Source organism: Argentina silus (assembly GCF_951799395.1).
Source record: "Argentina silus genome assembly, chromosome: 15".
Taxonomy (NCBI): Eukaryota; Metazoa; Chordata; class Actinopteri; order Argentiniformes; family Argentinidae; genus Argentina; species Argentina silus.
Genome location: NC_139669.1, coordinates 12978607 through 13050695, shown reverse-complemented (window position 1 = coordinate 13050695; position 72089 = coordinate 12978607). Strand labels below are relative to the sequence as shown.

Below are 72089 nucleotides of genomic sequence, written 5' to 3'. Positions count from 1 at the left end.
CTCTCCCCTGGGTGGGTCCCATTTAGACCTCAGGGTCATTCAGTGGGAAGTGGGCAGCACCCCCCCCCAACGCCCCCCCCCCCCCCCCCCCTCCACGGGAAGTGAGGTAAATATGAGGTAAGCTGCTGTAATTTCTGCCTCCCAGGGCCGGTCACGCTGCGTCAGACAGCGAGGAGCCGCCTGGGACAGCTCAGAGGGGAAGTGACACGGTGAGGACAGGAAGTGACACAGGGCGGTACTGGCTCTACAGTATGCTTCAGCCTATCGGACAGCCGTCAGTCCAGGTTGGAAGGCGGCTGTGAGGAGATGTGCTTATTGAAGCAGACGTGGGGAGGTAAGAGAACGGGTCGTGCTGACCGCACAGAAACCCCGCGCGGTGATGCTAACTAGCCTTGATGGGCCAGATGGACGGAAAGCCTGCTCATTGATGATGCTAAGTGCTAACTCAAGCTCTACTCATACAGCTTTGCTTCACTTGTGGAAGACAATGGTATGAATGACTTCAACGTCTTAGTATCAAATTCAGTTCAATACAACTTCATCAATAGCGCTCAGGGGGAATGAAGAAAAGCTAATACTAAACGTTGGGAGCTCTGAGCTCTGAATACAGCCAACAGTCAACACAATAATTCCGTTATTCCTACAGAACAGTATGTGTAATGTCAGGGTTCGGTGAGTTGACCTCACCATTCTCCTTCATTCCATGCAGACCTTGTTCTCTAAAGGGAAATTATGCTATGATGACTATTAGCCGGGAAAGGAAAGCTAGCTGTTTTTCAAGGACAAATGCATTTAATGATGTGAAGATGATCCACAGGACATGGGAAAACCCTTTGCCGGGTTTATGATCTGTGAAACCTATGACCGCAATCTGTCCTCCTCCCCCAGTTCATCTGGTCCCGGACATTATGTCTCTGGCTTGCTTCAATCCCCCAATGGCATCTACATTTAACCTCTCCCACTGTGTGGGGGTATTTCGGTCCACGATACTTTGGTCCCCCCCCTGCTGTTTGCTTGGCTCCCCAGAAAGACCACTTTGTTCATCGTAGGTGCACTCCCGACGAAGAAAAACAACTATTGTTGTCCACGGTTCAGCGAGGAGCACGGACAAACAAATACAAGCGCCAGTGTTTCTGATGGTTTACGTATAGTACGCTTGGCCTTACTGGAATACGGTGACGTGATGCATGAACTTGTTTGCTTCCTGACTCGGACAGATTTGACTCATTAACTTCTAAACACGTAATGGGCCCTCCCAGGTCTCTCCCAGTCCACCATGTCTGTCTGTCTGTCTGTCTGTCTGTCTGTCTATGCACAGGTCCTTCATAGGTCTTCTCTGTGACTGACGAACGGACAAAGACAGACAGACAGACAGACAGACAGACAGACAGACACAGACAGAGGCACAGTTCTGCTTATACCACTGCCATGTGAAACTACCTAAGCAGTCACTATGCATTCATGCATTTTAGTTGACAGGGATAATGCACACTATTGACAATTTCAGCTTTCACTTCGTCAATATTAATGTGCCGTAGAGCTCCTAACGTCTTTTTCATTTCCCAACTGATTCTGTATGCACACCGTTTGCCAGTGTGTAGACCTACTTAGCTGTCTGTTTAGAGCATGACCAAAGTTTGAGAAATTCAATTTTTGGGCTAGTGGCATTTTTCAACACATCCACAAGTTTTCTGCAGAGGGTTGTGTGTGTGTGTGTGTGTGTGTGTGTGTGTGTGTGTGTGTGTGTGTGTGTGTGTGTGTGTGTGTGTGTGTGTGTGTGTGTGTGTGTGTGTGTGTGTGTGTGTGTGTGTGTGTGTACCCGGCTGCTCCACCTTCTGTTACATCTTTGCATAATTAAAGTTGCTGCCTAATTGCCTTAGCTTAGCCACATTGCCTGCATGTCAAAGCTGCATGCATTTGTGCCAACCCCCATGATTAATGAATGTGGCCAGTTTATCACTAACACCAAATGTGCAGTGTTTTTACTTCTACAATACCATTAGCCATTCATCTCTGCTTAAACTCCACTACTCTCAGCCTGTGTGCTAGCCAGGAGCCTATAGTTGTGACAACAGCGATAATTTGCTTGTTTCTAAACACAGAGAAGATTGACAATACAGTATGTTTACGAGGCCTGGAGCTCCAGAAAACACATTTTAATTTAAGAGGTTAATTGACCACCAAAAAAAAAAAAAAAAGTTAAGGTCAAATAAGGTCCAAAATCGTGATGTTGTAAACATTGTAAACGTTGTAAAAGAATGTTGATGCAGAGAACCCTTGGGGAAATCATTAGAATAATCAAGGTTGTTTGAGGAGGGTAGCCCAGATTTGGATGCATTTCAAGCAAACAAGAGTGGATTCAGGAGTGGATTTAATGCTTAAGATGCTAAGCAGAGAGAGACAGGAAGAGAGAGATAAAGAGAGAGAGAGAGCATGTCAAACCCACAGCAATGCAATGCTTGTGGCTGGCATATTAACAAGCTCTCCCAATCCCATTACCACGCCCCCGTCATGTTCCCTTCCCAACCAGCACAGCCATATTGTTCCCCCAGCAATCAAATTACATTTGTCTTTCTATCCCACTGCGGGACGCCATATAAATTCATGAGAGCACCATTCAAAACCACAGTGCATCACAAACACACTATTGTGCTTGTCTTTTCTCTTCCAGAATAAAAGATGAGTCGTTTGGATACTGCGTGTGTGCGTGCGTGCGTGTGTGTGTGTGTGTGTGTACGTGTGTGCGTGCTCATGCGCCTGCCTGACAAGGTTCCCTGATTTAAAGCTCATCTAAATTTCAACTCCATTAGTCAAACTAAGTCAGATTGCACTCCAGAACGGAGCCTTTGATGTCAGACCCTTGGCATTTAGGCCGTCTCATCTATGCATACTCCCCCTGCAATCTCCTGTAAGTGCGTGAGTCTGCCTCATGCACTGTCCTGAGAATCTCTCTTCTAAATGTCACATCTTGAAGAGGACTATAGTCAGAACCCCCTCTCCTCCTGATGAACGAGAAGTCTCCGCTCTCAGTCAAACACCTGTGGAACTGAACAGCCTGCAGAGAGAGATTACCTTAACACCCATGGGTGATGAGATGGTTCAAATAGTATTTGAAAGAATAATTTGTGCTTGATTGAGCTTTCCTAGCACAGTGGAACCAATAGAATTGTCTCAAAAGTGCAAAAACCACTCATCTGGCACTCTATTATTTGAGCCCAGGTCTTGCTGTCATAAAGCACAACCAATGATTTGTCACATTAGTCCAGGTAGTACAGCATAGCTCCCAAAATCAATTTGACATTCAGTAACATTACAGCATCATATCTCATCCGCTTTTCGGCGGAGAAGCATTTTTCGCACCCTGCTCTTTTCACGTGGACTAGGCTAAAGCATGCAGACGTTTGCGGCTGACTGGCATGTTCATCACAGTAACCCTGCATCAGTGACATTTGGCTGAATGAACTATGAATAGCAATGCCTGGCAGACCCATAATACAGAGGTTAGGAAACCACTTAAGGAAGGACATGACCAATGCTTCAGGGGCTGTAAGGCCGAGCTGTGACCCAACTGTGACCTAGACCAACGTTGTTGTTGTTGTTGTTGTTGTTAGCCTTGGAGCAAGAGTGCTTCCTCGTATGCTACTGTACTTAGCATGTTTCAGTGAGAATGCTTTAAGTGAGTGAGATTTCGAAAAAGTCACTCCTATTATTTCTACCTCCACCAGCCTCCACTGTTGTACATGGATGTAGCATTATAGAGAATACTTATCATTTTATTTAACCATGGTTTGTATTCACAACTAGGAAGCCTGCTCTTTTTACATGACGGATCGCACTTTTTGAATGATCTAATTGCATTGTTGATTATGTATGTAATCTATGTGTAACCTTTCTTTAACATGCCTTACTCTCACACCCTGGTCAAATAAAAGAGAGATTAAATAAGATCAACACATATACATCTAAAGCATCATTATTCTCTTTGAAGTAAAACAACGGCTGGATTCCAAGAGAGAAGATAGGAAACGTGAAATAAGATACATTAATTACACTGCACAGATGGTGTTTACTGAGAAATATGGAGACGTAAAAATAACTTTCAAGTTTCTGAAAATTAGCACTTTAACATCAGTGAAACCAAGCTTGAGACTGTAACAATACATTGGATAGGCATTGAATCACGGAAATCTTACATGCCAATCCTCAATCAACTTCATGGTGAATATCAGATGAAAGCCAACCTCTGGTCCATGTCAAACTCCAATATTTTCCTCCTGTACTTCATAGAAAATGATTGCCTAAGTATGAAAATATTTGTATAACTGGAAAAACCAAGAACATAAAAGTGAAGGGTGTAATGGTTGAAACCCTATCCACTTAAAAGTGGTTGAAATTGCATCAATTGAGTTCAAACCCTCACAGTGTAGAGTAGAAAAGAAGCCTTTGTATGGTGAAGTCCATGGAAAGATTTGTTGGCCATTTGGTTAAGTAGCATTTACATTCCTTACAAGGTTCAGCACTGACTGACTGTTTCCTACATTAAAGCATGGTACATTAGGAGAAGTGTGGGGGGGGAAGAGTGGATCCCTTGAGAATAACTTGGATAATACACCCTTGGGGTCGATACAGTAGCTCTGGGAAATCTGTATCATCCTGTTTCATCCCTTAACCAGCCAAGGCACGGGGCGGTATCTATTATTTACGAGAAGACAAATTGTGTTGTTTTCAGACTCTCAATTCCCATACACATGCAGTGAAATCAATCATTGGTCAGTGTTTACATAGAGGTATACTGTCTTTTACGCACTCTCTCACGGCGTCGACCCTTTGTCAATACAAATAATTAGATAGGTAGATTATGTGATGTTCATATACATTGTGTAGTGCACCTTTAAGTGTGCAGAGTTTTATGCCTACCGGCCCAACAGGTCCACCTCAGACGCTATCGCTGCTGTCCTCCACTATTCCCTCTCCCACCTGGAAAACAAAGACTCCTACATCAGGACGCTCTTTGTAGACTACAGCTCCGCTTTTAATACAGTCATCCCCCACAGACTCATCCACAAAATGTCCACACTTGGCCTGCACCCCACCCTCTGTGACTGGCTCCTAGACTTTTTGACTGGCAGGCCCCAGTCTGTCAGGATTGGCAATAGGACTTCAGCCAGCATTATTACAAATGTTGGCACCCCACAGGGATGCGTCCTCAGCCCCATTCTCTACACCCTGTTCACCCACGACTGTGTCGCCTCCCACAAGGACAACATCATCCTAAAGTTTGCAGACGACACCGCAGTGATAGGATGCATCACTGGCGGGGACGAAGCAGCTTACAGGAGGGAGGTGGCCAGTCTGGTAACATGGTGCGAGGACAACAACCTCACCCTCAATACGGACAAGACGAAGGAGATGATAGTGGACATGAGGAAGAAGAGGGGACCTCATCGGCCACTGTACATCCGGGAACTTGAAGTAGAGAGGGTGAGCAGTTTCAAATACCTGGGCGTCCACATCAGCGAGGACCTCACCTGGACACTTAACACCACTCAGCTGGTTAGGAAGGCCCAACAGCGGCTGTACTTTCTGAGGAGGCTGAGGAAGTTTGGCATGTCGCCCAAGATCCTCAGCAACTTCTACAGCTGCATTGTTGAGAGCATCCTAACTAGCTGTATCACTGTGTGGTATGGCAGCACTACTGCTATGGACCGCAGACGCCTGCAGAGAGTGGTGAAGACTGCTGAGAAAATCACCAGGACTCCACTGCCCTCTCTGCAGAGCATCTACCACCGCAGAGTCCACAGGAGAGCCGCCTCCATCCTCAAGGACCCCACCCACCCCCAGCTCGGACTGTTCACACTTCTACCCTCAGGCCGGAGGTACAGAAGTGTTAAATGCAGGACCACCCGACTGAAGAACTCCTTCTTTCCCACTGCCATCAGACTCCTAAACAACCCATAGGAGATTAATATAACCGTACTACCTCAATAACTGAACTTTCCAGTTTGCATAATTGCACTGCTACATTTGCACTGTTTTATTATTATTATTGCTGCTATTTTATTTTATGCCTTAAATTTTGCTGTCTTGTACATTTGTTTAGTATATATTGTATATTCTTTAGTATTGTATATTTTACACTGGTTGGCATTCTGCGGACAGCAAAGCAAGAATTTCGTTGTACAGTGAAACATGTTTTCTGCTGTGCATATGATAATAAACACTTTGAATCTTGAATCTTGAATGGGGCGTAAGGTAAGGTAAACAGGAGAAGTATGTGAAGAATGAACGGTGGTGGACAAATAAAGTAACAGGTTTATAAAGTTCAATACCAAGTTGTCTTCAATCCAAACATCATCACAAATGGAGACAAAGATCCATGGATTTTATTTTGGATGTGTATCATTCATTGACATGCTAGCATGCTAACTCTTAACTCTAACTCTTTGGGCAATTTAGTTTGTTAGCCCCACTGGCTGAACTCACTAGCCAGCCAGTAAGCAAGCAAGCAAGTATCCCTTATGGTAATGTCATGGTTTTGGAGTGCATCCTTGTAAACTCCACGGAACGACTGATCCCTTGATCGCTTCCACCGAGTGATGTCCTCGATGGCCCAGCCTCCAACGCCGACCTCGAGACCTGTGCCAACTGCTTCCTCACTGCTTTCTCCCACAGTAGGGACAGGTCGATCCACAGGTCTCAGTCGGTGAAACACAAAACAAACAGACAAAGGGGATTCTCGTAGACGGGATAGTTTTTTATCGAGCTCCCCTCTAATTGATCATTGGCTAATTAGCAGACTGACTACTGGTGTATCTCTTTATACCCTGTTACTCCCAAAATGCACTCATGTTTTCCCACCCTGTGACAATAACGTAAAATAAAGATGCAATGAATGATAAACAACATACTTCCTTGCACAAACAAAGTTTTCCCTGCCTTTGAAATACAGAAATACACAGAAACACAGTGCTATGCCAGGCTAACTCGGACAGAAGTGGCTGAAGTGGCTGATGCGTTTAGAATTATTTTTTCAAAGATGATACTAGAAAGCGTGCCAAGTTGCTTCACTATGCTGGCGAGAAGGTATAAGGCACTGGAGGATAAAGACTTTACCATAGCCATGACTGCACTGACACATGACTGCACTGAAGAACTTTGATTTTGAAGTTTACAAATTCAGACAAGCTGCTCAATCTGAGGCTGAGACTGTAGGTGAATACTATGTTCGTCTACACTAGCTGCCTACTGTGAATTTCCTAATACGGATTCAGAGATCACACGCCACATCTTTCAGAGCTGCTCATCCAACAAACTGTGAAGGCAAGCACTCATTGACCCAACTATGACTGATGAAACTCCTTGAAACAGCCAGACTCAATGGACTCAACAGGTTAAGCTACCGCATACATTGACTCCTCCTTACAACCAGTAGCACAACCACATAGACGCAATCCCTTCTACGTAAGAAAACTGGTAGAAAAGGAATGGGAGGAACATGAAGTTATGGACATTATTGAACGGGTTGAGGGCCCCCCTCCCTGGTCTCACTCATAGTCGTGGCACCCAAACCAAAACAACCAGCAAAATCAGACTGTGTCGACATTAGACGGCCAATTGAAGCTATCAAACGTGAAAGGCTTACCCCCACAGTGGATGACATCACAGCAGACTTCAATGGTGCACAGTAATTCATTATCTAAGATGTCCTTATAAATCACATCTTTGGAAAATTGTCAATTGGTTTTCAAAGTGACTTAGAATAAGTACATTTGTCACAAGTAAGTGAATCAATCATCAGCAGCACTGTCATGGCTTACTTTGATCCTTAAAAAGACACTGAGGTCATTGTGGACCTTTAAGTCTGCAGGCGTTTATGGGGCGTGAGGTAAGGTAAACGGGAAGCGGGAAAAGTATGTGGAGAATGTGAACAGTGATGCACGATTAAAGTAACAGGTTTATAAAGTACCAATTCCAAATTATCTTCAATCCAAACACCAACATCACAGATTCCTGCTACCTGTTACCTTTTCGGTAACTATCAGTCATTTCTTGTTTTCCGCATGGCTGCGGTGGGTCAACAACAGGAGACTAGGCTAGTGTTTGGGTTGCCTGCGCTGCGCGCTGCTCTCCCTGACGCCTCTCCCCCCCTGCAGCTTGAGGCCAGCCGGGCCTGATCACTCCTGTCAGCGTGTTTACTCCTAGCCCGGAAAGCCCGGCTCTGGACAGGAGTGACTACCAGCTCCCAAACCAACATAGGATCTGTTGATGTTTAAATCACTTGTATGCTTTACTGTATAGGCCCATAATAGGCTGATTTAGAGGTTATGGCACACAGGCCAAAATGCACTTCATTGATTATGGCTGTACATATAGGTTTAATCATTTAGTTGGTTTTAGACTCTAAATATAGTAATGTGTAATCATTGCCTTTGGCAACTTTACAACCTCCTCTGACTTAATCACTTTTTGCCTAATTATCAAACAATCAATCAATCATATGTGTTTATATAGCGCTTTTTACATAGACAAATGTTGCAAAGTGCTTCACAGCAAGAACAGTACTAAACATCATAAACAATAAATACAACACAAACAATATTAACTAACACCGAACCATAGACCTCCAAAAAGCAAGCCAAGCAAAAAACTCCCCAGCGGCGAGAAAAATATAGGGCACAGCGGCTGATCAGGTGCTGAATAGTAAACTAATGTGGAATGTGGTGTAGTGTGGTGCAATAGTTATGACATCAAGGGGTGCAGAGGAAGGTTAAGGAGGAGCTGAAGGAGAGCAGGGACACAGGGACACACACCTAGGTGTGGAGCTGCGTGAGGATGATCACCGGCTACAAGCAGGCCCACAAGTGGCTGGAGATCTGAGCAGGGCCAATGAGTTGAACCGGTTCTTCAACAGGTTTGACACAGGGGCTCATTGTCTCCCTCCCCCTAGATCCATCAATGACTCTCCCCCCAGCTCCTCCAGCTCTGCTCAGCTACTGGACCAGTCCCCCTCCCCCTGCCCTGTCTGGACCCATTCCCACCTCTCACCTACTCCTTTGTCCCATCCAGTACCCTCTCCCTTCCCTTTCCCTCTTTAGCCTCTCTGACTCCATTCACACCTCCCCTCCATTCCAACTCCTCCTCCAGCCCCACCATTTCCTCACTTCAACTCTACAGCGCCCCACATTATTCTGCTCCCCGACACAACTGCCACAGCCAACGACCCCCCCACCACTCCCCGCTCCAGTGTCTTCATCAGTACGGCTCAGGTGAAGAGAGAGAGGGGAAACTCCACACCAGGAGGGCTGCAAGCCCTAATGGTGTGAGCCCGAAGGTGCTCAAAGTCTGCTCAGACCAGCTGAATCATGAAGACCATGGAAAGACTGGTGCACACATGAGGCCCCTGATGAAGACATCCTTGGACCCCCTGCAGTTTGCCTACCAGGCAGACTTTGTTGTGGATGATGCCATCATCTACCTGCTACACAGAGCTCACTCCCATTTAGATAAGGCTGGCAGCACTGTGAGGGTCATGTTCTTTGACTTCTCCAGTGCATTTAACACCATACAACCCTTACTACTTGCGGATAAGCTGCTGAGGATGCAGGTGTACTCCCCCATTGTTTCTTGGTGCCCCCCAGGGGACAGTTCAGGCTCCCTTCCTCTTCACCCTCTATACCTCAGACTTCAGGCACAACACAGATACTTGCCATCTGCAGAAGTTCTCGCATGATGCTGCTGTTGTGGGATGTGTCAGTGGAGGCCAGGATACCGAGTTCAGAGGACTGGTGGACAGTTTTGTTGAGTGGTGTGAGCAGAACCACCTGTTACTCAACATCAGCAAGACAAAGGAGATGGTGGTGGACTTTAGGAGGACTAGGGTCTCCTGTTTCCATCCAGGGAGAGGACGTGGAGGTGGTCCAGAGCTATATGTACCTGGGGTGCACCTGGACAATAAACTGGACTGGACTTGTAACACAGATGTCTTGTGCAAGAGGGGCCAGAGCCAGCTTTATTTCCTGAGGAGGCTCAGGTCCTTTGGTGTGTGCAGGACTCTTCTGAACATGTTCTACCAGTCAGTGGTGGCCAGCGCAGTGCTGTAAGCGGTGGTATGCTGGGGGGGCAGCATCAAGGAAGGTGACACTAAAAGGCTGAACAAGCTTATTAGGAAAGCTGGTTCTGTCCTCGGTGTCATCCTGGACACTGTGGAGGAGGTGGCCAATAGGAGGATGAGGACCAAACTCCTGGTCATCATGGACAATCCCTCCCATCCCCTACATGTTGCACCAAGGAGCGCTATAGGAGATCTTTTCTGCCTGCCGCAATAAGACTGTACAACTCCTCCTCCAGCTGGCTCGATCGGGGTGATCAGAGTCAGGCTGGGGGATGTTAAATCATACTGGACTGTTCTTACTGTATATAATGTTTCAGATGTCTATTTTTTATTCTATTATTCTATTGTCATTTTATTTTGTTGTTGTTGTTTGCGATGTGAGCTGCTGTAACGCCTTCATTTCCCCTCTGGGATCAATAAAGTACCTATCTATCTATCTATCTATCTATCTATCTATCTATCTATCTATCTATCTATCTATCTATCTATCAACTCTGTGGCTGTGACATATACAATAATTTAACAAAGAAATGGTGCATGCCTTACTACAGGGACGGATGTAATATGCAAGCAAATTATGGAGCTGGGGGTGCTAAGCTGTTGCATACATATAATAGGCTTTGCACAAAGGTAACAGGTTAGACAAGAGATAAATTGCATTCTCCAGTAAATCCATCTTTAAATAATGAAGTTACATAAATAGGAACAGGCTAGGTCAAGGAACAGGAGTGGTAAAGTTATCCACAAAAACAATATGAAGAAAGTTAAAGCATTTCAACATTTTAATAGTTTTCTTTTCTCATCAATGAGTGGAATGTAGGAATGAATTGACTTCTCCTCTGCCATTGCCATAGATTCCTGTTGATTGTATATTGTGTTGAAAAATATTCATCCACGTTCTCCCTTTGACAGGTCCTGGAGCATTGTAATCATTTAATTTGAGGTATTTGCCAAGGTTGTTAAGTAACACAACAAGCATTCAAGCTGCATAGTTTCATTGGCATTGATTCAGATAGAATGTAGAGATGCTCATAGGTCACTGGTTACATCACATGGTATTGTTGAGTTGGTCCGTCATTCAAGAATCCATCTGTTTGCAGCAATGTCACTGACAGGAGAGCTCTCATTGAGGATATTGCCCTGACATAATTTCCTTTGAGTGGAAGTCTACTTATAAGTGATGTATAACCATTCCGATAACATTCTTGTTTAATCAATACAGTGTCTTGTATGTTTTGATTGGAAAGGCTGTGAAATCATTATATTGTTTTCATGCACTCAGGTGATATGAGGATTATTGCGTTTGGGTTACAATATATTATTGTATTGCACCTTAGGGCCACCACACATTTTACAACAATAACAATTAAGAAGAAAAGTCACTATCTTGATATCCTAAAAAACATAAAGGACAATTTTACACAACCACAAGTGAATTCATGTGAAATATTAGTTAACATAATTAGTGATAAACCAAGCAACTCATTGGCTTGATTAAATAGTACATTAAATCTACAGGTACACAGTACATTTTTATACACAATCCGTGTGGGTGTACTTTGCCAAAGCTGTAGTCAGGACTCACTGTGTCACCTGCTTGTGTTGCGTCATCCATGTTATTTATTACTACCTACGTCAGAGCAGTGGCACCATGTTAACTCCACACAACAAAAAGCTTTGTATAAGAAATTAGTCATCCAATTATGTTACTTTTGTTTTTCGTAATGCCACAGTTCTCGTTATTGAGACAGATTCATATTCTTCTGATGAATCTTGTCCATAGTACTCCCAATTTGCATGCACTGTGTAAAATGTGTTTATAACAAGGACATGTTTCATAATCTTATCTGAATGACAATTAGGGGGCTTTACACACTGCAAGGCGACCCAAAGCTTACACTTGTACTGTGGCCATTGAGATTAGTACATTGTGTTCTACACTGTGAAAAGATACAGCAACAATTAATTGTTATGATTACATACACAGGCTTTTGAAAATAATAAAAGAGCATTGCTATCATTCAGGGACCCCAAATATTCATTCACAGCTACTGTATTTCAGCCAGGAGCACTCATATCTTAGTTTAACCATTTATTGATATACAATGGAAATACAATTTAGGCTTTGCGTAATTGGAGGGCTCTGCTCTTTTGAGAGCTCCCTGCTTGGGAGTTATTAATGACCACAATACAGACATGTATATAACATGGGCAGTTAACCCATATATCTATAAACTCCCCTGACCGATGCATACTCAGAATCAAGCAGATGGAGGCTAGGGGTGGAGGATGGACACAACACTCAATCAACTCAATCAACACTCTCATAGCACAGTAACAACCAACAATACAGCAACAATATTGTAGGATATGCAGAGGTGTGTAGACTGACCACTTAAATAGGCCGCCATATCACTGTATAGCTACCATGTGATGTATCAGAAAATACAACACTCTCTACTAGTCATCTGTCTTTGTACAATGTATTACTGTGATCCCACTTGGGACATAAAAAAGATACAAATAAATAGTTCTTCACAATTGTTTTTTTTTATTAAATACAACACCCTGAGCAGTTAATTGTATGATATTCAGAATATTAAAGGTCCAGTATGTAGATTTTAGCTTTAAATTAGTGCTAAATGGCCATGATAAATAGGTAGCCATAAAGGAATGAGATGACATGATGAAGAACGTTCAGTTAAGAGTGCTGTATTCGTCCAAACAAAGTGTTTTCTAAAATAAGGAGTCGCGTGCTAAAGTGCCTATTTCACGTTTGGTTTGTTTACAAGAATGTGCACATGTTTGGCGCTATTAGAAAAAGTATCATATGCTGTAATTATCATTATCAATATATGTAATTGCAACTGTCTATCACAACAGACGTAAGAGGGTTTATTTTCGTGCCTCCACAGCTGCAGAGATTGAACAGACTGTGCGTAACCGTATGCATCTCCTCGCTGTCATTAAATCAAGTAGGTACTTTTGTCACCATTGTGACTGAAGCTAAATCACCCTTCTTCATCAGCCTGAAAGGCTTGCTTCTGTTAGCTCTATTCCAGGTTTCCCTGGTTGACATTGACCGTATAGTCACAAGAACGGTCAGGAATGGTCAACAGAATTGTTCCAAAGGAGCTTTGATTGATTGATTGATAGTGTTGGGAAATCACGTTATGGAGGAGTGATTGTTCAATGTTCACTCTACACCCCAGCAAAGACACCCTCAAGGCCAGCGACGAGTGAAGGATGGCAGAGGTTTCAGTAACTCAAAAGGTGTTATGTAGCTCAGGGCTGTGGTTGGAAGTTTAAGGGAACCGTGAGGTTGCTGTTGGACACCTTATCACTACCTGATGAGTTTGGCCCCTGTCATCCATGGAATCGGATGTACTTAGACTACCCTGAGGACTGTTGAACATGTTTCCATGATGGATGAGATCACTCAGTTTAGGTTCAAACTTTTTCCAATCATATTCATAATTCATAATTCATAATATAAGGCATCCTATTTCAATTCCCAGTAATGGCATACTGTAGCTTCAATAGCATGCAATATGCAAATACATATATTTATGTATTTGATATGTACTGTATGTATATATGTACTGTACTGTACTGTATATATGTACTAAAAAATATACATAACAAATGTGTTTGTGTGTGCCCATGCTTTTTCTTTCCAATGGCATGAAATAAAACCTGCTATGATGTATTTGAATGGTCAGGAGCCATGTTATGTTATCTGGTTATATAATAATCATATTCTTGAAGATCAATATTATCTTTCAAAATAAAAACAGTTGGGTGGAGGTTTGGTAGGGCGGGGGTGGGGGTTATTTGCAAGGACAATGTAGTGTGTTTAGTGTGTGGACAGTTGTTTTTGTCATTCTATTGATGTCGATCGGATAGCTTTAATGTTGTGTGGGTGGCACTGGTGTACCCAGTCAGCGGGGGTAGGTAGGGTAAAGGCCACAGTGTCAGACAGACAGAGTGCTGTTTCAGGCCTCAGAAGACACTATCAAAGCTAACTGACTCATCTTACAGCACGCAGACATTCGTTATCACTTTCACTACACTGCCTCCGCTGTGTGTTTGCTTGCCTCTCTCTGATGCACAGAGGCAGCTAGAATAATTCAATAATTCACTTTATTCAACGGTAGAGAATGTTTTTTTAATGTACACAGTAAACATTTAATTACACACCAATAATGAATTATTATTATGTTTGTTTGGGATTCATTGAAACAAGCTTCACTAGGCACAATTTGGTACCAGATCGTTACCAATGAAGTTTAATCCTTTGAAATAAGTTCCAAATAGTACCCAATGTTACCACATAATTGCCTACCAAGTAAATACCACAAAAACAGCATGGCATTTTTTGGAATCCCAAAGAGCCTTACATCTTTCCTGCTTGTTTTTGTGTTTGTTTTTTCCCCTCTATCTGAAAAGTAAAGTCAATGCAGTTACTAGTGCACATATCTGGAAAATAATCGGCGATTTGGTAGGAGCACACCTGACTGAGTGTATGCTTCAGTACAGATAATGATTTCTACTTAAAAGCTAAAACCACATGCAGTATATGTGTGAATCAATTATTCCATAAATCTATTCTGCCGTAGCTGAAATAAAACAGTAATTATTTGAGATGGCTCAATGCCTGCAGTATAGATGGGGTGTACAGTCTATAAATTGCCATTCCCTTGTCTGCTTATATCCAGAGAACATCTGCTCATGCAGGCAATGCACATACTTTGATTCACATTGAAGAATGTAACGCCTCTTTGATACCTACTAATACACACTGAAAGTTGTGGGGTCAATGCAAGAGTAGAACGTTCCACATTGGCATTGGGTTTTAGATTCACTATCTTGCTTTCTCTGTAATCACAAAGTATTTGATACATAAAAAGGTTTATTAACAAGTGTAGCACAATTTAATATAATATGTTAATATTAAATTAACTCATACTACAGTATGTGTTCAAATAAGTGCACTCAATGGGGCTAGCCATTATATTGGAGTGTAATGTGTAATGTAATGTGTAGTTAGCAACTTAACAGACTGGAAGTCACTGGTTTTATTATGTAATTACACGTTCATGTTCTGGCTTGCTTCTGGTTGTCTTTGAGTTGTTTATGCAAAACATGTGGTCCTCTTTGCTATAGGGCAGTAAATATGAGTTGACCTCTTGAGCGCTAAGACAGATACCAGTGCTACCTTCTCTCAATGTTCATAGCAGGCCTATCCTACTTAACCACTGTGTAAAATCCATGTGCTGGAAGCACACAGGAGTGAGTTTGCCGAGCCTACACCAAAGCACAAGGCAATAATACAAACAATAATATCGCATATCTTTACAGCTGAAACATTTCGGTGAAAAACCTCTATGGTTCAGAGATAATCATCTGGGTCTCACACTGCTGCCATCTTGCCATATCAAGTGTGTAAAGTCTTGGCAGGTTAAAAACCAGCCTTGAGGAATGAGTGGAGGTGTGTGTGTGTTCCAGGCGGATCAGGAGAAGCAGTGAAATGGTACCGACAGCCCTGAGATGGCCTGTGTAGTACCTCCTCTCTCCTAGTCCCAAACTGCCAGACAGCCAGCACTCTCTGAATTACTCTCTGACTGACTGCAGGAAAATGTACTTTCCTCAGTGTTCCTCATTTCTGATAGATTGCATGCCCGTGTGAGAGCGTGTCCACTGAGAGAGCTCCTGCTCAGCCATCCACAGTGATTCCAGGCCTGTGTGTTCTACGGGGCTATGGAACCCAGTTCGGCCTGGGCCTCAGCAGGAGAATACACAGTCTGCTCTGGCCACACACGGCACAGCATGCCCTTGATGGATTTATCACTCCCAGAGATCCACATAGCACCAGGGTCAAGAGGATATTGAGTGGTTGGTGGGGGATGACTAAAATATACTGCAACTGGCTGTAATAATAGTTTTTTCCTTAGATGGTAAAAATAGAACCTTGAGTTTTTTTCTGAAGTTATAGCTGAAGTGACTTTGCTCAGGGTCACATGGTCAGGAAAGATTGTGGAGCCCATTCCCAGTTGTAATTGTCCTCTCCAACCCTCCCTGCATAGGTAGAGTATGGACAAACAGTTCATCAAGAGGAGCATCATTCTCTCCTCACCATCACCACTGTGTGTGTGTGTGTGTGTGTGTGTGTGTGTGTGTGTGTGTGTGTGTGTGTGTCTGTGTGTCTGTGTGTGTCCGTGTATGTGTGAAGTGGGAGTGTGATTTCACAGGGACAGAGAAAATGGACTCTTACTTTTCCATTTGCTAAATGAGCATGTGTGACTGTGTGTGAGAGAGAACATCAGATGAGTAAGGTCAGAGTGAAAGAAGGGAAAGAGAGAGGGAGAGAGCAGTGAAATAAGAAGGACATTAGAGTCATGTTAGAAACGCCACCTCATCATGACCACCACCACACCACCAAGGCCCAGTAAATGAGCAATTTGGTGACTTCAAGAGAAAGTTCTGACTTCTTCATGTTCCAGTCCTCCTGTTTGGTTTACTTAGTAATAGGTACCTTCCAATTTGCACAGGGCCTGGGATGGAGTTCTGGAAACAGAACAATGGTCTTGTCACATACAGTACCATACTGTGGTATAACAGTGAACAGTGACTTCTCAGGCTGATTTAAGAAGTTACTGTACAGAAATAAATACCATCTCGTCCCTGAGATGGAGAGATCAGTTCACCTCTGTGCCAATGCATTGGTACAACAGGGGAGTCAGGGCAAATTGATGGCAAGATGATGAGGAGGGGGAGGAAAGATGTTATGTAGCTCAATGCCCTTTTCTACAGTTACCTTTCTGTCTGTCATCCAGATAGAGGATATGCGGCCAGCACTTTGTGGTCTCTGATTTCTCCCTAAAGTCATGTCAGGAAGTAATACAGTTTGATGCAGATGCCCATAATCTTTTCACAGATTTTACATTTTGTATTTTTGGGGGGGAATTCAGGGACTGTTGCTGCATTTTGACACTGTGCATTATGGAATTATTGAATTTTGCATATTGTCTGATGATTGTCTAATTTACATCGATTAAATAACACTGAGAAAAATGACTTTATATACTTTATATATTTCATAGTATATTTACATTCTAGAATAATAGTATAGGCCTATTATTTTTGAGAGATTAAGCACTTTTTATTTAATGGTGCCTTTATGCTTTGCAACAGCTATCTGCATCTAACAATTCCGAGTGACAAGGAGGAGGAGGAGAGACGGACAGCTTTTTAAATTGAGCCGCTTTTACCACATCAGTCGAAGCCAAGCCGAAAGAGGAGGGACTTGAAGGTACAGTTTGCTGGGAGTATCGAGGGTTTGCTTTCCGAGCTTACTTCAACCATAGAACAGTGCGCTGTAGCCTACCCCACGCGTATGAGCGCTCCTCGTTTAATAGATTTTGCGCTTATACTTCCGACTGCGCTCAGGACTCATGGACAACTATTTCACTTCGTGAATGTCAACAGGGAACATCTCAGAATTCCTGTTAGCTTTGGAAACAAGCTGTACACTTTTAGAAATTGTTTTCTGATACAAATCGAAGATGTGATTTCTCATGGAGATATAGAATCGTAACATGGGTTTTGGGACCCGGCGTCTCCACAAGGAAATGGTAAGTGTCAGATTATTCGCATGTCTTCAGTGGCCCTTTTGAAATGCAAACAACATAACTTGTAATATTGTATCACTTCTGTTTTAAATTACTCCTGTAGATACTGGAAGATAATAAACAGGATTATTATTATGTGGGACTACTACCCATGAATGGTTGTCGGCAACTTTTAGGCTTTAATGGAGAAATAAGTAGCTAACTAAATTGATTACCTATTAATTTGTTTTGGAATCATATGTTTTGTATTGCCCCAAGCTTTCCATACATGTGTGAGCTATATTGGAGATGACACCAAATTAATGTCAATGGATAAGGCTATATTGATTGTGGTCAATTATATAAGGCTATCTAGTGTTGCCCCTGACTCAGACCAAAGGCATCCTAGGAAATATTGGATTGTGTGGAATGGGGAGCATTTAATTAATACAATGTTGAAATGGATTGTAACAACACTGTACTTAATACTTAATAATAATTCAATTATTTTAACATAATCCTCCTTATTTTACCACACCATTTTATCAATACAGTATATTATACTGTGCTTAGTGTCCTAATTTGTTTTGCATTCATATTAAAAACTGTAAAGCAATTTTTACGTGTAATTATGCAACCAACTCAGTATTTGGAGCATTCAAGGTTAACCAATGTACCTTGTTCAAAGTACACCAATAACACCTCACTTGGCTCTGATAAAATCCTGATTATCATTCAACTATCTTTTAACTTTCTATGGTACCTTTAACATGGGTCTATATCACTGTCAGCTTTTTTGGCAGTGTTTTTTAGAACAGAGTTGATTGACTGTGGAAAGTAATCCGGTTTGTTGTACAGTAGCTCGGCATATTCAAACTTCTTGAGTTTCAAAGGTCTTGCTTATCTCGCTAAAGTCATTATCACTCTCCTAATCCGAGCATTTGACAGGTTGTGTCACCATTTTCTTTCTACCCGCTCCACCGTCACTTGCTCAACTTCGCCAGAAGTTAATATCTCCCCATGACTTTTCACATTAAATGCAATACATTACATTTATGGGCTTCACAACACTGGGAATTGAAGACTCTGACAAACCAAATAAAATATTTGGGCATGGTTGATAAATACTTAACCCGTATCTCTTTTCAGTACACCCATGACACTGGGGTCAAATAGATCAAATGCTGAAAGACAAGGCAAGTGAGGTCTGATAATGAACAGAGGCTGCTACCAAAGGGCTGGCGCTGCACCACTCTGAACTGACTGAGCCCGCCTGGTCAATGTAAGCTTATGCAATAGGTCCAGAAGCAGTCAATAAGACTGTGCCAGCTGGGTGCGGTAGATAGATGGCGCATAATGGAAGGAGCCCGCTGCAGGATCAATAGCCCTGAGAGTTAGATAAAAGTGAACTCCCTGACAGCTTCCAGTCCTGGCTATATGTACACACACACTTTCACACACACTGTCTCCCCCCACAGACTCAGAACTCTCTTGAGGAAGTTGTGGATGGAGGCTGTGCCACAATCACACTGTGCGATGAGTCCAGTCATGGGGTGACAGTTTTCTGTGTGATGACAGTTGGCCCCACAGACTATACTGTCACAAAACCTGGAGTTCTTTGAACTCTTTTTTGATGTGTACAGTAGACTGGGAGACTAGGAGCCATGGAGAGGACTCCGTTACACAGCTTGTGAGAATAAGCCTACCTGAACATGAATGTGGCTGAGAATGCTGACTACACTCAGTTGATTATAATAATGTCATAATTGGTGGCTTTCTTCAGTGTCGTCCTATCCAAAATAACTCCTGTACTCTACATGAATATCAGCATTGTATGAAACTATAGTGAATTGTATGTTTTCATCCATCTTTCAAAACTGAACCTGAATGTGTGTTTCATCCCAGTTGCTAATAAGTTGATGCCTTACATAAACTGTGTGTTATAGATGCTTGTGACTCGACTTGTTGGTTCTCCCTCTTGTTGTTGTGTTAGGTCAAGGTGCACTGCACAGGGCCTCCACTGATGTATGTCCATGAAATATTTATAAAATAGCAGAGAGGCCTTTTTTAACTGGTTTTAATAAATATTTGGTTAAACAGCTTAAACATAATAAATTAGCCACTTGCTTATGCTCATTTATTTGAAAAGAGAATGTCTAAATAGATCCAATTAAAATTCTTTAATTTAGAACCTAACGCAACCTTAACGTTCTCCTTTTCTTGACACAGTAGCAGTCCTTGGTGTGAATTCCCCGAATTTCAATGATTTTTTTTACCCTTATCTTTTAAATTGTAACATTTCTATTTTTGTCAATATCATGCACCGTGGTGGAATAAACAGTCAATGATTTTTCATTCCATTATCCCCTGAGTGCTTTTCTTTTTATGGTTCTCTTCTGTTTGCCCTGAGTAGAAAGAGTAGAAAAATGCTTTCTGTTCATGTGATTTCAGTGAGCACGAACAAAACTGAGACAAGCAAGCAAGAGGTGGATAACCCATGTTAGGATAATCCCATTTTTAGAGATGTTTGTACAAATGCACACGGACACACACACACACACACACACACACACACACACACACACACAAACTCACACACACACACACACACACACACACACACACACACACACACATGCACACACACACACATGCACACACACACACTAAGCAGTTCAAACTGCACAACACTGTAAGTGCAATTACTTTATTTACTGTCTAAATAAACAGTAGGATGATTTAGAGAGCCCTACACTAAATGTGAAAAAATAGACTAAAAATGAATTCTAGGCATGGTCGACATGAATTATACGTCCCATATCACACCCCAAAGTAACACACTCGCACTGTCACTTCATCATGCCTCTTAAACATTGCAACAGACAGAGGTGTCAGTTGGCATTTGACTAACAGTAGCCAAAGGAAAGGGGGTGTGATAGGGGCAACAGTGTTTTCTGTTTAAACTGCTTTCTCAGAGGCCGACCCTGATATACTGTAATGTGTCTCTAAAAATAATGCTTTTTCGACACAGTTGGAGAGGGATTGGAATGGTGGACATATTTGGTCGCAGCCAGGCAGATTGTTTAACTATCCCTCATGTCCAGGGGATACAGTGTTTGTTTTTCAATGTGGGCCTAATGGAAATCAATGGCTGCAAATGTGTGAGAAAACCACCAATTCAGATTATGATATTGATTTTTTTAAAAAACCTTTAAGTGCTCTTGAGTGGATTTGAATAAGGCAGTGTAATGAACTCAGGAATTTGCCTGTGAAACGAGAGTTGCTCGAGATTGTTTACGCTACAAAAATTAAGGAACCTAAACTTCACCCTGCCGGCCCATAACTTCCAGCAGTGAGACCTCCAACAGTGGTAGGGCCTCGATTCAAACAATTGTGGATAAAAGCAAACCGCACAGCGGGTTCACTCCCAATGTTTACAGTATGTTGTAACCTGCTGTATGTACAGGTGTGCTTTGGTCTGTGCGAGGTGCACACTTAGCTTGTGTCAGTTTGTTGTGCTCATCATCAACATTACGTTACTGCATTAAATTCCTCAAATAACTTGTGGTGCGCTTTGCCATTATCTACAATTGACTGAACTGTGGGCCAAACATAGTCTCTCCAGTGTTTACCATTAGTCACATGGAACTGCGGGAAGAGAAGAGAGGTTAATACGGAGGAAAGTCGTGCCTCAGACACCTAGTAGAGAGAAAACAAACTCAGGAACAGAGTCCCTGAGCTTCCGTATTTATCCCAAAGAGCCTGCCCTGTATAAACTCCAGCGACTCTCTCCCTCTCGAGATTTATTGTGCTCTGTCTGAACTAGACTCGACTGAACAAATCTCTAGTTTATAAGTGCGTCTGGAATTTTAAAGCATTCCTCATGTTATAGTCTATATCAATTTGTCTGCTGCTTCCCCGAAATGAAAATGTGTTCGACTGCAAAAACTTCATAAGACAGCAATGCCAATATATCAATGTGAGCAGTAATAGTAGAGCTGTAGCTTAACAGACTACCAACGGAGATGAGGAGTTTTAAAAAAGCCTTATCTATTTTGGTTATTATACACATCAGTGGCTTTATGAATCAGCTGTTTTAACAGCACCTGTTCCTCTTATACAGAATGGATGGCGTAAAGGAGTGGAAGCATAAACTTATTATGCAGTCATGGTGATTTATTCCCCCCAAACAAATGGGTCTTTTCAAGTGGCGCCAGTTTTTCTACCCTGCATGTTCAAAAATATTCATTGCTGTTATATTTCTTGGTGACAGCTGATTTGAGTGAAGCATGGGTAATTGAATACTTGTGGTAATACTTCAATGATGAGTTGATTGAACTGCACCAGAACATGAATTTATAATTATATCTGTGTGCTCACCACAGACACTTAAATAATATTTGGTATAGCTCCTGCGCAGTGTTTTGCGAAATATCATCTGAATTCTTCAGAGGCAGTGCCTGGGCCAAAGCTAGAGCAACAAACATGCCAGCTGGGCATATAAACCCGCTGCCTGTGCCCGCTGCTCCCTGATCCAGACTCCAAACCACTGCTTTACTTTACCCCCCGATGGGACAGAGAAATCTCCCCAAGTGTTTGCTTTTGCTGTATCCCTGCAAGCGTCTTGGTCGGCCTCTGGCGGAAGCGAGGGTGCCTGGGTCTTATACAGCCAGAGATGCAGAAGAGCTCCCCTGTAATCCATCACACCCGTCTGTTCTCCGCTTCCCTCAGCAGGATGGTTCGTATAAGTTTGCACAGGAGGCACGGATTGGAGAGGCAGAATTCCTTGGCCCGGGCTGAATCTGAAAGCCCCCCCAGATCTTACACTTAGACACGAGTCCATGAAACGCAGACAGCAAGCTGTGAGGCTGTTTAACCTTAATGCAGTGCAAGTGAGAAATCATCACAGTTTATGCTGGCCGAGGTTTAGAAACACTTTATTACCCCAGTATGAGATGCCACTCTGGGCTCCGGCACCACCAGGTGACCCCTGAACCAGACTAAAAATACACTCAACAATATCCCTCTCTGAACCGACTCTAACCCTCCAGTGATTCCCCCTGTGGGTTGCATCCTTATAAATTAACTGTTAATTGTACAGTATGTTTTGGGGTATTAACTGTTAATTGTATGTCTTTGGGAATTATTTTTTTGAAGATAATCCAATCTTGTCTGATTTCCGTACAGTAGGATGACATGTTAGTTTCCACAATGCTTCCACTGAAGGTATTATTGTTATCTTAATGGATAATCATGGTATTAAATACTTGTATGAATGAATGTACTGTATGAAACGATAGCCTATATTTAGTGTGAAAAACACAAAACAAAACAAAATAATAAAGCTCTTATTTGTACGGAAATTCCTATCCTGTTATTGTGCTGGATACTGTATGGCATAAAAGTATGTGAATTTATTATTATTGTTTTTTAATATTGTGAAGAATGTGGCACGTTTTCAAAGTGATCACTGCAACAATAATATGGTTTTTGCTAGACCTAGACAGCATAGATCTTAAAACCTGACACATAAAACATCTTGGGTAACAAATGTTGCCAATATTTTACTGGAAATGTGATATTTATTAAAAGTCCTTTTTAAGAAATAAGGTTCGCTCGTGAGATGCTTTCCCATGAGAAGAGTTCATATTTCTTTTCACTTTGTGATTTGCAAGTGAAGCTTTGATGAGAGAAACACAAGATGGTCCTGTGAAGGCGTACTGTATATCAGCAGCAAACGTTATAGACATTCATGCCATTTGAACAGGTCAGTCACATGAAAGTCCTATTCTAGTCTGTTTTTTTTTCATCAGTCCTGCCACTATGCCACACACTCTTATCTTACATAAGGGTATACCACGGTTATGGCACCAATAAAGCCATTTATTCATCTTTGTACCCTGTTGTTTTATTGTATCCCTTTGCTCTGTCTAAAGTTAGCTTTCATTATTGCAAGTTACATTGTTTTGATTGTTACTGCACAAGAACAATACTATACTGTCGAAATAGTCATGTATTGTAGTGTGGATGATTGAATTTCACAAGTGACACCATACAAACAACATCAAATGAGCTTCTTAAGAACTAGTTACTGTAGGTATTATCCTGGATATTAAACATAGCTGTGTCTTTTAACATGACTTTTTACTTGACATTGTTAAGGATCTAGTAGGCTGATTATCCATTCTCAAAATGAGCTTAACTCATTGTTAGGCCATACTTTTAGATGGGGGTTAATACGTTTAATGATTATTATTTATACTTTCGCATGGAGCCAAGAGAGGTGACTGTCAACCACAAACAGGCCACCACTTTATCTGCATTTCGATTAGATTAGATTAGATTAGATTAGATTCAACTTTATTGTCATTGTGCAGAGTACAAGTACAGAGACAACGAAATGCAGTTAGCGTCTAACCAGAAGTGCAAAATAGCAGAAAGTGCAATGAACAGTATTTACAGGTAGTGCAATATATGATCAGTAGTAGTGCAGTATAATATAGTATGTGCATAACATATATGCAGTATTTCAATGATGACTGAACTAATTGGCTCTGAAGTATAATAGTGTAAACAATGCATTACCTTTCCCATTTCCCAGGATGCCTTTGGGGTGTCCTTGTGACAGACACGCTTTTTATGAAGTTATTTTATACCTCTCCTTTCGATGTGCTTTTAAAATGCCCCAGACCGCATGCATAATGTGTTGTATTACAGATGCTAAACCTGGAAGGGTATTTATGTATTTATGTATTGTTTATTTTTTGCTTTGTTTTATTCATTATTCAGTACAACAATAACTTTGTAAGTGTGCTTTGAAAAGATTGCTCTATAGGACCTACACTATACAGTATATGGCCTGTGGCACTGTCTCGTGAATAGGAAATGATACCAATTTACAGAGTCCTTGGACTTTGCTCGGTGGTCTTGATCACATGAGGGAAACCAGATTGCTGGTAATGGGTCGTAAAATTGTAGGGGGTGTTAGGTTGTAAAAATATGGCTTTTATTCAATTAACGGTGAGACAGGGGAGTGCATTGTTCCGTGGAGAACTTTCACTATGAGGACATATATTTACGAGGCTTTCTCCCTCCATCGTACAGCAAACGGGTGTGTGTGAAGTCGCCACTGTTCTCTCGTTAATGTGTTCCTGGAGGACCACCACGATCAGAGATCCTAATGATATTGTAAGACATATTAGTAGGATTCAGGGGTTTCTTTCCTTTTATGGTCTTATTGTAAGTCAACACCATTCAAATGGTTACAGGAATACCATTCGCTGAAATACTTCAGGTTATTATCGTTTATGTCTGACTGAGGTATTAAAAACATAGACAGGAGTACAGTATGACATACTATATAAGGACATGTTTTTTGACCCATACAGATAGATACTTCTGCTCAAGTCAAGCCAAGCATCCCATATGGGAGGCCTGAATGTCAATGCAGTCAATGAGTTTTTCCACACTGCTGTATGTTGCAGTCAATGGCTGACACCAAATCACCATGGCCCACCACGTGTACTGTACTGTGCTGACATGTGACAGTACAGTACACGTTTTGCATGTTTCACTTGTTATTAGTCTCTCTCACTGAGCTACTGTACAGTATATGGGTAGACATATTGTATAAATATTATAAAGTGATATTATGAAGTTAAGCTCTCACAAACCACTAATGCATATACAGCAGTAGAGGCTGGTGGTGGTAGAAATCGGAAGCCTGGCCCATTGTAATGCATGGAATGGAATGAGGAATGGTATGTTTTTGATATGTTGAGTTGTGTGTGTGTTTTTCAGTTTTTCATTTAAACTCAATGACTGAATTGAAAATCGCCTACAGGTATAATGTAGTTTTTCTTGAGGATTTTGAATGGACACCAACCTTCCACTGAATCATATGTTTGACTCAGAGGTCACAGAGGTCGGAGTAGGTAATTGCTGATTGACTTGTTACATTATCAGCACCAACTCCCCAGTGCCCACACATGTAGCATCACCTGACGGTGTCTTCGGCTAGGTCATCTAGATTCACCCTTGTGTCCGAGCCCTCTGGGCCAGTTTGACATTTATATCCTTGGCCACAAAATTTAACAGGCTTTGACTCAGAATATTGAGCCTTTACAATGAATGTATTCCTCTCATGGCATTTCTCGAAAAAGTCTTTTATTGGTCCCGCAGCTGGTATTCTATCAGCAGATGAGTCATCCACAAATAACAGCCGAGGTCTTACAGCCGCTGCACTGCAGTTTATTACCATTTTGAGTGTTTGGTCATCACTTCTATCTGAGTGTAGGCTTTATTGAACGGTTTGACATTCATCTCAAACGCAGTGCTTATTACCTGTTAAAGGATATTTAAAGTGTATATTTAGCTTCTTTCTTCTTCATAAAATCGCTGTATGCATTGACCGACTCTGTGCTCTGAACCGTATAGTAATACCATTGACATTCAGGGTGCAAATGTCTATGAAATATCATCAAATATTATGAATCGATACCATGATGAGAAAACAACTTCAGATGGCTTTTGGGAAGGTTGCACCAGCTGTTTCTGTTGTTTCTGCTCCTGTGGCGTGATCGAGTGTTTCGTTTGGCTCACTCAATCAATATCAGTCAATACATTAAACAGATTGAATGGAATTAATGTCCTTTACTGAATAATTAAGCTGAAAAATATTTACCTACTTGGTACTCAGTGATAAAGAGATGATGCACACTGTATTTACATGATGTACATTATTAATAGTTTAGTAAATTTCTGTTAATGCAATATGTAATATGTTACATCCGAGCCCACAGCCTGGCCCAAGGCAAGGATGCCAATCCGGATAACTCACTAAATAGGACACAGAGGATTTGGGAGTGCAAGTCAGAGCACAAGGGCCCCCTCCCCAGACCAATCTGTAAACCTAAATTAGCATTTTAATGAAATTGGAAATCTATCAGGGGGATATATTGTAAGTGTGTGTAGCTTTCAGTATAATGAGGAAGAACCTTCTAACAGTTGTTTTTCTTCCCATTCATCTTTGCACAGCCCCTCAGATACAGCGACACAGTGCTAGGCTTCGACCGGCAGGCAAAGCAGTTATAGGGCAGATATGGGTACATTTGAAGGGGATGAGTAAATGGAAGTCAATCTTCATTTTGTTGAGGTGAGGGTGTACAGTACATCCATCTATCAAATACACCTTTAGCACACAAAGGAAAGGTTAGCGATAGTAGAAACTCTCACAAGTGGGAAGACCTGAATTCAAATACAGCTACTGTAGACGTCTTGAGGATAAGTTGTCTGAGGTGACTAGTCATGCAGGAAGCATATAGAAATAGGTGGTGAGTTGCAGGTTGGTGAGAGGTGGTGTTCCCTCACCCTAAAAAGGTCCTGATTGGGGTTGGAAGTGAACGAGCTCTGAGCTCCCCATGGGGAAACGGGAGACAGATGGTGAGGATGGCACTCCACAACACTTGGCCCATGGTCAACTCTCGCTGATGACAAATGTTGGCTGGAGTCTGGAATCACACTAATGATGATAATGCTCCCATGTCCCATACCTCCTTTGGCTTACTGTTTTTTTTATTTTGATGATTATGTGATTATAATTTTTTACATTACCCCCCCCCACCACGAATACATGAAACAAGACAATATAAATTGCTTAGTCGTGTTGGGGACAAGATGATTATTCACATCCCTAGTCCACACCAGGTGTTTGAGATCTGGTTACAGCATAATAGTATAAATGTAATAAAGCAGTTATACTGCCCTGATTTCGTTGCTGAGTTCCAATTTCACCTGTCACTTGTGAAATGATTGTAGACGCAAAGGGACGTGGTGTGGCAAGCTGTATAAGCAAACACTTTTGACACAAACCTAGACAGACCTGTAATGAATTAGACACATACGCTGCAATGCTCACCCCGTCACTCTCACTCTGTCTGTCTTCGTAATAGCGCAAAAAACCAGGGGAAGAGATTCACCAGGGCTCTTATGACACATATTCCTGTAACACAATTGAAGTGACAACAGTTTGTGTTTGATGAAAACAAGCAGTGTCTGTTTTGTAATGAGACCAAGCTTTGTCTAGCCTACCTGTCTTTTTCCTCACTGATGAACTCCAGACTCATGGAGCTAGCAGCGGTGTCAGTGTTTTTACCTCTTTTTTTCTGGAGGTAAAAACAGTCCTGCTGACACAGATTCAGTATGCTGACTATGTTTTGTGTCTCTGCTAATCCTAGCAGGGGCTTCCAAGTCCAGCTATAGTGAGTGACTGACTGTGCAGACTGGCTGTGCAGACACAGTGTGCGTGTGTGCGTGCGTGCGTGCGTGCGTGCGTGCGTGCGTGCGTGCGTGTGCGTGCGTGTGCGTGTGCGTGCGTGTGTGTGTGATCCCCTCCATGTCTCCACATGTCTGGAAGGGGAGACCACCTGGGAGAGTCCTGCCCCTGTCTGGAGGGCAGGGACCCCTGCTGGACAGTTACGACTGGAATCCTCTCTCCACGTTGTAGAACGATGCATGATGCCATACTGTCCCGTTGAGGAAGCCATTAGCCCTTTGCTTCCCTTGTAAACATTGCCTCTCAAGGCTTAATGCTTTTCCCATGTGGACACGCGTTAGGCTAGCTTCATTTAGGCTTGCCATTTTCAAGCTAAAAGGGGAAGGTAGGCTAATGCTAACTGATGTGTTTGTGTGTCAGACCAGACATTTATTGCTACCACAAATCACGTTGTTCTAAACCAAATAAGACTTAACGGAGTGGCAAATTCACCGGAATTGTCAGGGTTATTAATCCATTGCGTCCATGAAAGTCCTCCCAGAACTACCAGCTGCTTTGGGGCTATAAAGAGTATCAATCTGATAAGCTTTACACGTGTAAAGGTGCCAGCGCATGTCAACTCCAATCAAGTCACTCTGCAGCGCTTCGTAACAGAGCCATTAGATGATGAACGCAAATAAATTGAGATTACAGGGTCATGTCATAGCTCAACAACAACGTTATATACAACGTTACATACATTCCAATCATTCCTCGGACACAGGGTACAACAACTTAGTTATACCAGTGAGCGACTTGAATGAATAAATAACACAATTATATTGCGGATAAAGCAGTGTACTATGAAGCTTGGTCTTACATTCTTCAAAGTAATTAGTGATTTGCACATATCATAGCAGGATACTTATTGAACACTGATTCATCAGGTTCAATGTCCAATGGCTTGGTACATCCTCCGTCTTTTGCCAATTTTCTATTCACAATTAATTCATGAACTTTTGATGAACTTCTGAACACTACCATCATTTGTAAAGGTTTGTAATATCATATGAATAGTTTTGGTGGACTCCTGTAAAATCCCTTGGTTGTGCAGGTACTGCAAACAAACATCAAATGTTGCAAACAACATCAAGATGGTATAGCAGCCAGATGGTATAGCAGTAGCTAGAAACGTAGTCTTTTATTCTTTCTATAAAGCACAGTCTTTTGTTTAATCTCCCTTGAGGGCAACACATCATATCACATCTTTATAACATTGTTTACAAATCAACAAGCCATAATTATTGCCATGAAATTGAGATAAAACATGACACCGTATCAGGCTCTATTCAATGACTTACACATGCAAATGGCTTCAAAGGCCACACAAGAGCAGCAGAGTGTTTGCTCACTGTCCCAGACAACGCATATCTGGTCAGATGTCACGGTCAATGCAAATGTACTTTGCTGCGACAAGTCATCTGTATACTTTCACTCTCCATTTCCTGAGAGTGGAATACATGGGAAATATATAAACTAATGATGCATCGGCTAGCATAGAGTAGAGTAGAATAGAGCAGTACTGTATTAATCCCAGAGGGGAAATTCATTTTTAGCAACAGGTACTGTATACACAAGGACCACATGTAAATACAAGCAGTAAATATGTACAATTTCAGTAAACAACAAACAATCAACAGTCGAGAATACACGGCAATACACGCCCATAAGACACAAGTAAAAACCACAAAAAAGTGCAGTGCCATATCATCAGGAACACATCAATATTCTAGAAACAGGAAAACAGGGATCAACCAAGCACAAAAGTGCAAAAGCGCGATACATCAACTCCTAGCAACAGACTACAGTAAATCATTCAAACATCTTTCAGCCACTGCAGGTAAAAGACCTCCTAAATCACTCTGTGGAGCACGTCTGTGCTACTGTCTTAACAGTGATCTAGAGGGGCGCTTTGTGGCGTAGCACACTAATGCGCTTACCACGTAATCACAAGGTTCCTGGTTCGATTCCGATCCTCGACCTATCTTGCATGTCATCCCTCCTCTCTCTCCCATCCTTCCTGTCAGTCTCTACTGTCTCTATCCCAATAAAGCAGAATTGCCCTAAAAACATATTTAAAAAAATAAAATAGTGGTCTAGATATGGTGCAGTAGCTATATGTTGTGCTCCCATTGTGATTTCAATTTATTTCATGGTCCTCTCTCAACATGATTTGGCACAATACGTACAAATTCGTACTGGCCTGGTAATAAAATTGATTTAACACAGTTGGTAACAGTTACTAGTGGTGCTTGTCTTTAGTACCGGTAAATCAACTAAAGTAGTAAATAGGTAGTAAATAAACCAAAGTAGTTCAACAGGTTCATAGGTTTGTGTAATTACAATTTTTACCATGCACTAAGTAAATACCTTTTGTACAGAAGGCGTTATATACTATACAACCAACAGCCATCATATAGACCAGCTCTTATTGATTCACCTGCACATAACCTTTGGCTGAACCCTGTACCTCGAACTCTGTTGTGTAACATGACAAAATCACTTCCTCTCCCCAAAGTGCTTCTTTAATCAAGGAGTGTGCGGTCTCTCTGTGGTGTGTCTCGTTTCAGTCCTTCTGTTTGTGTTCATCTGATATGACAGAACCCCAGTGTCCTTTCGGCAAGCAGACCCATTAGCTCCTTGCTTGTGCTCTGTGCTTCACTACTCTACTCTAAGAAGCGTGCTAATCTTCCGCTGGCTCACACGCTGGCTTCTTCAGATTACAGTCATAATGGTTTATTTATCTTCCATTGAAATGTATTGGAAATGTATTGATTTAATTCAAAAGCTGTTTTTGGAGCTTTAATAGAGAGACGATGCTGCTGCATACTGCATACTTACTGTACAATAGACCCTGACTCTGAAACCTTATGAGTAACATTCTCTCTCTTTCACACATAAAGATTAATGAAAGCCTTTTCATTTGCTTTTGCTTCCCAATGGATATACTCAATGTACTGTACCCTGAGCTTTGCCTTTTAAATCTTTTAAATCGCTAGTGACAGCCTTACTGACGAGGTATTGTGAGGTGAATTCAGGGGCACATCTGTACTGTGGGTCTCTTTGTATTACTATGTGGCCCTTTCTGACCTCCATATCGGGCTAACCTCTATCTCTCCTTGTTTTCTAGGGAGTTTCTGCATTTATGGGTACATGAATCTCAGTTCAGGGGCCCAGATGCCTGTGATGGAGGAGGTAGATGCCAGTGAGATGTAAGTATGACTCACCACCTGAGAGAGAGAGAGATATGGTAATAACAATAATAATTATAATAGTGGATTTATGAATGGAATCCCTCCGTCGCCACGCAGCACATTGAATATACAGATACCGCTGCCCTACATGACATCATAATGAAAACAGCTAAAAGAAGACCATACCGTTTATGAGTCACTCGTTCCTCCACAGGTTGTTAGCACATGCAGGTGTGGCTTGGTTTCATATACAGTAAGCTATGGAAATATGAGGGATATTGCTGGAAATGGGAGATTACTGTCATTCAGAATTTGAAATACCTCCTACTCCCCAGCCATTCCTGTACTGTAGATCTGAAAGGACTGGATAGGTGGTGGAAGCAATATCTAATAATCTAATATCTATTTCACCCCTGTCAATCAGGGCCAAGTTGAAGCTTATACCATGTTGCTCATTCACGTATATCTATCCTATGCTCTCTGATCTACAGGAGTGGCTCTGGGGGTAGGGGCTAGAGGTGGATTTAGAATACAGCATTAAGGTGTCAGGGGAAGGACAAGTCATGTGGTCAACACTGCAGGAAACAAAGGCTTCCTCTATCAGGATCAGCTTTCCCAGTTCACATATTTGCTAACAGCACTTTCTCACTCCATTTTCAGAGGATAGATTTCTATAGAAACATTTGTCTTGAAATAGCAGTGACAAAATCATACAAAATGACCTCAAATGGAAAGTGTACGAGTTACTGATGGACACAGTGCCAAAGTGGCCTTTATGATACGATACAATGTGATACGATATGATATGATATGATATGATTAGGGCTGACAGTTGATTAAAACAAAATAGTTTATTATGTCTCTTCTATTAGTTGATTATTCTACTGATTCATTTGATTATGGTTCTTCTATTAGTTGATTAATCTGCTGATCAATCTCATGTAGAAATATGAAGTAGTTTTGCCTTCTTTTTTTACCTTGCAATTTAGGTAGTCAGCGATTTTCTTCATTTCTACAGTATACAATAAACGAAAGTGGTGCCTAAACAATGAGTGTGGAGAGTAGTAGGGCACTTAGTTGATGAATCAGATAATTCTAATCAATTAATCTTAACAGCCAATGACACAATACAATATGGGATACACAATGATACAATACAATACATTATGATATGCTATCATATAACAATATCATACGATACTATACAACTTCATGTATTGCCTTATGGCAGTTAGAGTACTTGCAGGCCTACAGAGGTGCAGCAGATATGTACTGTACAGAAAAAGAACATCTATAAATACCGAGGCAATATTTTTAATGAGTTTACAGCTGGTATCAGCTACTGTTAGTAGCAATGCTATGCTAGCAACCGCCTTCTAGAATACTGTGTACACACAAGGCTGTTGCTATTTGGGAAGGATGCAGACTCTGCAAGCTCTACAAACTGCTTGTAGTCCCAGATAATCATTCGGCTCATGTTTATGTGGGCCTGATAAGGTGTCTTCCATTGATACAAAACAAAACAAAACAAAACAGTGAGTCCGGGCAGTGGTCCAGCCTGAGGAACATCAGTATCTTAATGTGCCTAACAAAGCTCTCAAAATCGCTATTGATAAAACCCATGTCCCCTGAGCCTAACAAACAGTTATCCCCTCAAGCTGTGGAGGCTGAGTGAAATGCTGAGTGCTCCATTATGAATTGTTTAGAACACATTTCCATTAATATCTCAGCTTGATTTATGGTATGTGTTACTGGAATCAGAACTGTGGATGCACTCCTCGACCAAACCTCATTTCAAATAGATTATTCCAAAGAGTCACTCACTTTCTTGGAAATAAAACATTTACCTCAGATGTTAGGCAGTATAAAGAAGCTACTTATGCGGAAAAAACAACATCCTTGAACACTGACTGACAAATCTGTCAGCTTTTGCTGAAAGAGGTATATTTCCTGTGAAAGTTCGGAACAATGAACTAATGTGTGGTGACAACTGCATTTAAGCTGTGGTCTGGCTCCCTGTTTTCACACAGGGAGTTTCAGAAACGCTTTCATACAGTCTCACAGGACTGCAGCTGTGAGATAAAGTATTGCAGTGAATTTTAATGATCTACCGGATAGAGGGCATACTAGTGCCTGTCGTACCACCGATGCTTTTTCTCTGTATGTAAAACGATTAAGTTTAAACTGGTTTGAGCGCTGGAGGGATTATTTGGGAGGTTTTAAGAGTGACATATTAGTTGGGGATAACAGAACACTGATATCTCTGTCTCCCTTGGCTGTACTGTTTGTACTCTTGGCTGCAACAGCTCTTTTGTTTGATTTGTGGTGCTGATGAAGTTTGCATCATGTAGCTTTCTTGTGATTGACAGTCAACTTACTTCAAAGTTGTGCTCAAATAAAGACTGGAATAAATTCCATATAATTGCCAATTTTGGTCCTAAAAACTATTTTCATATTGGACTCGGGCTGCAAGAATTGTATTGATTGTTGATCTGTTGCTCTGTGTCATTCTTGAACAATTTTCACTGGCCTTTATAAAACTACCAGCTTATCTGGCTAGTGTTCAAGGGAGGAGAATCCATGAACTCTTGAGTTCGTGTGACACAGTGACTGTGAAAGATCATTGGTAGAAACTAACAGAGGATGTCAGTAAATTAAGCTCAGTCTTTAATTTCATTGACTGTGATGAAACTGTATATGTGCATGGATGCATGTGCACTATTTAAAGACTCATCCTGCCCTATCATCTTCCATCTTGTGATGAGATCCAGCCTGTAGATTGGATGAGCTACTGAATACAATGAGCTTGTTTTCTCTCCTAAGCCTCTCTTGACTTTGGGGTCATGTATATGTCGTGTTTGAGGTCATGTATAGGTTGATTCACAGCATGCAGAGGCCAAACACTGATTAACATAAACACAGCCCAAGTAAATATTCTCTATGATGTGACCGGCATTGTGTCAATACTCTGATTTGGGAGAGAAATCTTCATGCATTGATGAACCACATAGTCAGGAATAGAGCAGAAGACAACCAAAATGTGTACGTGCCAACATATGCCAGTCCATGCACATGTTGTGTGTAGATTATGCATCTAGACATTTATGATGGCTAATTGTTTTGAGCAAGTATGATGTGATTAGCAACATTTAATTAGATACATTCTCATATAATTTATTGTGTCCAAATAAGATAAGGGACATGCATTGCTTTGCTCAAATGGAATGTATGTAATGGATTGCAAGAATTAAACAGTCAGTTTCTTCATATAATTTGTGGTGTACATTATTGAACACAAAAAGGTACTTTAGTTAAATGTTCTGTACTGTATCTTAAAACGTAAATGGAATGGTAAAATCTGTCTGGTCGGATTATTCATGAAAAGATTAAGCTCATTTGAAAGTCCATTAGTGGGCGGCGACAAACTTGAGAGGCAGTGTTTCTTGTGGCTAGATAAGAGTTCACCTCTAATAGCAGATGGGATTAGAGGTAGAGGCCAGGTTGGGGTTAGAGGTAGAGGCCAGGTTGGGGTTAGAGGTAGAGGCCAGGTTGGGGTTAGAGGTAGAGGCCAGGTTGGGGTTAGAGGTAGAGGCCAGGTTGGGGTTAGAGGTAGAGGCCAGGTTGGGGTTAGAGGTTGCCCAGGTCAATGGCAGCACAGCCCATTCGCTTTCCATATAACTACATTCTAGAACTTTCAGAACGAGACGTAGAACTACAAGAAGTAGTAAGAACCTTATCCAATTTTGAAAAAAGGACAAATGGAAAGTGCTATTTTACCTCTGTCTGCCCTTTACCAAGACATACCCAAGCAACAGTAACATAGCCGTGGGCGTAGCCATGGCATGTCTCGCAAATCTCTTGGAGAAAATTACTCAGAAGCTCCAACACGACTATTCAGAGTCTGACAAGTCACATACATTACGGGCAGGATGTTTTGACCACTGAGTTTGATTACGTTTTTGTCTAAGAAACCGTAGTACTGTTTTACTGCTCTTATTTTGTATTTGCCATTGTCTTCAGTATTGTCCCTATCTCTGCTTCAGTATGCCTGGTTTGTAATGATGACAGTGGTGATGATTTAGCATTATGGGGCCTGTAGGCATCTCTGTGTGAGTTGGCCCAACTCCCAGCCTCACCTTCAGCCACACTCAGCAGGGCATAGAGCACAGGAAGGCCAATCCTAGGACTGCATGTCCAGCATTGACTGAGATGATCCTCCGGTTATGGACCATGGCATGAGGTCTTCTGTTGTCTGTTGTCTTCGGTTGTAATATTGCTCCCAGAGATGAACACATCCAAAACAATTATTTTACCTTTATCTGCAATTGATTGAATTGGGGCCAGAGTCTTATTCACATCTGAGATGACAGATGCTTGCACAGTGCCTGTAATAGACACAGGATTTACTTTAGAATTTAATGAGCTGCAGTGTTTGATGGGTGACGTTATGTAATCAGCTGCTTGTTTGTTGGAGGTTTGCATTGTGTGGTGAATAGCTTGGCAATTTACACTCTGAAAACATGCTATGTTGCTAGGCAACTCATACTGTTCTTTGACTATAATAGTCATCATAGATTTGAATTCCCAATTCCTATTGCATTGAGTACAATCACCTTACACTTGTCCAATATGAACTTGGCTCCACTTGCATACTGCTAGTTTTACTACAGCTACTGATGCTGCTGTAGTTGACGATGTTGCTATGGAATGTTGATCATTAATCATTATCATCATCATCATCATTTTCATCATCCCTGTCATCATTATCATCATCTATGGTAATTACAGTAGAGGTTAAGATTAGATGTTGACACATTGTTTGGCACAACATCAACAAAATGAAGTATGCATGTGTGTTTCACATAGTAATGTTGGTATGAAATGGAATAGTGAAGTACTAAGTCTCAATTCTGCTGGTAATTCTATCTGATGAAATAACCCAACTAGAGGGAATTGGGGGCTTTAGAATAGAACATATTTCCCATTAAAAAATAATGTTAATCATCTTTCGGCATCAGCAGTGATTTAGCAATTCAGTTTCACCCTAAAGGACTTCTTTGTCCACTGGGACAGAAGCGAGTCACAGACGCACACAGTTTTAATAGAGAGCAATCAAACCGCTACGCCAGGTGCAAGTCATTTCAAGATTTCCGTTTCATTAAACGCTAAGCTGCAAACAGGATGAGGCAAATAAATGATTGATAATTGCAAGGAAATCAATTTATTACTAAGAAACCATTGGAAGTTCTGCTCAATTGACCCAGCAGATTTAGTTTCACTGAATGTTGGAAGTGTTCAATGTGCAAACTGTGGAAATTATGCTGTTCCTCAAGGATGTAGAGAAGGAGAAGGAGAATATTTGTATGTTGCCTATTCAATATTAGCTAGATTTCAATAGCATTTGTATATGTTGAATATCATGAAGTCGGAAATCGCCTTTGTTTCTCTAAAGACTCATCAAATCTCATTGCACAGTCACAGTGCTGTAGCAACATAGAAATCATGCAGATCTAGCTTGATATACCTCTGCTCTGTCCTATCTGCTCTGTCCATAGAGATCTATGTACCAGATTACTACACAGCTTGTTACTGTAGTTTTTGTGGCAGAATGATATTACAGTAGTTTAAGAGGTTGATCGTCTCAGTCACAGATCATTAGTTCTCATCACCATGCTGACACATGTCGCAGATAGGATGACTGGCCTCACCACATGACCTGTGCATTGTGTTGAGCGGTATGTGGCCAGATGCCCAGTGACCTGATTTGTCTTGGCCTATCAAATATCTTTAGAGAAAAGTAGACTTGCACAAGTTAACAGTGTGGAAAATCATGCATAATTGCTATGCTTATGGACTTTGCTGTGACCCACCCGTTTGTCTTTTAGCTGGATTTTGAATAGCAGAGTATGACAGGAATATGCTTTGGGACAGAATTATAGATGAATTATAGATCAGGTTTTAGTGAATGATGCAAGTTGTCAAAATCAATTTCTGGACCAATTTCAAGCCTCTCAAGTCATGCCTTGTATTTCAGACAGTTTCTCTAGTACTACGAAGACTTGAGTTCTGACTATGCGGTAATATTATTGGACTACTTTATCAGTTTCTAGATGTGACTCTCTTCCATACGCCTGGAGCAATGATTTGAGGAAATTGAGAGTCTCTTATAAAGTTGATCATAAGGACATAAGACCTCAAATTCAGTCTGTTTGATACCACACATGTTTGATAGCATTCCTCATTCTATTCCATGCATTACAATAAGCCTGTTCTCCAATTTCTATCTCCAACAGCCTCCACTGCTCAAATTCTAATAGAATCATTTCGAGCAGATTGCTGGCCCTCTCCTTCAAAAGCCACTATCAAATGTGCTTGTGTGCACTGCAAACGTTTTTCTATAAGTGCTCTCTTGCCTATAATTGAAACAGGAGGGTAGCTACAGTATTGTGCTTAGAGAGTAGTACTAATTATTTTTAGAATGCCTGAGAGTCATATGGCCTATTGCACATAGTTAGAATAGATTTGAGAGAAAAAAACATTATTATCTATGCAATATGAAAATGCGCATTTGGCTCCACAGTGGTATGAAACACATAATAACCCAAGACATTAAATATTAAAAACTCCAAAGACATCAGGAACAGTTCATAATACAGTTCACTACAATGTGTATAAAATGTGAAAAATGTGGAGGGGGTAAGGAGCAAAATCTCTCAAAACAGCTAGTTTAAGTTGTCATCATTCAAACAGTCACAAATACTTACATTTATCCTTGACTGGGAATACTATGAACCCAGATTGTATTTCATACATTTATGTTTTTTCCCCTCACAAGTTTTTCAAGAGAGGTAAAGATAACAGTATGTAATCGGTATAAAACACACTCACCGCCACCATCACTTCAATACATAAACATAAATGTGTCATATGAGGCAAATATAAGCAGCAGTGGTTTTATAAAGAGCTCCTGCCATTGAAAAGAAAATAATCATCAGAACTAAAATAACACAGTCTGCCTGAGCCCACTTAACTTCATATTACCGACAGCTTACACTCTCAACCTAACCTTTTATTTAGCTAGGTGAGATGGGCCATTTTAGAATGAATAGAAGAATCAAGTCCAATTACGATTGACTATATCCACACTTACATTGCACCAGTAAAGTAATACAGTATGTTAGTTTGTTCGTCTAACACTCTTTGTGTTCAGTTTATGTTCAAAACAGACACTTAACTTACCCTTATAATGCTTCCATTTGTTTAGATGGATATCATTTTGTTAAATTTGTCTTGATATCTACAGTATCAAACCAAATACATTCCCCATGTTATAATGCACTTTACTTAAAAGCTTTTCAGCGCCATTACAGGCACATATTGCCCACATCCACATTGGCCAAACGTGGTAGGCTGATAGCATGGCCTTTTTGTGTTTCTGACCACATGTGGCCCTGAGTCTAATCGTGAATGAATGTTTGGATCAGTCCCTTTGGCCTGGAGTGGTGGTCTACATAACAGGTCTCTACGACACTCTGAGAAAGGCCACTAATTCAATTTTAATGAACCGACAGATATTGCTTATAATTATGAATTTGCATGGGGGACATCAGCACGGCCAATTGTTTCCTCAGACAAAACAGTGGATGTGCAAATTTCGCAATATAACCAGTTGATTTATTTATGATTTATTGTGCGTCTAGTCCTAAATGTTATAAGCCTCTGGCTAAGGTAGGCCTATATGATATTAAGAACCAATATGCAAAGCATTATCATGCATCATCCACCCCCCCCCCCCCCATCACCACAGTATATTGTTTAGACTCACACTCAAGCTTTGACATTCCTTCAAGTTTCCAGACCACCACAGTGAAATGCAGTGAGCAAGTCATGCCTGCCTTTAGGGTTGACCTAAATCAAAGAACACTTCATTTGTGGTTGAGAAATGCCACATGATACTGTGGCAGTTTGAAACTTCTAGGCCTAGTGTGCTCCCCAGGCTCAGGTCATCTGTCTCGGAGCATTGATTGAGGCTGCTCAGCGCTGATTACCCCAATGGGTAGAGCTCAATTGCAGGTCAAGGGTCAAATGACTCGGATGTCCTCACACACACTGAATCAGGGTAGGGAGACATGACATGGATTGGCTTCAGTTCAGCCCCAGGTAGGTCTGGAAGGGTTTGAGTTTGTTTAACACAGGACTTCCCCCAAGGAACTAGTCTATTGACTGCAGTTAAAATCGAAGGGTTGAATGTTGAACTTGAAATTAGCCACATACTCAACATTTATTATTTGTGCTTTTCATGAAATCAAAAATCCAAAATTAGATAACATGAGAAGCTACTGTACCACTTGAAATGTAATATTATTTGGTTGCATAATAACTATATGACAAGCAATTGCTTTGCACATTGCTACAGAACGGGAATTAGAATTATCGTCAGGGGAAAGGTTGAATACATTTACGCGACACCTTCTAGATGATGAGAAACGGATTTCATGTAGAGGTGGCATGTTTTTATCCACCTCCATTATTTGATGTGCTTTTATGCCGGATGCTGAATAACTGTCAACATTCACACTTTTATCTGATAAAAGTACATAAATGCTTAGATCAAACGAATGTCCCATTTACTTATAATTGCCTTTCCTTTGATCCTCGGACGTAGTGAGCACATTTTCTTTGGGAGATGCATAGCTTTACATTTTCAACGACAGGTAGCATATTAGCATAACAAAAACATGACACATAATACATGGGGCTGAAAATAGATATATTTAAATATATTTTATTGCGCAACCTGTTTGATAACTGTGTTCTGGTATTCATTGTGTGCAGTTTGAGAAAGGAAGTCTCTTTTAGTCATATAAATTGACGTGTGAGTACCCACTTGAGTGAAACCCACGAACTTCAAGGGGATTACTGTAATGCATTATAAATGTCAAACATTCAAAACCATACTCTCATTTATAGAGTTTTAAAACATTCTTGTAACAGTTACTTTACATTTCAATATTATACACAAAAGTAATGTAACTGGACAGTGCTCGCTCTATGCCTGCCTGCCTACACAGTTACCATGGGGATAGGAATACCGATCATAACACACTGTGATATTAGTCATTCGTGATTTAGTCAAATCAAACTTTGCAATGACTAATAATCACTCATTAATTGACGAAATAATTTGTATTTATTTATTTTTAAAATAAAATATACAGTTTTTATTTCCACCGAAGGTAAAATATATATTTATTTTTTTCATCAAAACTTTGCCAGTGATATGAGTGATGCTTCAACAACTCAGGGCTGTTTACTTTTACCAGACTTATTATCATATTTGATATTCATGTATTGTGTCATCAGACAAGGAAGGTCATTGAGCTTATTAGGAATCAGTTCCCAATCAGTTATTAATGCCTGCCTTGTTATTGATACGGTCAGTGAGTGAGCCCTTGTACTCTCTCTCTTTCGTAACCACAGCAACAGCATGCCGAAGAGGATTGCTCTCATCTGCTTCCTGTCCCTGGTTATGCTCATGAGTGTCCTGGGGAACCTCCTCGTCATGGTGGCTGTCTGCAAGGACCGCCAACTCAGGTTAGGAATGTGTTCTCTCCCTGTGTGTGTGTGTGTGTGTGTGTGCGTGCGTGCGTGCGTGCGTGCGTGCGTGCGTGCGCGCTTGTGTGTGTGTGAATGTGTGTGTGCTTGTTTCATTCAGAGAGAGAGAGAGCGATAAAAAGTGACACACACACACACACACACTCATCCTGACACCATCTCTCTCTCCCTCTCTCTCTCCCCCCTTCTCTCTCATCGTGTTCTGACACCATAACGGCCAAAACAAACATGCTCTTTGTTTGAGCGTTTTATCACCTGGCAGCACCGCAGTACCCTCAGCCTCAGACAGCATATTAGAATAATCCTACCCGCAAGTCATTTATTTATTTATTTTAGAGAGAGACCCCTAACTGAGGGGCCTATTGTAATGACGTCCCCTCATGTCCCTTTGGTGTTTTTTAGCCAGTGAGACAGTGGGGCAGTGACATTGGCATGCCAGCAGTGACAGAGAGAGGACACGGCTGTGCCAGGCTGTGTGATGATAACCCCGAGGACAGTATCATCCTCTACCACTCCTGATAGACAAAGTCAAAGTGCTTATCTCACCCACTCCACCCAGACTCCAATGTGTTTACTGTCACTCTCCCGATGCCATGCAAAGCCAATTGCCCTGCATTCAGAGTGTCAGCACACACAACAAAAGCGAGAATGTCACGGTGTGAAAGATTTGGGTGGGTAGGCTCTCTTAAAATGTGATTGTCTTTCATCCACCCTCCTGTCTTTGTTGAAGGACACCTGGAAGGTCGAGGTGAACTTCTACACTGTGCTGTTGATGTGTTGGACAACTGATGGAGGACAGTAATGTTCCACAGAGAGATGAGCTGTCAAGAGAAATTGATTTGATGCTGAGGGTGTTTTGCCACTTCACAGCCACTCCGCTTCCCAACTGGCAGACATGCGAACGGGGCATGTCACACACCTACACGCACACGCGCACACACGCACACGCACACACGCACACACACGCACACTGTTATGGAAAATACATTCATAGAACTATTTTCAGGTTATACACTTTCTAGACTTCCACCACAACACGCACACGCGCACACTCACACACGCACACACACACGTACGATCACTGTGCCACACTCCAACATCCAGATCTTTTGTAACCTGATTTTCCTGCAGTTCAGATTAACACTGATGCATAGCAGGGACTCTGCCATAACATACCCCTTGGGGAGTTCATCAGCAAAAATCAGCAAATTGACTCTAATAACACACCTGTTGTAGCCATCCATAAAGGGGGAGCTGTCATGACACTGCCTATGCATAAGGGCCGACATTGTACAGCTGGAGTCTAGCCTATTCTGGACAACAACCCCCAGCCACTTCCTCTCTCGTCATCAAAGCGGAAAACACATTAACATTGCACTAATTCCAATTTATCGTAGCACACTATCAATTTAAAGCTCTTGTTTTTTGCTCTGTCCTCCCACTCCTCCTCTGCTCTGACTCACCCAGCCTTAGGTTCTGTTTTACAGAACCAGATCGATCTATGCTCTCTGTCTCTATCGCTGCAGTCGGTATGACTGACACATATTTTTGTTCTGCAATTTAGGGAGCAGAGGCAAACCGGATGGTGATAGGACACACTGATAGTATACACTGTAGCAATACGACTCCTTATCCTCTTACTGAATCATATTGCATTCATGTAAACAGACATTTCATCCGATTTGGAACGGAAGCCAGTGGTGCACGATACATTCTTAGCTGGTCTGTAAGGAGGTACAGTATGTGGTACTAGGGACAGCTGGTACACAGCTTTTATAGTATGTTTTGTTTAAATGACAACGTGGTTCGAGAGCCATTATCCGTTCACAGTGAGCTATTTTTAGCATGCCGTTGCCTCACCCAGAGTTTTATTCGTCATTAATAGATTGCTCTGGTCTTCCTCAAACCCACTGAGATGGGGGATACTGCTACACCAGAGGCTCGCCTGGCAGCTTGACATCTCATATTCTTTCTGTCTCTCTCCCCTCTCTCTCTCTCTCTCTCTCTCCCTCTATCTCTCTCTCTCTCTCTCTCTCTCTCTCTCTCTCGCTCTCTCTTCCATCTCATACTAGCCGTGTGTGTGTCCTGTCTGTCTGTCTGTCTGTCTATCTGTTTCTCTCTCTCTCTCTCTCTCTCTCTCCCTCCCTCCCTCATTCTCTCATAAGGTTATCACCAGTATTCAGTGTTCCTGGAGGATGCATGTATTGTTCCATTGGCTGAAAGGGTAAATGTGTTGTCATGTGCATCAGACCATTCAAACAATTAAATTGTTTAGTGCATACTTAGGAGGTTATTCTTTAGTTCATGCTCTCAAATGCCAAAATCTATAAATGTTTATATGAATTAACCCCTCATAGACACTTTCTCAGTCTGTCTGGCCTTTTCCTACAATATATTCAAACATATACAGCTACAAAAAGTGCCGCCTGGAACTATTAAGGGTTCTTCAGCTGTCCCTGTTGGAAAACATTCTGAAGAACCCCTTTGGGTTCCATGTAGAACCCTTTACAAAGGATGTTCTACATGTGGAACACATAAGGGGTCTTCAAAGGGTTCTCCCACAGGGACAGCCATTGTGGAACCCTTTTTTCTAATAGTGTACAGTACTCAAGTGTAGGGATGAACATCTAAGCACGATAAGAGTGTAAAGTCTAATGCAGTTTTCAGTCTTTTTCAGAACAAATTTCTAGATACAGTTCATCATCGAATAAGATCCCTGTCACTTTCCCTCCCAGGAAAATCAAGACCAACTACTTCATAGTGTCACTGGCGTTCGCCGACCTGATGGTATCAGTCCTGGTGATGCCGTTCGGTGCCATCGAGCTGATCCACCAGAACTGGAAATATGGCGAAACGTTCTGCTTGGTCCGGACGTCCTTAGATGTTCTCTTGACCACCGCGTCCATCCTGCACCTCTGCTGCATAGCCCTGGACAGGTAGGCAACACTGCCACACTATTGAAACATTTCTTTCTTTCTTTTCTTTTTTTACATGTATTTATACAGTAGGAAACACAAAGGGGTACAGATAACTGGGAGTACAGGACAGACATGGGCAGAGGTGGGGTTTATACCCAGGACCTTCAAGGGGAGAGAACATAGTACATGAGCCAGAAGCTATACTGCTAAGCTATACCGCTAAGCTATACCGCTTTGCCACAACACCATTTCTAAAGAACAAAACAGTTTCATTCTCCTTTTATGTCTTAGACTTTGTTGCGACAGTTGGAAAATGAAAGGGGAACAGAGAAGAGGAAGCATAGCTGTGAAAGGGGTGGACCTGGTGATCAAACCTTCACCTCCAGAAACAATGAGTAGTCTTGAGTCGGAAGCACTTATCACTAGACCAACTTTTGCAGTATACTATGAGCACATTTTCCCCCTTGTTCTTTCGTGAAGGGATTTCAAATGGCATTTCTTAGAATTGACTTGATGTTGGTGCTGCAGGGGAGAAGAGATGGGAACAGCCTTAGTATGCTTGGGGGGTCAGCATAACTCCCAAAGCATGCTCCTGTGTGCTAATGCCTCAACTCCCCCCACTCTCTTTCCAGTATGTTTGTGGTCCTGTCTTACCATAAAATAAGGAAACTGTGGTTTCATCAAATGATGTGGATAGAGTGGAGAGCCCTATAGCTTTAGTACAGAGTAGCTAGAAGCAAGTACCATTACAAATTCACAGAAACGAATTGCTGGGAACACAATGTGCCAAAAATGATTTAGGTTTCTTTTCTCTCAGAGGTTATGACCCACTTTATTTATCATCCTATTTGACCACATTAAAACATTTGATGAGTCTGATGAAAGTGAATGACAAATGAAGAGGAGGATGCTTTTAAAGAATTAAAGGCAATATAAGCATTAAATGGCTTGATATGTATGAGCAGTATTAGCTTCAGAATAAAGGGGATGATTCACGGCTGGTGAATGAAATAGCAGTATTGGTGGGTGGGGGCTCTTAAGGGGCCTTCAACATTATGTAGCTACTCAGGAGTCTAACCATACACAAACATACATAACACACAGAAACATATTTATATCTATGATTTGCTCAAAAGATTAGCCGTCAACATTATACAGCTACTCAGGAGTCTATTGATACACAAAAATTGTACGGCCCTTAACTTCTTCTGCAGTTGGTAGCAATCCATTCAAATGTCTTTACAGTATATATTCAAGCTGGGCACTAAATGACTGTGTCAACAGAGAGGTCTTCTAAGCCACAGCTAAGCTTGGAGTGCAGAGACTCTCTCTTGAGTGCGTCACTCTGCCTCTGTCTGCAGTCACAGAAGCAGCATGTCTCTAAAGAAAGCTTATCACTGGGGTCACAATGTCAGACTGCAGAGAGAGAGAGAGAGAGAGAGAGAGAGAGAGAGAGAGAGAGACAGAGAGAGAGAGAGAGGAGTGGGGTAGAGAGAGAGAGAGTGATAGCTCTTTAGGGTTAACCCACTGATAGCCCATGAATCAAAACAATGGAAGAGCAGATGGTATTTTCCTGGGCCTCCATCTACAGTACAGATGTTTTGTTGAGAGCATTATACACCGTTCAGCCAAGAGTGTAGATTAATAGAGAAAAACAGTTGGATGTGGAACAGTCTTTTTCATTATAGGAGAACCGGCTCCTGTGACAGTTCCATTTATTTATCTTCCCCACCCCGCAGTGCACACTGAAGTGTCTTCCACATTTTCTCTGCTAAACTCTTCTGTATAGCATTGCACAACTCCTGTATGTGTGTGCGTGTGTGTGTGTGTGTGTGTGTGTGTGTGTGTGTGTGTGTGTGTGTGTGTGTGTGTGTGTGTGTGATTGTGTGTGTGTGTGTGTGTGTGTGTGTGTGTGCATGCGTCAAACACTAGGGGAGGTTCCCGTAAGGAGCTGTAGGCAGCCAGTTATTACAATCATGAATCTGGCAGGAATGAAGCTTGTTTTTTTTATAATTTCACATCCCATTTGCCACCCTGGGTCTTTACAATGAGGCAGGGAAACGCTACCCAACTGTTCTACGGCTCTGGCCCTGCACAGAGGCGCCCGCTTAGTGCATCTACAATATTAGCGATTTCCTCTTAAATTGTGTAAAAACATTGGCCATCGTGTATCCATTTCAAACGACTCCATTTTCCTTCGTATTCCTTATTCCTCTGTGAAGTGTGTTTAGATATACTGCAGGCGAGACTCATCGTGTGGTTGGCATTTTGCCCAGTTCTTTTTTCTTTATTTTGCAGTAGGCCAATTCTCAATAAGCCTCCAAATTATTGTGTGCTCTTGCTTTACACAAAAGATGAATAGTGCATGAATGTTATCATGTGATGCTACCCTGTTCTGCTCCACTGTATAATCATCAATTGTGCACATGCTTGGATGGCCTTTACCCTTTCTAAAAGATGTTGTTTGAGAAGAATAGAATCAAAGACATGTTTTTAAAGAAGCTTTATGCATTATCATTTGCATAATTAGGAATATTTAATTGTATTCAAGAGATGCTGCCCCATTATTATATCCTGTTCAAATTCTTATCTGTAGTCATTCTGGTATCATGTTGAGACTGTAAGTTGCTGACTCCCTGTCATGCTTCATTGCTACTCAGCCGCAAGTTTATATATAATAATAACTACATGGTTGTTGCCTTTCAATGCTGCTGGTTACCAGAATGCTAATTAGGATATAGCTGTATCAACCAGCAGAGTCAGAGCAGGGTTGTCCTTGTCCCCAGGCTATTGCGCACAAGCGCATATAAGCCTGGAATAACAATGACTCAAACCTGGCCTTAGTGGGAGTGAATTTACTGAGTAAAGTATTTGTTATTTGATTTCAGTCAATCACACAGCTGCGAGCGTAGCACAAAATCAGAAACGTGTTGTGTGTGTAAGCACTGGGGGAAGTGCTGTGGGAGATGATTGATGCGGAGTAATGGCAATGGCTATGCGCCGTCCGTTTTCGACGGTTCTTTTTATTGACTTAATGAAGGCCAAGTTTGACACATTGGCCCACCAGACCTTTCACGCATTTGAGTAGAAGTATCTGGGAACAAGACTAAGCCGCCACAGACTAGCATGCTAGACTAGCTGGATAGATGTCCACATACGGTTGGTTAACAATATCACATTTTTAGACCAGAGTTGGAGAATACATTCTGCATGGATCTCTCTGTGACTTTTGTCAGCCTTCTAATCTATTCTAATCTTATCTAAAGTATTCCCACTGAGATAGTGGCAGAGAGAGGTTGACTATTGTGACAGCTATGGCTTCGACAGTCGCAAAGAAGAGAAAAGCCGAGAGGAAAACAGAACCACTTCAGGATATAGACCCATTCACATTTCATAGAATATAGAGTGAATGGAGTGAATGACAATGACAAGAACTAAAAAATAAATATATATATATATACAAATAAATACTATAGGTACTACAAAGACTGTTGTGCTTTTTAATGCAGCGCTATTGCTCCCCTCCACACTATAGAAAGTGAGATGAGCAATTACTATGAGATGACTAATTACCTTTTATTGAAAAGGGCAAAAGAGCAGTGACCTATGATGATAGTGTTCTCTTGTATGTTTGTTTTTTATAGGGAAGACTTGAATAAAGGGCAGACTTGAATTCCCTATTCTAAGGGAATACTTGAATAAAGTGCTGATAGCTATAGTGCTTGGTCTCTGCACTTTTAACTCAAAATGTCTGCTTTTAATTTGCCTTCAGGTGAATTTCTCCACACAATGTTCATTTGTCGTCTGCCAGCAGAGCTTGGAATTGGGTTTTACACAAGCTCCTAAAATGCCCTTTCCATGGCAACTTAAAGACCCCAGAGGAGTACCCGAAAAGAATGATTGATCGTTCAAACATTCCAAATGAGCATTTCAGGTTGCAGGGATCAAGTGAAGCATGTTTCTCTGGTAATTGCATGTGAGGATTGGTCACAATTTTTTCGCTTTGCTGTCATTAATTAAATGCAGCGATCAGTCGAGCAAGAGGACATTTTATTTTGCTGCTGTTGCTTTCTGCCTCTTGAACTGCGAAGTAGACTCACAGCCAAGTAACAGCAGAGTACTTAATCACACGGATCACATGTAATTAAAGTTTAAGTGCTGGTTTGTTGATCTCATCCGTTTTCCATCACCTGGGTTTGTGGTGCATCCTTCAAGTGGCTTTTGGTGGCCAACGTCAGTGAAACAAGCCAGGTGAACAGATGTAGAGAGCTGGCTTCCTGACAACTATCCACACTGTTTCTGCACCCTTGGCCCTGTTACATAGCAAAGTTTGGCTCGGTGTGAAGTGAAGCAGAGCAGTGCATTTTCATTAGACACACAGAGCCATGCTCCATCTAACCCAGACTCCAAAACATTTTTATTAATGCATGCATGTTGTTTCACAGCCATATTGTGCTCTTTTCTCAAGAGACACAGACACAAAAGCATCCCGACTTCTGAAATGGAATACAAAACGGAGGTGAGATGAGACTTTGAACTTTCGGAAATGCAGTCAAAATGGCTGGGGACTATTTTCTCTCAAATGTGTCAGATTTGTGCACCAGTCGAGTCAGACAATTGGTTGGTCTCTTTATATATTCATTGAATAGTGCCACAGTCAGCGGCTCTGGTTCATCCAACATGAAATTTTAAATGACCTACAGTCAGTTCTCCAACTCATAGAAAGAGCAGCCGTTGACAAATACAGGTCCACTGAGTGAGAGGATAGCCTAAATATGGTAGTGTCTTGAAGACATGGAGACCTGTGTATTGTGATCCCTTACAGTAGGCCCCTGTCTCTGCCAGCAAAAATGAGGGTGTGATGAACACATGCCAGGAATGTCACACCAAGCGTGTGGAGCACCGCAGACAAACACACAGCTTGCTAGAGAGGGCCAGGGGACTGACAAATCTGGGTCAGCCGAGGGAGAGATTGAAATCTGCCCAGCCTGGGTGGTGGGATAGATGGATGGATGGATGGATGGATGGAGGGAGGAAGGGAGGGAGGGAGGGAGGGAGGGAGGGAGGGATGGAAGGATGGATAAGAGGTCTGGAAGGATGGATAAGAGGTCAGACAAGACAAGTTGAGGTTTCATGGAACAGTACAATTGTCAATTAATGCAGAATTATCAATGTGGGCGTTTATGTGAAGAGGGATATGAATGTGTTGAAATGTCCAATTAATACCCATTCATGAAGCAAGAAAATCTGGGATTCCAGGATCCAATTACTAGTTGCAAATAATGCAACAATTAAATCTGGTTACTATAATAGCACTATTGAGATTGGTACAGTAGCACACAAGGAACATATATCAGAGATGAAACATAACGTCCATATGCGGTTTGTACAAGATGAGAAGATGTCTTTAAATATTCCAGATACCATCATCAGATGCTCTTTCATATTTGAGATCACACATATACCTCTTTTCATGTTTTTCAAATTTTTATGGATTATAGAGATATTTCAAAAAGATATTTTGTGTTCGAGAAAGCCTCCATTGCATGTAGTCATATACTGTATATAGGCCTGCAACATCAGTCCCTCTATTACCTTTCTAATAATAGTGTGTATTCTCAACCTGCAGGTATTATGCCATCTGCTGCCAGCCCTTGGTCTACAGGAACAAAATGACACCATTGAGAGTGGCACTGATGTTAGGAGGATGCTGGGTAATTCCCACCTTTATATCCTTCCTGCCAATAATGCAAGGATGGAACAGTATTGGAATAGACCATTTGGTGAGTTGTAACTATTGTGTGCGCGTGCGTGTGGGCGTGCGTGTGTGCGTGCATGCGTACTTGCATGCGTATTTGAGTGTGCACGTGTGTTTGTGCATGCGTGTGTGTGTATTTTATCAACTATAAAGCCAACATGTGTTTCAGTTTCACTACACCAATCACCACGCCTGAGGATACCATTAAACAAAGAAACATTCACAAACAAGCAAATGGCTTTTCATGTATTCTGTCCATGTATTTGTGAGTTGATCTATCACTTCATTTCTCTCCAGACGGGGGGCTTTGTTTTGGCCTAAGGTATTACACTACGCTGTACATAATAAGCATCTGCTCTAAAAGCCACTCCCACTGGTGCCTTTAACACAACAACGGCAGCAACAGGAAGCTCAAGGAAAAGCCCTCACTGGATGATATGATGATCCGGCTAAAATTAAACCCTGGGGAGTCGGTGTTGAAAAAACCCTCCAGGCCCGATTCCATTGTGCAAACAAAAAGAAGGGGCCCTGAGATAGGGACTGAGGGTCATGAAAAGCATTAGAAACTCAGACGCTTTTGTTATGTGACTCTCTAAAAACACCACACAGTCTGTGACAAACAGGGTTTGTCTGGATGGAATGCTCTTATGCAGTAGCCAATTCTTTGCCACAGTTGACTGTTCACCAGACCAACATACATTTTAGTCTCAAAGGTCCTAAAGCATTTTATATGCAAATATCCACATAATTGACTTCCACTTTATTGATATGGGCATCTATCAATGGGTCAAGTGGAAGGCCAGGTGACAGTTTGTTGTTGCTGTTCAAATGATCATCAACTCACTATCCACTAACTCAAATCCTAACCTTGACTCTTGTTGTAGTTGCAGTTGATAGTTTGTTGACAGTGTGAGCATCTGCAGACCATCACTATCCAAATATACTGTAAAGTGTGGTATATACTGTAGTCTGGCTAAAAGGCTTCCTTACCCATAACACACCGATAACTCATCTGAAAGCTTCATCTGAAGAGTATCCACTCATTATGCTAGCGAGGCTGTCTATTTTGGATCACAAATAAACAACAAGTCTCCGATGTAGGGACATCATCAGGAAAAGCTCAAGATCTTTTGACAGGTCTCCGCAGAGGGGCTAATTAGCAGTTTGATATTGATATATAGCTAGCTCCAAAGCATGCCAGGCTATCCCAATAAAGTTACCTCTCGCTAATGCTAGTGCAGTGCATGTTGATGAAAGAAAAATAAGCTTCACATATTGTATAGGCCTATCCATCGATTGCTGCGTCTTTTAACCAAAGGCAACAAGGTTTTTGCACACACAGCGCTCACGCAGATGCAATATGAAAGTGCCCCAGGGAGCTTGCAAAGGATGTGTTCAGAGGACAGTGATTAATGATTCAGGGAGCTATTGTTCTCCCGCTGAACCTACTCTTTATGCTCAGGATATTCAATTGACTAGAGTTTGGGTTGGTAAAACCGTCTATGTCCTTGTGGGTATGTTTCTTTGTTTACAGAATGTACGTAATTGAACAGAACTGTGCAAGCGTCCTCTTATGATAGAGAAAGTTAAATGGCCCAGACATTGAATTGTTTTGTTCTCATACATATCCACCTGCCATGTATTATGTTTAATGAATTGACAAATTATACTGTGTGTGTGTGTGTGTGTGTGTGTGTGTGTGTGTGCGTGTGTGTGTGTGTGCGCGCGTGTGTGTGCGTGTGTGTGTGTGTGTGTGTGTGTGTGTGTGTGTGTGTGTGTGTGTGTGTGTGTGTGTTACCACACGTCAACCCCCCTTGGCAGATAGAGCAGCGGAAGTACAGTGAGGGGAGCAACTCCACGGTGTGTGTGTTCATGGTCAACAAGCCGTACGCACTGACCTGCTCGGTTGTGGCCTTCTACATCCCCCTTGGCCTCATGGTACTGGCCTACCAGCGCATCTATGTGACCGCGCGGGCGCACGCCCACCAAATCAGCATGCTGCAACGGGCCGGGGGTGCCGCCTGCTCCTCGGACAGCCCCGACCATCAGCGCAACCACCGCATGCGCATAGAAACCAAGGCGGCCAAGACTCTGTGTATCATTATGGGCTGTTTCTGCCTGTGCTGGGCCCCTTTCTTCATCACCAATGTGGTGGACCCCTTCATTGACTACACAGTACCGGAGAAGCTGTGGACCGCCTGCCTGTGGCTGGGCTACATTAACTCCATGCTCAACCCCATTCTCTATGCCTTCCTCAACAAGTCCTTCCGCCGTGCCTTCCTCATCATCCTCTGCTGCGGGAGGAAACGGTACCGCCGGCCCTCCATCCTGGGCCACGGAGCCCCCTGCACGGCCACGCAGATCGCCGGCTCCACGCATGTCCTCAAGTAAGTGTCCTAGCTACTGTACCATAGTGATGAAGTAAGTGTCCTAATTGTACCATAGACAATTCTCACCATATAGCCTATACAGTATAGAGTTGTTTTACTTCAAATATCTTGGGATTTTGATTGAGCCTGCCTGAAGAATTTAATTGGTTCCATTGCACCAGGCAAGCTTGATCAAGAGCAGAAAAAGAAAGCAAATACCATCATTTGAACCCGGTTACTCAGACCAGTTCATGGTAGTTGGGGTCAATTAATATTTCAATTCACCCAGATGTGAACTGAAATTCTGTTGGCTAGTTAATTAATTCCATTTTAATTCACCTCTTCAAATAAATAAATTAAAATGGAATCATGACTTGACTCAAACCCAGTAGTTACACCCCCCCCCTCCCCCCCCCCCCACCTGCCGCCTCGCCCCCATCCATCTATCTACATAAACATTTTCCTGTGAGAGTTTGAGACGGACAGACAGTTATACACAGTTATAATTGTCTTCTTATACAATCGTAAGAAAAAGAAGAAGAAGAACTCTAAAAAATAACTTCCTTTCTAATCTATGTATAATTTATGAGTACCCTCTGTGGCTTCAAGAGGGTTAGCCTGATGTTACATGCCTATCGTGTAGAGGGTGACTACAGGGGTACAGAATGACAGGAAGCTTTCTCTTTAATGACTTCCTCTGCCCGAAAATCTGCTGGGCCCCTGCTGGGTCATATCTCAGACAAGCAGTTATTCCTTGAAGTCAGCTGTAGATTCCATGTACATTCCATCTCTCCATTAAAGCTTTCTCTGTAGGGAGTCTGTATGTGTATTTGTTGCAGGGGGAAAATGATTAAAAGGGATAGGATATGCATTCATAATGAGTCTCGACTAGATGTCTTTACTATTGAGTCCTTTGAGCCAAGTTCTCCTCCTCCTTCTAGATCTTAATGGGTTATTAGCCAGGGAAATAGCCACTCATCATTTCATCCATGACTGTTTTCCTCAGACTGAAATATTACAAGCATAATAATAACGCTAATTAAAAGATTTAAAACGAAGCCAATGGCATTACTTGTGAACTTACATTGTATGTTTTGTTCAACTTGACAACTTTGAAATGAGTTTGTTCTATCACTACAGTACATATTTTATGATAAAGCTGGGAAAGCTCTTGTATTAGAACAGATGGACGATATACTGTCGATACGTTTACTAACACAATGAAATTAAAGGGATAGTTCAGGTTTTTCAACCTATTTTCCACTTATTTGGAGTGTTGTAGGCTCATCCAGACACTTTTTTTCTGTCATATTTCTATTCTTGAGCATTCTTTGGCTGGCTCCGGGACTAGCATTTAGGCTTACCAGTGTACATGAATGGGATCACCTGTACACTATACGTATCACTACTTCGCCATAAGAAATTGTACAGCCATCTCATATACTTGTGGGCTAGATCAGCCTACACCACTTCAAGTAAGTGGAAAATGATGTCTAACATTGAACAACCTGAAATATCCCTTTAAGCTTCTCCATAATATGTTCAATTACATTTCCCTGGCCTCAAAACTGCATAAGTTTGCATAAATGAAGGATTTACTTTTTGAATTATTCATTAAGGCAGTGTACCAAGGTTTTTATTAACTCTGTGTCTTATGTCTTATGCATGCTTTGTTCGTGACATTTGGTATGTTCCCCTGGATAGGAGTGGGGGGAGGTACAGAGGATGAGGAAGAGTTCAAGAAAAAATAATTCTCTGTCACAGTTCTCTGTGGTCAGTTAAGAATTCAGCAAGTATACGCTTGAATTAACACGAAACACAAGTGTCCAGCATAACCAAGACCAAACCATGACCAAAATAATTCTGAAAAAAAAAAAAGATTTTGCTTGTTGCCATAAAAACAACTATAAAAAAAAGTCTTTACTGGCAGAAGAGATTAGCATAGGAAGAGATTAGCATAGGAAGAGATTAGCATAGGAAGATACAAAAATATCAATCTGAGACTTGCATTACAGTATGTTGGTATGTGTTTTTACGGTTTGAAAGTGTTACCTCAGATATGGCTACATTGTGAATGTTGATGTATCATGATAGTAACTTGAATTTATATTTTAAAGGAGAAGGGCGTAAATCTGTTGGAAATCTGCCACCTCTGGCCACTGTGTCGAAATTCGGTTAAAAGTTTCAAAGAACAACATCCTCCCTAATAATTATATAACCCCCCACCCCCCCCACCCCCCACCCCCAAATGGACTTGTGGAACATTTGCTGTTGTGTTTCTCCATGCACGCTGATTCGAAGAGACAGCCACCAGAGACAGAAAGGCAAAAATCGGCCAGTCCACTCCCCTAGAACACCCCTGGCCAGTAACAACATTTTTGTATACAAACTGAGTGCCCCTAGGCACTACATTTTAGAAAGCCCTTTACAGGACCCAAGCAGCATTTGTAAATTAAATATTTCCTTCAAGGGATCTCATTCCCTGATCGCTACCAATTAAACATCGTCATTACAACCATTACAAAGCTTTTAGAAAGCTTGGATGTTACATATTGCACCTTTAAGTGCTTAAAGGATAGACTCTGGGATATGATGTCATGCCAGGAAGTCACAGAAACCAAAAGATATTTGAAGTAAGTAAAGATGTGAACAAAGGTAGGCACTAATTAGACATCAGTGCATACGCACTGTTGCAATATCTCCTTTCAATTCTTGATCGCCTTCATTTTACCTCTGATAGCGTCGCCCCGCTCTTTTCCCATTAATGTCATATCACAGAGTCTACCTTTAAGTATGTTATAGGGGTTGGGAAACTGTGCTAGATGTCCTAATTGAAAGCATGCAAGTTTGCAGTTTAACCAAGCCCCCTTTGTGACAGGAGTCTTTCTGTAAACAGTACATGTTGAAAATATCTCCAGATTGAAATGTATAAATGACCATGAAAGCTTTTTACCATGTTCCTGCAATTCTTTGCTTTTTTGCGTCACTTGGAAACTCTCTGTGAACATAAATCCTGGAACTGTTTCCAAATGGCGGAGCTGTCAGCATGTTAATCTGGTTAATAAACACAGGAGTGAAGGATGTTGGGATATCTGAGCAGCTGCTGCACAAGGCTGCCGGCCCGTTAGGAGGCAAGGGGTAGGAGCTAGGGGGTAGGAGCTAGAGGGTAGGGGGTAGGAGCTAGGGGATAGGAGCTATGGGGTAGGGGGTAGGAGCTAGGGGGTAGAGGGTACAAGCTAGGGGGTAGGGGGTAGGAGCTAGGGGTAGGGGTAGTAGCTAGGGGGTAGAGGGTAGAAGCTAGGGGGTAGGGGTAGGAGCTAGGAGGTAGAGGGTAAAAGCTAGGGGGTAGAGGGTAGAAGCTAGGGGGTAGGGGTAGGAGCTAGGGGGTAGAGGGTAGAAGCTAGGGGGTAGAGGGTAGAAGCTAGGGGGTAGGGGTAGGAGCTAGGGGTAGGGGTAGTAGCTAGGGGGTAGAGGGTAGAAGCTAGGGGGTAGGGGTAGGAGCTAGGAGGTAGAGGGTAAAAGCTAGGGGGTAGAGGGTAGAAGCTAGGGGGTAGGGGTAGGAGCTAGGGGGTAGGAGCTATGGGGTAGGGGTAGGAGCTAGGGGGTAGGGGGTTGAGATGAAGAGGCAGGGAGTAGGCGTTTGAAGGTAGGAGGCTGGAGGCATAGGAGGTAGGAGTTAGGGGATAAGAGGAAGGAGACAGGAGATAGGAAGTCGGGAGTAGGAGGGAGGAGGTAGGATGTAGGGAGTACGGAGTTGAAGGAAGGAGGTAGGAAGTAGGGAGTAGGAGGTTGGAGGTCGGAAGTAGGGAGCAGGTAGGAGGGAGCAGGTAGGATACAAGAGGTAGTTGGAGGCTGAGACATGGGGGTTAAAGGGGTGGAGGTAGAAGGCAGGATGGAGGTGATAGGAGGGAAGAGACAGGAGGTACAGGCTAAGAGAGGAGGTAGGAGGCAGGAGGGACAGGGTAGGAGAGGAGGTAGGAGGCAGTTAAGTTAAATCCAGCCTGACCAATGCAGCAGGCACATGTTTAAAGGTACAAATGTGCACTATGGTGCTAGTGAAAAAGGCTCCCTGAAATTGAACAGGATATCTCCTGTCTTAATCCTTCTCTCATTGGTGCACTGTGCTCAAGCAGACCCTATTCATGTATCACTATCAGGTGAAGAATGCATTGATCCACCTCAGCATCCAACAGCCAAGTGTGGTTGCATTGTATAAGTCTATCATTACCCCTGGTGGTAGCAGCTGATAACTTCCTCTTGCCAGACGTTTTGACCAAGAAGGCGAAGTCTCACTTGGAATTGATCAAGTGCTGTCTAGGGGGCAAGATCCGAGGATTAGAACACTGGGAAGGACGCCAGTTAGAGATAGGAGCACAGAACATTGTTACGTAACTTTCACAAATTGGTTGAATTTGTTCCTGGCTGTGCCTTTGCTTCTGTAATAGCACTAATTACCACACTTAATGAGGAGAAAGGTTTGACTCAATCATGTCTATTGGTGAGTTTGTCTTTTGTTCAAGATGATTGCTTGAGAATAATAGAACAAGTAAGAACAGTACTCGATTAGGGGTTTAATAGTTCAGCTGTAGGCCAAGACAAAAAAACAAGTGAAAAATAAATGACAGCACAAGTGGTGCTCCATTATGCATCGAAATTCTGATTTACCTTCAGTATTTATATGCTATTATGGAACATGAATGCCTGCAAAATGACCGCAATAAAGCCTTGAAGTTGTGCCTGCTATGCTCTTTGTATCTGTTCAATGCTAAATCAGTGCCACACTTTTAGGTCACAAGGGGTTAAACTATGTCTGTGTGATGCTCATACAAGCTGACACGGCCCCAGATGTAGAGGTCAGATTCTCATCTGCCCAACCAATACTCAAGGTCTCTCCTCTCGGCTTTCCATCCCTGAGCATACACATCTCATCTTGACTCTTAATTCCAACCACAACGATTTTTCTACATCTCCTTATTATATTCAAACCGTCAGTGCTGCAGCAATTTCAGTCAATTGTATGGTAACAAATAAGAAGCCCATAGATGTAAAGCCTTGACCATCAGAGTACTGAGTTGAGGACAGAAGAGAATGCCCCTACACACATAACAACTGACCCGTTCAATAAACCTCTACCTGGCAGCTCATCTTATTTTCTATAGCAATATTACAAACCGATTTTGAATTCAAGTCTAGAAAGCATTAATTCTTGTTTTCAAACTGTAGAATAACATTGTCTAAGGAAAGAGTGTCCAGTATAATGTCTAATGATTAAATACTTTTTTTTAAATCTATCTAATCTAGTATCTTCAGCCTGAAAAGGTATAGGAAACCTTATTGAAAACTATGATTCTTGTTCTTGAATGCCCTTGATTCTATCTCAGTGTTGTCGGCTACTGAATCTGATGTATCACGCTTTTAATATTTTCCAAGTGCGACTGATAGTATAACATTCCCTCCGAAGAGTATTAAATATCTCTGTTTGCCACCTTCCTACCTCCTAGTCCTTGTGGCCTGTAAGTCTCTGAGGAGCCATATTTCTGAGGTATGTCAAGTGAGTGTAGAGAGGCCAGACAGTCAGCATAAACCATAATGTCTGGGGCACCATCAACCTCTCTTTGCATTGGTTCAATCTCTCTATGGTTCCTTCACTGCGCTCTCAACAACATGATGACTAGGATTTATATTTATAGTTAAATGTTTGACTTAATGGGGAAATTCAATCATTTGTGACATTTTCGCTACTATTGTTTTTTTTGCCCCCTTCTCATCACGTTTACAGAAATCCACTTCAGAAGGGACTTGTCAGAAGAATTTTGTGATTGTTTAAATGTCAGCCATTAATCATAAGAGCAGCTTATGAGAGATGAACATGTATCCTGTCTACACTTTTAGAAGAGTGGTTTCTCACAGAGCTCAGACATACGGTATATCTTAAGATTTCAGTTACTCTTGCTCTTCAGTTTTTGACACCAAGATAAACCAAGGTAAGCTTCAAAGCTTAACTGGACATATTCATGGATTTGGTACTGAGCATTTCAACAGCTCTACATACAACTGTTGTACAAAGTTGTTCAGATCGATCTGGCCACATTTGGTATAAATAGAACTCAAAGTGTTAGAGTGTTTCAGAAACTTGGCATCATTACTCAGTCTGCATTTCCTCCTTTACCTTGGAATCAATAGGTTCTTCGACCTCCTACATGTGTGAGGAAGCATGTTTATCACATGACTGTGGTAGATACTTATCTTGCCCAATGTGAGTGTAGGGAGGACACGTGAAGAGGAGATACACTGTATAATGCCATGGTGCTACATCTTGAACCAACAGAAGTTTTATGCATTAGCCCCAAGGCTAATGTGGATGATATATGGGCCCAATAAGGGAGCCTAGCCAAAGCATTCCCAAATCCAGACTGGGACTAGGCTAGGCTACATCTCTGGATTCTTCAAACACTGTAGACTGTCTACCCCAGCGATGACAGCTCATCCCCCTCAAGCTTACTTTATTCTGGCAGGAGAAGTATGTAGTGTTGCTAAGAAAACATGCACCGCCTCGCAGACGAGGGCACTGCCAGCGAGCGCCGGGTGGCATTGCAGATCCATTTCACTCTGGACAGTTGGTCTATACAAACCCCCAATGTTCAGTCAATCAAATAACATAGACAGGTTTTTAAAAGATATTTGATATATTTTTTTCCCCATCAGATAGGGGGCATAATTTATCACTGGGTTTCTAATTTATTTCTGCCAGATGCACACTGTCTCTCTGGGGTATTTGACCTCAATTGTACAGATTGCTTAACAGCTTTACCGTGAGGTGCGCAACACTGAGCATGTGCAATCTGTAATGGACTTCCTGTACTCACTCAGTCTGGCCTGGATGTTTGGTTCCACCGTAATGGCTTTGCAACAATGCCACACATGTCTGTGTCTGTGTGGGTGTGTGTGTGGGTGTGTGTGTGTGTGTGTGTGTGTGTGTGTGTGTGTGTGTGTGTGTGTGTGTGTGTGTGTGTGTGTGTGTGTGTGTCTTTATGAGTGTGTGTGTGTGTGTGTGTGTGTGTGTGTGTGTGTGTGTCTGTGTGTCTGTGTGTCTGTGTCTGTGTGTGTCTGTGTCTGTGTTTTGTCTCTGGAAAATAAACATAATCAATGACAACAAAAACAGGAAGGCTAAATACGTTGACGTTGGTATGAAATTGTCGACTGGGCCGGAACAGTGTAGAAAGAATGATGTTGTGATCACAAAACCTTCTACACATACATCTGGAGACAGGCAAGACTAGTGCTAGGGTTATTCCTGCAAGTACAGTGTAGTGGTATGTAATTACACAGTAATATACTGTGACCTGTTACCCCACTCCCTGCGCTGAAACACACAAGCCAGATCGGCCCAGAGGCCAGGAGTTGGTGAGGCAGCTTGATGTACATGTACACCCTCTGGACTGACCGTCTGTCATATGGCCTTGCTATTACATGACCTGACCCACAAAAGGCCTCAGTTGAGACATATGTGTTTACGTGTTTGATACCATTCCTCATTCCATTCCATGCATTACAATGAGCCCGTCCTCTGATTTCTGCCTCCACCAGCTTCCACTGCCACAAATATATATCCCCAGCACCTCACACCTCCCCTTTATCATTAGGGGATTCCTATAGACACACTTTTAAACTACTTTCATTCACTTTTTTACTGCAAGTATGTTCTCCTCTGTTTGTCCTTGATTAATCACACTGCTTGAACATAGCATGTAATGAACATAGTAGGTTATAACTTATGAAAACATCATGATTAATGCACTGCTGTAAGGTTCCTCCTAATTACAACTTGCTGACCTCCCTAACTGCCTGGTACCTGCAGTAGCTGTGTTTTCAAGTGTTGAATGAGTTACAAAGGTGTGGATTAACTGATTTTTTCCACTCTCTTTCCCTCCCTCCCCCTCCCTCCCTTTCTCACCCATGTCCGTCTCCTCTCTCCTTTGCCTTTTCACCTCTTCCTTATGCTTTCTTTTCTCTCTTCCTCCTCTCTGTCGCTCTCTCTCTCTTTCTCTCTCTATCTGTCTCTCTCTCTCCCTTCCTCCCCCCCCTGTCTCCCTCCCTCCCTCTCTATCCCTTGCTCTCCTCCTCCTCCTCTGTCTGGACCTCTACTGCCCCTGCCCCCCTGTGGTCCAGTGGCTGCTCCTCTGCCTCCAAACTCCTGCTCTGGTTCTGCAACACTAGGCCCGTTCCTGTCTAGTGCTGCTTATGTGAGTCAAGTGAGTCTATTTCGCACACCCCCACCATCGTCCTCAACCCCGCCCCCTATCCTCCCATTCCAACAATCTTTGGATGTTTCTTTGACACCATAATCACGCGCATTCTGCATTTTGCATTTTGCATTGTTTCAGTTGCTGTTGGTTTTGTGTTCGATTGTTTTGCACTGGGAAATTAGCATTTTAAACCAGACAATACTGTGTGTGTACGTGCGTGCGTGCGTGCGTAAGCCTGTGTGTGCGTGCGCCTCTCCTTATCTTGAGAGATGTGGCCTATCCATCATCAAACGTTTGTTTTCCATTACTGGTCACACAGATTGCCTCTTGAGGAGCTGAAAAGGCCTGACTGCTCAGATGGTAATCTCTCTCTCTGCCTGCTAATCTGATTCTGTCGACAGTTTTAATCCAATGGGGACGTTGCTTTCCTCAAAGTAAAAGCGTTCGATCAGTTTATACCAATAAACCAATCACTACAAAGATAGCTAAATGTATTTGGTGGCTTTTATGAGGCTATAATCTCCCAATGGCAGTGGCATTGATGGAGACTGATGTATGTCAAACTCAAACATTGATGTTAGTGTATGATAACATTCATACAAGCATTGATGATGAATGAAAAGAGCCCTGGTGTTTGGTGTGTTGAGTAGAATGATGTGTTGAAGATGACAATGTATTTATTTTGCTTATATACTGACATATACAGTGTGTAAATGTTCTAATGTGTTTAAGTGAAAGAGAAACATTACCAATGATATTACAAATGTCATCACTCTTCTGAAGATCATAATTCTAATCCATGTTCTGAATAGCCAAGACAGGAATAATGGCATTGGCGTGTTCAATGTCAGTCATTCACAGTCTCACAGAAGAGATGGCTGAGTCTATTCAAGTCCTAATGACACATAACTCTGTGTTCTCACTCTCTTTCACTAAACCGATCCCCACCAACACAGGGCACCATTCCTTGAAATAGCCGTCACAAGGGCGGACATGCGTCAGTGTAGTGCTTATTATGTTCCATTGAGAATAACTATTCTTGTATCCTCTAAGATCTGGTAGATAGAAAACTTGTTTTAAGATCCTGGTGTGTGTCTGTGTGTGTGTGTGTGTGTGTGTGTGTGTGTGTGTGTGTGTGTGTGTGTGTGTGTGTGTGTGTGTGTGCGTGTGTGTGTGTGCGCGTGTGCGTGCGTGTGGGCATGCAAGGTTTAAAACCCTCTTTTGCGGCTACAGTATTCTGTTGGTAGTTTTTGTTTGTTTTCCTCTGATGCTACCGAGGGATTGGTCTGACCGAGTGGTCAATACTCTGTTTCCATTAAGGCGGAATTAAATGGTGTCCTATTTGTTACAGCTACTGTAGGGAGATCTAAAAAGCCTGTCAGAGTCCTCTTCTGCCTCCCTCAGCCCATTTTAGCAGCAAGTTAAAAGGGAGGTAACAATACGGTTAAAGCACTCTAAAGCTCGAGGATCCGCAGATTTTTTCCACCGAGCACTTTAATCGTTCTTATCCCATTCACTTGTTGCTTCACCAAGACATATTGGCAGTGCATACGGTCATAATTGCAGAGATCCTCTGCACAGTTAGCTTCCCAGCCCTGTCGTTAAGCTGTCTGGTCCCATAGGGGAGCCCAACATTTGTTTTACAAATTAAGGAAAATGTGTCTTGTGAGTTCATGGGAGGGGAACACACACAGATGGTACACCAGAATTCATTAAGTGATGAAGACTTTTTCCCTGTTCCAACAGTGCAACTGTTGTGCATCCAAATCCAATGAAATCCAAACAGACGTTTGCTAATCCTTTCCAGCGGTCATGTGTTATGAAATATCATCCCATCACATTTCATTTTAGGTCTAAAATTGATTCCTGCTTCCAGACTTGCGAGAGAACTTTCAGGAAGCAACAATGTAACATTTGATTGCTGGTAGTTGGTGTGTGCGAGTGTGCGTGAGTGCGTGAGTGCGAATGTGTGTTTGCGTGTGTGTGTGTGTGTGTGTGTGTGTGTGTGTGTGTGTGTGTGTGTGTGTGTGTGTGTGTGTGTGTGTGTGTGTGTGCTGTAATCACTAGCCCACCGGGAGAACACGACGGCCCAGGCCCAGCAGGAGACTGTGTGGTGCAGATTGCAGCGCCATTTCCAGAGCTATAAGCATCATGGTTGTCATAGCTCTTTGAATGGTACTGCCATATGTACTCAACTACCAGCATCATCATCTACGTAGGAGGACATCTTGGAACATGACATCCCACTGGGGATGGGACTATTTCAGAATGAATTAATCATTATAATGGCTCCTGGAAAAAATCTCCAAAAGCAACTCCAAAAAGTCAACTTTTCAGGAACTAGTTTGTTCAATGATTCATTTACATAGTCAAACGTTGTTTATTTTTCATGAAACCAACAAGGAACAATTTGTAATTTATTTGTTTTAATTTATACCTGTATCACTTGGATCTAGGGGGTAATGAGGCATGATATGTTGCTTATTATCGTTAGGCCAAAGTATGAGTAGGGCGATACTCATATTGTTGATCTGCCAATAGTGCCCTCACTGTTTGATGTCCAAGTTTGTCAGTCATCAGAATAGAGTGGTAGAGTCACAGGTTATAGGTGGTCTGAATTTTGCCTAAAGTTACAGACCAAAATGGCTGTGGCAAGATTTAGGGTAATGTACTGTACCACTGACATAGCTTTTTACTCTCTCCACACTGCATAGGTTTACAAGATGCTGGCATTGGATGCTGGTCATGTTGAAATCCGATACGCCCGTTTTACGAGTGGATTTATTGAGAGGTGTATCTGTAATGGTTCATTTTTATCAGGTTTTAAAGTGTGGAGCAGAAAGCCAAGTCTATTATTAGCTGTATTGGGTTATGTAAGTGTAATTATTGCATAAGAAGGGTTAAGTACTGTGCTGGTGGGTTCTTGCCATCGACTGCCCTTAGCATTCCTTCTTCTTTGTCTGCCGTTATACTGGTACTGGAGGGCCTGCCTTTCTAAACTCTATCTCGCACTTCTGAGTGTATAGATTTTTATTGTAAAATAAATAATATTATGTTAACTTGTAACTTTTCACGCATGCTGACTCTTGTTGAGTTAGTAGCAGTTCAAATGTTGACCTATTTGCTCAACGTACATTTTCATTAAGAAAGAATGACATTCTAAGTACTAGGTACTGATATTGAATTTTGCACCCTTTTCCCCCCACAACAACAAATTACAAGATTGACTTATCGTGCACCCCCCATCTCCCTACCTGTGACAAGTTAACTTCCCCGACTTGAAATACAAGACAATAAGACATAAGACATGGATGCATAGCATAAGACATAGCATAAGACATAGCATAAGACATGGATGCATCTGAAGGCATTAAAGGAACAAATTAACATATAAACTAAAGTACAACAGTAAATTTAAAGTTTATGATAACGATTAAGCTATTAAGTTATTACTGGATGTGTTTGCATTTAAGAGAGTCCTCAGTGTAGCTTTCAATAGCCCACCTGAAAGAACACAGAGAGAACTCAAACACAAAACAACTAAATGAGTTCAGAGGAGAACAACCTCCACCACGAGTTGCATGTTCTGTTAACTCTGAACATCTGATTCAGAGATTGTTTGTTTTATACTGTCAGGGCATCACATAAATATGACAATTTTTCCACTTCAAGGAAGTGCATTTTTTCGAGGTTGAAAAAGTAGCACTCAGGGCTATGTTGGATACAGTCCATTCGCAGGTTTCTTGGAGAGCTCTTTGAATTTGAGAGCTACTCCTTCCATTGGCATGGCGTCTGCACATTGTCAGATGGCAACGTACTACATACATTATTGTAAAAGTAAAGAGTGCTACCCAAAGATATCAACATTGAGTGATGCTGTCTCACTTTTATACAGTATAACATATATTTAACATATATCTGAGTTTAGTGTTTCAAAACTGCTTCAAAAGTGGCAAGTGTTTTAAAGTAAATTCCAAGTAGAACCTGTCAATGAAACACCACACTTTTAACCATCGCCTCATTGCAGTGTGCTGTGCTCGGGTCATGAATCATAAATGCCCAAAGTCTCCTGTTGGCAATGACCAGGTAAACACCAGCTGGATATTTTCTATGTGTCTTTATTTTGTGTTTTCCAAAGTTTCTCCCTATTGAGATGCGTAATGCCATCTTGGGATGTTTTTTGCTAGCGGCACCTTACATTATTCATGGCTATTATAGCTCAGAGTGGATGTGGTGCTGTGGTTGTATGAAGAAGGGGACCCACTTCGTGCTGTCCTCAAGTCAATCTTGGCCGTGGAACTCTGGGCTTGCCTGGGGCTTGCCTGTATACAAATGTATGGTCAGATTTTGTATCTGGTTTATGTAAAGTAGAAAGGAACACAATTCGTAGATTTACAGCGCACTTGCCTTGACAAATACTCATAAAAAGCATGGCTTTGTACACAAAAGTTGATCGTTTATTCGCACACTATGTACACACGCTTGCACACTCTCTCTCTCTCTCTCTCTCTCTCTCTCTCTCTCTCTCTCTGTCACACACATACACGCATACTGTACACACATACACACACACACACACACACAGACACACACACACAGACACACACACGCGCACATCTGAAGAGGGTCTGTCTTAGGTAAACATAGACTTCTTCTCTCCCTTGGGCGTCCTAGGACTTTTCTTCCCTTTACTTCGCTCCGATTCCATTCCCAATGTCTGCTCCTCATTCCAGTCAAAGAAACAATGAGGTCAGGAATGCTCAACCAATGCCTGCCGTCGTTCAACGAGAAGTAATCAAACCTCTATCTTTGTTCTATGGACATCCTCATCATGTTGTTATGATACTTGAATCAGACACAGAGCTCTTCAGTCCACAGCTGGCTTCCCTCTGTGTGTGTGTGTGTGTGTGGGGGGGGGGGGGTACATGCGTGTGTGCATGAGTGTGTGCATGTGTGTGGCCGTGCGTGCATGCGTGCCTGCATGCGTGCATGCGTGCAAATGTGTGTGTATGTGTGTGTGTGTGTGTGTGTGTGTGTGTGTGTGTGTGTGTATGTGTGTGTGTGCACACTTGCATGTGCATGTGTGCCCATGGAGTGTGAGTGTGGTGTGGACGCCCACAGGTGCCTCACAACGTGTGTGTTCCTGGCCTGAGCCTTGATTGTGAGAGTCGGTGTGCTCAGCCAGGGAGCTCTCCTGACTGTGTGGACCTCTCACCTGGAGATCAATCCCACCGCTTGACCTCTTTATTTTACGAGCCCGGACACTGTTGGAAGCCCCATCAAGTCATACACACTGCATGATCAAGCTTACTGACTTCAATAAGCTCTCAGCTCAGTTCGCCTCGGTGCCTCTGACAGCTCTGCTGCCTGCCTGCCTGCCTGCCTGTAACATCATATACTAGTCAACTGTCATGATGTAGTCGTAAGTATGGTTGCTTTGTGGGTAACCCTTTACTTGAGGGCGGTTAAACCTGTACATAAGCATTTGTAGCACCTTTCTTTTAATACACATTAGATTTACATTCATCGTTTTTGTTTCTGATCATATTGGCATGCTGTATGGTGTATCATTGGCATGTCACAACATCATGCTGGTGCTGGTATCATTCAACCAAGAATAGAGCTTGCCCCCCCTACCCCCCCCCCCCTTATCTAGAAGAACTAGATTGTTACTCAAGCTGAAATGAAGGGTGGCCCTCCCTCAGTGTGTTTTTTCTGATTCCCGTCCAATGCCACAGTGTGAATGAGAACACTCCGGACTAGATGACTTTGTAATAGATTCCCTCTCTTCTCACAAAGTAATCCTGAAACTGCAGATGGTATCAGGAAAGGAAGGGAGTTATCTTGGGGTTTTGCTTTGCTATCTAATCCTAAAACAGCTCAGTAGGGAGAGAGGGAGGGAGGGAGAGAGGGAGGGAGGGAGGACCTTCACTTCTGTTCCTCCAGATGCCCTTCGTTAGATGGCTAGAATTGTGCTAGGGTTTTGCTAACGCACTCTGACATTCTCTTAGATAGCCTGAGAGGCCTACTGGAAAACATGTTTGGTCTTTAATCAAAGTTTCTCCTACTCTCTCATTTATGTTTGTTTTGATTATTTATGTTTCAGCCCATTCGTTTTGTCATCATACTCTGAAGAACAAGTTCAGAATTAGCAACTTTAGTCTCCTGGGACAATAAAATAAGAGAAGACCCCTTACAGCACATGATGATTTTGCTTACATTTCTTTAATTGTGCTTTGAAAATCATATAGGTCATTATTATAGTGTTTCCAGACCCCGCACTTTCACGTATTTCCTTACAGTGGAACTGCCAGTTCTACAGCATCGTATGAGGTGGCATGGGATGGCACAGATCAAACTCTGAGACTCTTGAGTCACAGTCGAGTGGCTTTTAAGGCTGTGGCGAAAGACATAGGTCGACTGTAACAAGACATTATTTACAACAATGAGACAGTGAGTGGATTGGATGTCTCTTTCACATTTACCTGATTATTCCACAATGGATGGATGGATAGATGGGTTGATTCGGCAAGAGACAGCAGGGTCAAGAAACAGCAGGAGAGGGGCTCAGCAGCTGTATGTATATCTGCCATATATAAATCCACATGTGTGACAATGATGAACATGTGTGGGGGAAACATTCAGACTAATCCAGCAGTTTGTCATGTAAAAATGGTTTATCTGCCAAAACAATCACATTTACATATGATCTTTACATGTCATATTTCTGTTTTTATTTGATCTGCTTTTGGATCAAGCTAAACTATACATCCATAATGATTGCATTGGTGTAAACCGAATGATATGTATCTTGAGAGGGGGTTTTATGTCTTTGGAGCGGTGTCACTATCTCCGAATCGGTCTGTGGTGCTCTGGGGGTCTGACGAGCACTCAGCAGCTCAACCACAAGCAACACATTGTTGGGTTAAACGCTGCAATGTGGCAGCAATTTTGGGTTCTGCTCCATTGAGAAGCTCTAGCACGTTTCCTTTGTTAAATCCCGGAACATTAAAGAGTTTTTTTCTGGGTTTTTTAAGGTAAATTTCATGGCCAATTTCTCTGCAGGAATTGCCTTTGGTTTTGCTTGTTTGTGTAAACAGCTCATAATGGTTTTAGTACATGGCTAGCACTGATCACACATAGACAATGACTGTCTGTTTGACAGAGAAATGTTTAATTCACTCTAATATAAGCTATTTATTTCACAGTATACCTCATAGGTCTATCACTCATTACACAGCTGTCTTTCTTCATCATACTTTTCACAAATAGCTTTTCCTTTGCACAATGAACAATGTAATTGAGTTCTCCTAAATCTAGGACAGCGCAATTCTAACACTGTACAAAGCGTCTGTCATGATTGTTTACCACATTTACCATAATTGTTTACTAGACTAATTTATATTATTGTATTGTATATACATTAAGATATATATGCTCTGTAAACATTGGTCTAAAATATAATCCAATACAAATGTGGTTTCTTAGTTGATGTATGCAGACCCATTCTAATGGTCATGTTTAAGCCATTAAAACCAGGTTCTATTACTGGCCTTTATTGACTGGAGCCCATTGACTGGAGCCCATTTTACATCCTCATTTATCTCTCATAACCTTTTATGATTGTTCAGTCAAGTTTCTTTTGACATTTTATATGAAGTCAAAGATTTGTCATTTTTGGCAATATTCTTGATCATGCACATGCACTCCTACGGCAAGGTCACCTAATCGCTTTTCCAAAGTGTTGGACTATGTTAAGAAATGTCTCAATTTCCATGAAAACAATGTTGAATGATGTGTGTGGACTAAGTGGATTATCACATTACAATGAATATGACAGTTACACAGTTCTATGCCTCATAGAAAAAGGTCAGACTCACCTCTGAATGTATGTCTGTGTAAGAGATTAAACTCACTTTCTCAATTTATTTTACCAGTTTGCATGTTGCATACAAATCTGTGGGTAAAGCAATGTTTCATTATGTAGACTAGGAAAACAAATTACGGAAACATCTGTTCCCTAAACTTGTTAAAGTGAGAGTATAGTACAATGATCAAATATGCATCTGTGTGGTATTCAGTCATGTTTCTTTATCATTCCCTGCATCATTAATACAGAAGACACTGGCGCTGTGCTTGACACTTGACGCTTGACACTTCTGGGACTATGCTATGGGTTCCTAGTGCCAGGCATCTAAATCAAGAGTACCTCAAATAGGTACTTGAGTACCTCACTATTTCAACACAGGTCTGAGTAGGGGTATTAGCAACAGACATTACAGACATCATAACAGTGGAAAATCTGCACTGTACTGTACCTGCCAAGATGCACAATGGTACACCCTACTTATTATTCCCCAGACTGAAAGTGAGAGTTTTTGAGAGAGTCGTGTTATATCGCTCCCACCAGGCTTGGGTAGAACCCCACTCGGTAACCCTATCATTCACAGCTCTGTTTTAACTGATTTTAACCTAGTATTTGATATGAAACGATGTGGTAACTATGTAGGAATAAAGGGGTACTTCCTGGGACTTACATCAATAAATTCAGCACAATTAGTCACTACCTGGTGCTAAATCGCACATAGAGGTGCTTGAGTTAGGTAATAAGGGTTTTACTCTGTTCTATTCAAGTAAGTAAGTACCTGCTTAATACAGAGCTCTAAGATAAAGGGTTACCACACACTCCCCATGTTGGGACATTAGACTGTGTAATTGCTGTGCTATGTTTGGACTGTGACATCTACACCTGGTCATATAAACCATGAGACTACTGTACATACTATACGTCGGTTTGTCACTGATCCTCGTTGACCACGGTCCTCACAGTCGAACATGTTCCCTCATAGCTGCCAACAACACCCACAGAGTGAGAGGGATTGAGCACACCATGGTGGTGCCAATGACAATCTTCTCTAATCACTGTGGTTCCTGTTAACTAGCCTGCAGTAAGTGCAACATTGGCAGGAGTGGGGCTGTTTTTTTTTACCTTTCTTAACCATATTTGTCTTCTTTCCATGGGTACTGGTAGAAGAAAAACAGCATTATCCTGTCATGCTCAGGTTGAGAAATATGTTCTGTGCACTGTCGGTTCAGGAGTGAATGGTTGTCAAAGACTCGTTTAAGGATGTCAGGAAGAAGAACATTCGATGTACCATCGAATGTACCTTGTCACTGGGAATCAATGCTGAATTCTCCACTCATTGTCATTTCAGGTATTCCGTCCTGCACAACGGGAACCATATTGAACAGGAGAAGCAGTGCTTGCAGAATGATACAGAGTCACAGGAGTCCTGTTTCTGACCACGACGGACAAACACACAAGCCCCGGGCTGAGAACGGACTGGATCAGAACCAGCACTGAGGGAGGTCTTTCTCTGGAGACCTCCCACTGCGGGACCGTGGAACATTGAGCTCAAGAACATCTCCGGATTTGATTATTTTGCAGATAGATTTGATTATTGACTGTGGAATCGTTGCCGTGAATTAATGTTGCCAAAGCTCTTTGATACGACGATGAACTTGTTTTAAGATGTAACGTTCCTGTTTCCTTTGCTTTGAAAAGGGAAGGAAAAACACAATACAAAATCTCTCTTATCTTCTACCATAGTTCCCCTAGGGAGGATATTTCATCATGCTTTGTGTTATATGTCACCAAAATTAACGTTTGAATAAGCTTTATTGATCAAACAAGGCACAGACACACACGGACACTGAATTCTCATTCCCCATTCACTTAGAGCATTCACTTGAAATGTTGTTATTTCAAACATCAGGTGTCTTAACTTTCCCTCTCATTGGTGTCCTTGACTCAAATCACAAGCAGTATAGATCCCTGAACTGTCTTTTGAGGTTTGTATATAATCTTAAATGGCTGAAAGTGGTAGAAAGTACTTGAACACACACCTATGGTATATTATGGGTGAAATTCCGTCCTTGACGTACTCTCTTGAAGTGCATTATTAGCTGCTACTCTATATTCATCATTCTATATTTTCTTGTATGAGTTCCTTCCTGCGATGTGTAGAAAGTTTGCCCATGCAATAAGACTAGCAGGATGATAGTTTGTACAATCTGTCCATAAAGGCCAAGTCATGGTTGGTGGAAAAATATGATATTGGTCATATTTGGCCTCCTGCTGGTGGTTGCTCTGGTGTGTGTGTGTGTGTGTGTGTGTGTGTGTGTGTGTGTGTGTGTGTGTGTGTGTGTGTGTGTGTGTGTCCAACCATGTCTGTTATCCACACAGCTCGGGGTTGTTGATGTTGCTGGCATCATGTATGAAGTGGCCCTCTCAACTCCATGCTGAGTTTGTTCTCGTAGTCCATTGTGATTATTAATTTTGTTCTCAGAACCGCTCTCTAAATACAATGTGCCAGAATGTATAATACAATGTTTTTATTCCTTTATAGTTATGAACAATCAAAGACATCCTTGAAATGTATGCCTACATAGCACTTGAGTCGATGTATACCTGAAGCGGAAATGTAAACATTGGCTTTTCCATTAAGCTACCGTAGCTTTTTTTTGCTGTGCAATTCAGAGCAAACCATCCACTTGCTGACTCCTCCAGTACCAATGTTTTGCTCATTTGAAAGGCAATCACCACCAAAGCCAGGACTTGGTATGACTCACCAAATACAGGCTCATGGCAATTTTAGTTTTCCAAAGTACTGAGAAGATTTCCATTGAGAAGAAACAATGTTTTCACAGCTTGTGTCGGGAGCTTACTTTCTGTGATTTTTGCTTCACATCAGTATAAAGGAATTGGCCATGTCAGGTGAAATTTCGGATGAAATGTCTGACCTTCATAGATAACCCATCAACAGCAGAAAATACAGCTCATACGGATGTCATGCTGTCTCATTGTAGATACATAGATTTCTGGGTTTCCATCAAGTTGTGTGATGGACAGTAAGAGGTAAGGGCAAGGTCGCGTCTGACCGTCAGTGTTGGTACCTTACAGTGCCCAGCATTAAGCCTTGTGTCTCATCAGACTCTGCAATTACCTTATTTTTTTGGGAAAGATGTTCAGAAACTATCGAGCCAGAGCCTTTTAAGGGAAAGGTTTGCAGTGCCAATGGCTTAATGTTCTCATTGATTTTGGTCCTTACAAACCATTTTTCCATCAGTAGCAGCAACAACAACAACAACAACAACAACAACAACAACAACAACAACAACAGGCAAATGTATTTGGAACACAGAGGCAGACCATTAACAGTGCTAATGCTGGTTCGAATATCCAACAAATGTTGATTTTGTGTCTTTGTTTTTGTTTTCATCAAGCTCCTTTTAAAACCATTCCTCTGAAACTGTGACCTCTTCCATAATTGAAGCACTAGCACTTTTGTGATATATTAACTTTAGAGATTATTCCATATTCTTTTGTCATCAGTTAATTGTCCAAGACCAACATAATGTTGACCATGAATAGGAATTTGTTACTTAAAGGTAGTATCTGGTATATGACGTCACGCTGGTGAAAACATAGCAACTTTCATCAAAGATATTGTAGTGAACAAGAGCGAATGAGAGCGTCCACTCGTTACACTGCCCTCCGACATGAGATGGCAGAGTGTATGCACCAATCGCATTCAATCACAACACACTCTATTCTCTAATCTGTTGCATCTCTATTTCTCTGGCAGTGTCGCCTGGCTCGTTTTGCTCTGACGTCATATCCCAGAGTCTACCTTTAAGTTATTGGATTTCTTCACATCATCCACCTTGAGGATAATTTCTCAATAGAGTTTATACATTTCTGAGTCTGTTGTAAACCATCTTCTTTTAAAGATGGATATATAAGTAAATAGCAAATGCATACAGTCCACAATGATAATCCTGATAATCCCTGATAATGCTATAAAAGATTTCAAGCTTTTCAAATGTTTCCATTTGTTGCTTTACTGAATTACATCACTGCATTTTGTATAAAAAATGAAATATGACATGTTGC

General features: G+C 41.9%; 1 protein-coding gene across 2 annotated transcripts; it reads left to right on the top strand.

The window, feature by feature from the left end:
• Positions 1-31180: 31180 nt before the first annotated feature.
• htr4 (5-hydroxytryptamine receptor 4) lies at positions 31181-69436 on the top strand (the record flags this gene model as incomplete). 2 transcript variants are annotated; one of them, XM_083686209.1, is made up of 6 exons in its annotated part: positions 31181-31245; positions 40708-40821; positions 43578-43778; positions 49390-49543; positions 51340-51905; positions 69349-69436. In XM_083686209.1, the coding sequence occupies 6 exons, from the start codon at positions 31187-31189 to the stop codon at positions 69434-69436; spliced, it is 1182 nt and encodes a 393-aa protein (XP_083542335.1). The 2 variants fall into 2 exon arrangements, with proteins under 2 accessions (XP_083542335.1, XP_083542334.1); XM_083686208.1 differs by lacking the exons at positions 31181-31245; positions 69349-69436 and adding an exon at positions 60057-60120 and having other exon boundaries at positions 40715-40821.
• Positions 69437-72089: the final 2653 nt, after the last annotated feature.